The sequence below is a fragment of the Cryptotermes secundus genome, unplaced genomic scaffold, assembly GCF_002891405.2.
Source record: "Cryptotermes secundus unplaced genomic scaffold, Csec_1.0 scaffold3495, whole genome shotgun sequence".
Lineage (NCBI taxonomy): Eukaryota > Metazoa > Arthropoda > Insecta > Blattodea > Kalotermitidae > Cryptotermes > Cryptotermes secundus.
In genome coordinates, this window is record NW_019720795.1 from 54,508 (window position 1) to 126,596 (window position 72,089).

The 72,089-nt window shown below is 39.4% G+C and overlaps 4 protein-coding genes across 12 annotated transcripts in view; 3 read left to right on the top strand and 1 right to left on the bottom strand.

Annotated features, from left to right (window-relative positions):
* LOC111873610 (EGF-like and EMI domain-containing protein 1) overlaps positions 1-1,079 on the top strand; it is an 11,705-nt gene extending 10,626 nt beyond the window's left edge. For both annotated transcript variants that reach the window (XM_023868473.2, XM_033755204.1), the window contains one exon: positions 421-1,079. In XM_023868473.2, coding sequence (XP_023724241.1) covers positions 421-485 — 65 coding nt within the window. In that variant the 3' untranslated portion in view covers positions 486-1,079. The remainder of the gene's footprint in view (positions 1-420) is intronic.
* Positions 1,080-8,506: 7,427 nt separating this feature from the next.
* Positions 8,507-44,092, bottom strand: LOC111873642 (multiple epidermal growth factor-like domains protein 10). 3 transcript variants are annotated; one of them, XM_033755184.1, is made up of 8 exons: positions 43,798-44,092; positions 39,553-39,690; positions 37,112-37,252; positions 33,988-34,131; positions 31,593-31,718; positions 22,193-22,258; positions 15,687-15,740; positions 8,507-8,781 (listed from the first exon to the last, which is right to left on the bottom strand). In XM_033755184.1, exons 1-8 carry the CDS (start codon positions 43,865-43,867, stop codon positions 8,699-8,701), a joined length of 822 nt encoding a protein of 273 aa, XP_033611075.1. In that variant the 5' UTR covers positions 43,868-44,092; the 3' UTR covers positions 8,507-8,698. The 3 variants fall into 3 exon arrangements, with proteins under 3 accessions (XP_033611075.1, XP_033611079.1, XP_023724321.1); XM_033755188.1 differs by lacking the exon at positions 15,687-15,740 and having other exon boundaries at positions 43,798-44,091; XM_023868553.2 differs by lacking the exons at positions 8,507-8,781; positions 15,687-15,740; positions 22,193-22,258 and adding an exon at positions 28,171-29,388 and having other exon boundaries at positions 43,798-44,089.
* A 1,126-nt stretch (positions 44,093-45,218) lies between these two features.
* Positions 45,219-49,687, top strand: LOC111873667 (RING finger protein 44). Its single transcript, XM_023868582.2, has 3 exons — positions 45,219-45,539; positions 45,888-46,014; positions 49,541-49,687. The coding sequence occupies exons 1-3, from the start codon at positions 45,397-45,399 to the stop codon at positions 49,583-49,585; spliced, it is 315 nt and encodes a 104-aa protein (XP_023724350.1). The 5' UTR covers positions 45,219-45,396; the 3' UTR covers positions 49,586-49,687.
* Positions 49,688-53,390: 3,703 nt separating this feature from the next.
* The window catches only part of LOC111873621 (transcription termination factor 1), a 28,622-nt gene continuing 9,923 nt past the window's right edge, over positions 53,391-72,089 (top strand). For 3 of the 6 annotated variants that reach the window (XM_023868499.2, XM_023868528.2, XM_033755168.1), the window contains exons 1-5: positions 53,391-56,790; positions 62,592-62,996; positions 65,890-66,081; positions 66,163-66,341; positions 70,495-70,649. In XM_023868499.2, coding sequence (XP_023724267.1) covers positions 56,752-56,790; positions 62,592-62,996; positions 65,890-66,081; positions 66,163-66,341; positions 70,495-70,649 — 970 coding nt within the window. In that variant the 5' untranslated portion in view covers positions 53,391-56,751. Of the gene's footprint in view, positions 56,791-59,703; positions 59,839-62,251; positions 62,997-65,889; positions 66,082-66,162; positions 66,342-70,494; positions 70,650-72,089 lie in introns of those variants that run through there. The other 3 variants (XM_023868519.2, XM_023868508.2, XM_033755166.1) reach the window with 3 other exon arrangements.

Genomic DNA, 72,089 nt, shown 5'->3' on the forward strand with positions numbered 1-72,089 from the left:
CACAAACTCGACGATATCTTTGTGGCTTCCTCGTTGTCATTGCAGTACTTCGTAGGATATGATGTTCTCATTTCAATGTTTATGAAGAAAATAAGTCGGGCAAGAAACCAGCGTGAAACTCGCTTGTTACCTGCTTCATGCTGTTTTCTTGCTTGGGTTACTCTTCGACCCAGAAGATTGAAGTGAAATGTTCCTCCGAAACGTCCCTTGACTTTCAATGGAGTATACATTGTTATATTATTTTCATCATATTTCTTGTTCACAGCCCCCCTGATCTTTGCTGCGATTTTTATATTCACTATTTTAATACTGCATCAAGGAAAAGCAATGATTATCAATGCTACATACTTACTCCTTGGTTTCCTCTAACCCCGTACAATAGAAGGAAATTTTGTGTCATTGTTTCTTTTCATGTTACAGGAAAGGTGATAAGCGAGTTTTGCCTGGCGGCTGTCCTACTTACGGTTCCCTTGAAGTGGTTGTGATCAGATTGTGTAAGTGAAATGTAGGTTCATTGTGGAGTAATTAATGTTCGTTGAACAATAATCTTTAAAACAACATAGAATTAAGCTGGAAAATACAGTAGTAAGGTTACATACAGTGTGCTGAATTGACGAGGTAATCGGGTAATTCATTTGATTTTCTGTTCTTCATTCTTTCTATTTAGAATTTTCTTTCGAGAGAGAACGTACATAAAAGACGACGAAAACTTCAGTTTCTTGTGTTTTTAGTAGAATCAACAGGGATTAATAATGGATAAGTCACTCTATCCCAAACATGTAATTGTTTTCCGTATGTTTATGTCTTAGTTTATAATTAGCTTTGAAAGTTCAGTTGCGGTGAGCTAGCGGGCTTCGTCACAAACTGTGCTTTATAGAGAGAGGAGCAAATGGTATATGCCCAGTACGTTCTGAGACCAGCTCAGACATCAAATAATGTGATGTTCACACCCTGAACAATGTTCACTCTCTCATCAGAAGTACCTGGAAATAAACCTACGCAAATTTGTAAGAAAGAAAACCACAGAATTTTCATTGGTTACAGAAATAATACCAATTACAAACTGCAGGTCTCTTGTATATGAACCGTGTTTTATTATTCTGTACCCTTATAATACTTCGGATGAATATTTACACGAATATCCATGGAGATGAATATTAAATAGTAAGACATGAAGTCTGTTCTCATATCATAATCTAGAGCGTTATGGAGGACCATGTTGTGGCTTGATGGAGGCAAGAAATGCAAAGGAATTTTGCTGGAGAATTATTAGAAACCTTTGGAAGACTGAGAATTTAACGCATGAAACAGGGAAATACGTAGGTTGTGAGATTGTGAATTGGATTGAACTGGCTTAACGACTTGCTATTTAGAGAAATATGGTGCTACCGGTGTTGATAACTCAGGTTGAACAACGGTTGAACCGCTCAGTTTGTTGCATCAGATGTACTGCAGCAAACCCTGCGTCGTGACCTACTTTATAGAACTAAACACGCAACCTTACTCTGTGCCAATAATATGACAAATATTTTCTTTCCAGAGGAGCAAAATGGCGGCAATTAGTTGTTATAAATTCCCATATATTTATGGAAACAGAGTCATATTAACCGTTAAAAATAGCCTTCCGAGGACCGTTTCTTTAGTAAGATGAATCCACATGTTACAACATCTGTGAGGTTGCGTCACCATCGGCCAGTGACGTAGATTTTTACGTCATCATTATAATAGCACTAGACTGTACTTTAAACATGGGAATGGAACCAAATTTTCCATCCCAGATATCTTGTTGAACGAACAGTTGTTTCCTTCCTTCAAGTTCCCACGTAAATTACGACGTACACAAAATATGTACCTGTACACACAAACATAGAAAAGCGCAAACAAACATTCATGTCCTGAGTGGGATTCGAACCCACGATCCCGGTTTCCAAGCGAGCGAAGACAGTGCACGCCTCAGACCGCTCGACTACCGTGACCGTCCAATGGAGCCATTAGTGATCTAAATTTCTTCAGCTCTTTGGACTGTACTTCTTTTTCCTTAGGTAAAGTATTTCCCCCTGTATTCTTATCTCAAATACCCTCCATCTACCTTCTTCCCTCAGGACAAGAAGTCAAATTTCACATCCATTAGGCAAAATTATAGACATTTAAGTCAATGGTGGCTATTATTTCCCGAATTTAGTCATAGATTAGCTCGCAGAGTTACAAATTTCTTTATAAAGATGACAATTGTGTTAAGCTGCAGTACGTTTACTACTAATAAGTCCTTAGATGGCGTATTATATACGTGGAGCTGAACCCTTCTTGGTAAGCCGCCAATTGTGCAGCTACTCAAGAATTCCCCAGCCTTTTATAGAACCCGAAGGTTCATTACCGTGTTCACAAGAGCCCTCCACTGGCCCCTATCCTGAACTAAATCAATCTAATCGATACCATCCCATCCTATCGCTCAAAGATCCATTTTAACATTGTCCACCCACCTACGCCTTGGTCTTCCCAGTGGCCTCTTTCCATTTGGCTTCCCCACCATTATCCTATATTCATTCCTCCTCTTCTCATTCATGCTACATGACCTGCCCACCTCATCCTGTTTGACTTGATCATTCCAATTATACTTGGAGAAGAGTACAAGTTTGGTGTAATGTACATAATTTATTTAATTAATCATATAACTTCTGCATGGTTGGAAAATTTCACACCATATGATGGAAATTGTAGTTATAGTTTGAAGTTGTTTATTACGGGATCTAAATATAAAAATGTGTTGTCACAACCAAATTTATAATGGTGCATTTGCTACATAAACCATGCGTAGGAAATTTAATTCATATGTACAAATTTATTATTCAGTGTGGCTCTTTCTCTTATGTTATGAGTCAACACTATTGTACGAACACATTTGAATGTATGAATATTTAATATGTTAATAATTAAAGTAATTAATGACAACTGATAAGGCCACAACACGCCACAACGTATTCATAACTGCCTATAATGAAAATAGACATGAAAATTTTCATCCACTAAAAGAAGCTTTCTTGCAAGAGACTGGAAGTGTACGGTTCGGAGTCATATAAATTCTGTGATGAATTTTCTCGTCTCTTTTACACATTTTATAACATCGCTCCGTTTCTAATTAAAATATTACCTAAAAAGCAAATTTATTGTCAAATTTTTGTATATGGTTCTGCCCCTACTTGTCGCCAGTGGCATATATAATTTTATATTTATTCAGTTCATAGATTTTTAAAATACGAAGTGTTAAATAATTACAGAGATAAGTTTATTTGCCCAAATTTACACAACCTACGTGGAACTTAAGCAACAAATATAAATTATGTTACTTTACTCAAAAGATTTCAACATTTTTATCGGTTTGATTCTTCATAAAAGGTCTATCAATGGTAACATAATATTTTGAGAACAAATTTCTATTTCTGAATATCTTAAGCTTGCTGGAATGTCCATAAGATAAACCGAACAGAAAGCAGTGGGACTCGTTTCGGGATTGGACACCTGACACCACCGTGTGATACCCAAAATTTCCCAATGCTGATTGTATAACATATTCATTGAAACTGTGTACCGACATACTGTGACGTGACGCATGAAAGCTGGAATATTGGAGTCAGTTCCTAGGCAACTGGTATTAATAGAACACGTTCTCGTGAAAACAGTTTACCATGGGATTATTGAACATGCACTTCCGTGGAAACACTCGACTGGGCATACAGGCTACTGTGGAGCTACATGTGTTTCCGTGGTAACACGTGTTCATGCAGACAGTTACTGCAGATACGAAATACAGAACTGTGTCCCCCTATTCGGTACGCCAAGCAGACATGAAACGAATGGATTCGTGAAGTTCAGTTCAGAAACCCGTGTGGAGATGAGGTTGAACACCTCCACCGTGATCCTGAGAGTCATAGGAGGCGAAGGAAAGGGAAGTCTCAAATCTGAGACAGTAAAATATGGTCGCGAGTCCCAAGGTACTCGGCCCCCCAAAAGAGTGCGCTGGCAAGGACCAGCAGCATATACGAAAGACACACCAGTCCTCTCGTCAGAGAGGGCGCCCCACAAAAAGAAGGCAGTAACTGTAAAAAAGTTATAAATATCTGGTCATGAGACCCAGAAGGGGCTCGACACAGAGACTTACCGACTGACCGACCAACCGACCGACCGATCGACCATCAGTCGCAATGTGACTTTGACTCTGATTTCAGAAGTGAAGGCAGAACGTAGAAGTGAAGTCAAAAGTTTAGAAGTGAAGGCAGAACTTAGAAGTCCAGAGTTTAGAAGTGAAGACGGATCTTAGAAGTGAAGTCCAGGATTTAGAAGAGAAGGCAGATCTAAGAAGTGAAGTCCAGAGTTCAGAAGTGAAGTGCGAGGGACCACAGAAAATGTGCGAACTGCTATAATTGAGCGCAATTGTGATAAAGAAGTGATAAAGTAAGTAAAGCTATCCCTGTACCAGGCCGTGAAGGCCCATAGGATTGTGAGACATTGAGAGTCCCACATTATCTAGACAATCGGCTCAAAGATGGCGGCAAGGTTGTCAGCCTTACACTCTGGCCGTCCTTTACCCCCAAGAACATTCCAAGAATATTCTGCTACTCATTTCTGTTAGAGGCTGAGTCGACTTAAGGGCCGTAGTGCGGCTGGAAGGATTAGGTCAATTGAACAAAATCCAACGACTTCATCGGCACTTGAACCCGTGACCTTCGAGCTTGTAGCATAGTACCTCAACCAACTACGCTACCGCGTGTCCCAATGTAATTGGGATTGACGTCAAATAAAGCTAATCATGAAATCTAGAATCCATATTTATTACTCACGGAACCTCGGACACGTGACCATACGTACATATATACCATGTATAATTCTAGCTGAGGGGGGGAGTTATCTGTGGGAACTGTAGCTAGAAATGATAGTTGTTTTTATCGAGGTCTGCACAAGTTTGTAGCTGTTGGGAATTCCAAATAATATGGTAGTGAGTTGTCGAAAACAAATTTCCAATGCTAATAATATTCGTGTTCAGTAAAACTGATTACGGACGCGTACGTGTGAGTGGAATAATGGAGGGGTTATCAAGGGAGTCTGTTGCCGGAGATGAAAGATATTTACTGCGACGCTTTGGCACGATGCTGAATGATGGTCATTACATTGTATTTAGAGGAAAACTGCCTACAGTGACGGGAAATATATTTTGACATTTTATTTCGTTTGACATCGTTCAGAATAATACTTGGCTGTATATTAAGACAAAGGACTGATTATAATATGGAGAATATGACAGTAAACCAGAATTAAAGAAATCAGTGAAACTTATAAAAATGTCTGCCAGAATTTTATCTCGTAGGTGATGTTCAAGATATTCCAACGCTGAATGTTATAGCTGGTCAAATTGTGAATGAATGTATCTGTGTTGTTCAATGATGAACTAGATATACCTAATACAGTGGTTTTCAAAGTATGTTCCGCGAACCTGTAGGGGTCGTTGAGGCCTGGCCAGGATTCTCTTGCGAGATTTTTCTTCCTACTCCAAGTTAGAAGGAAAGAGTCTTACACTGAATATATTTAACAATATACAACATCTGTTTAGCTGGAATGATATAATATATATTGTGTACTTCAACTGTGTAGTGGTGCGTATCAGTTACACAGTGGTTACTCAAATTATTTTTTCATTTAATTATTAAGATAAGAAAATACATTGTAACATGTATTACATACTTTGTAAACATGGTGAGAGCACTAAACATTTTAGTTACATTATTTTATTTGAATTTACTCTAAGCTAATATGCAGCTAACTTAAATAAGGAGGAAGGAAGGGCCATTCTGTATGCAGTGCGTTGTTAGGGGTCCACAGGGAGGAAGGAGGAATCCCTCTGTAAGAAGTGCGTTGTTAGGGGTCCACGGGGAAGAAAGAGGTGTCCCTCTGTATGCAGTGCGTTGTTAGGGGTCCACAGGGAGGAAGGAAGGGTCCACGGGGAGGAAGGAGGGGTCCGTCTGTATGCAGTGCGTTTGTTAGGGGTCCACGGAAAGGAAGGAGGGGTCCCTCTGTATGCAGTGCGTTGTTAGGCGTCTACAGGGAGGAAGGAGGAATCCCTCTGTATGCAGTGCGTTGTTAGGGGTCCACGGGGAGCAAGGAGGGGTCCACAGGGAGGAAGAATTGGTCCACAAAGAGGAAGGCGTGGTCCACAGGGAGGAAGGAGGAATCCCTCTGTATGCAGTGCGTTGTTAGGGGTCCAGTGAGAAGGAAGGAGGGGTCCCTCTGTGTGCAGTGCGTTGTTAGGGGTCCACGGGGAGGAAGGAGGGGGTCCCTCTGTATGCAGTGCGTTGTTAGGGGTCCAATGGGAAGGAAGGAGGGGTCTCTCTGTGTGCAGTGCGTTGTTAGGGGTCCACGGGGAGGAATAAGGCGTCCCTCTGTATCCAGCATGTTGTTAGGGTGTTTGCTGATTCGAAAAGTTTTGAGCACCATTCATCTTGTGGTTGCTGTGATGTTCTGTTTTCAGTTTAAGTAAAGGGGCTTAACAGTACGCGTTTTTAGATCCGGCCTGTGCGTTGTGCGTGAGAAGAAAAGCATGAGCTTTCAAGGTAGTATTTCCAGCTGCGTTGTAGGGTGTAGAGCGACACGAACTACAGCTTGTACTAACCCATACATACGCTACAATCCTTATCTCATTGGACTTACCGATACCCACTGCGCCTTCTACTCGTATTGAGAACGGCCAGGTCTAAACACACGTGTAATAGGTATTTTTGACAAAGTTTGTCTTTCATAAAGAAGATTTTTCGAAATAATTTATCTGGATATTAAGACCATATTGTTATTCCGTCAAGTTTAGTATCTTAATATAAATTTACTTGTATTTCTAAAACTTAACAAGTTATTGAGGTTAGGTATGTTTTGTAAGTTTTGTTACGTCATTTCAGGTTTAAAATGTTCATGATCTTCATGTTGATAGTTAATGTAAATCCCTCACATGTCCTCCCCCCTTTTCCTTTGTTACGTATGACAAAACGTCTGAAGCGTCTGATAATTCGAAATTCTCTTAACTCCATGTGTGAACATCTAAATTAGAATAAACACATAGATATAGTACTTTCATATTTATTTTACGAGGATATCCTTATATCTTTGTACTGGTAGGTTCAAATTTTATTGGCATATTCCAGCTTACGCAAGAGCGCTAAATTATTTACTTACCTTACAGAGCTGGAAAGAGTTCTGAAGCATAGTCCGAGAAAGCACGGTAACTCGTAGGTGTAATAATATTCTATTTGGAGTAACTTCTTTTTCTACCAAGGCATAGGTGCGTGGACAATACTAGAATGGATCTCAGGGAGATGGGATGGGATGGTATGGATTGGATAGATCTGGCTCAGGATAGAGACCAGTGGAGGGCTCTTGTGAACACGGTGATGAACCTTCGGGTTCCATAAAATGCCGGGAAATTCTTGAGTAGCTGCAGAATTGGCGGCTCCTCAAGAAGGGCTCAGCTCCATGAGTGAGTAAGTAAGTAAGTAAGTAAGTAAGTAAGTAAGTGAGTAAGTAAGTAAAGACCTTTTTCTGCTTCTCAAGAACAAAGAACGGCGTCACAGAGGGGCCAAGCCAGAGATGTAAGGTGCAATGCCCAGAAATTTTTTAACTGGAGGAGAAAGTAATTTTTACAGATTCTCTAAATAAAAAAAAATCTTCAGTTTAAATCGTAATGTTTAGATTCGAAAATAACGAATTTCTGTGTTATGTTTATTAGTGAACCCCTTTCGGAACCCCAGCCTTATTGGCATACCCCCTGTCTAAATTATCACAATGTGTTAATTCATAAACAGTCATAACATAAAAATAACTTCTAGGTTAAACTCCATGTATGAAGTAAAGAGACTATGAGGTAACATAATAGTGTGAAAATAGAACTTATGAGTTCTTCTGAAAGCAGATGCAAAGTCAAAAAAAATTTCTAGCAACTTGTTTTCTGCAGCACCGCCATTTCGCTTACTACCAGTGGCAAGCATATCTCTTTCTGCGTAAACATCAAGTTAGAGCTTAATCCGATTAGAGATATTGGTAGGTGTACGATATAAGATTGCCGGTCACGGTAGCCGAGCGGTCTAGGACATGTACTGTCTTCGCTCGCTTCGAAAACGGGATCGTGGGTTCGAATCCCACTCAGGGCATGGATGTTTAGTGTTCGTGTATGTTCGTTTTTCTGTGTTTGTGTATAGGTAGAGGCCTTGCGACGAGCCGATAACCCGCCCAAGGAGTCCTACCGAATGTTTAAGATCTAGAAAAACCGAAGTGAAACGAGAGTTTCATGGAGGTAGGCCTAGGCCCAAATTGGGGATGTAGCGCCACAAGAAAAAAAGATATAAGATTAATTTAAACAGTGCACCGAATTATACTGGTTCTATCAAGTATAAATTTAAATTGTATCAGTTTACATATATGTTTATTTCACTGGTTTATAGGGTTATATAAAAAGTAGGCATGTTCTTATATAAAATGATATTTATTTTAGATTTACTACTAAAACTTAGTTTGGAATTTACTCCATTGGTAATAGCATTTATTGTAAGCTTGTTATCCACAAAGAAAATTACATAAGCATATATACAATGACAACAATGAATATAAAATTGTGGTGCTCTTCTAATATGCGTACGGATTAAAAAATCATTGTTATTGTTAATGTTCAAGCAGCGACAAGCTGGACCACCCAGTAGACTGATAGAGCCGCCACTGAAACTTGCAAGTTGCTCGCCCCGTCGCCATTTGCTGAAATGAAATTATCAGTCAATTTATGATATTTCAGTAACATCACTTTCTTATGCATAACTTAACGTTTGATGTCTTCATCAGCAATTGTTGGCAGGAAAATTATTTCTCGTACTGAAAGATTTAAAAATCACGTGACTATTTGAATATATTGTCACGTGTTGGGTGTATGACACGCGACAAATAAATTCACGCCGTTTTGGATCAAGCGAAAGTATTCCATTCGCTCTTACACTTATACAAATCACAGTTTCACAATTACTGCCATCTGCAATATCACAATTACTTCTCCTGCTGGAGTCACTGCCATTCACCCGATACAACTCAACTCGTAGCTGCTGGACTTCAACTCATACTGAATACTAATAACTGGCTCAATACTCAATCCTCCTGAATAGTGTTCGCTGCTCCTTATTTAGGTTAGGCACGGACAACATTGAGAACACATCGCTGCTCGGGAACAGATAACAGGTATTGTTGTCATAGCTAAATAGGCCTAAAATTTAGATTGCATGAAAATCTGTGCGTTTGTCTTTGAACTATCTGACCTCGAAACACTCCAACTTTCCGGCTATCAGCGTAATTAAGTTTCTTGAGACACAAGAAAAGCGCTGTCCTAAAGTGACATAAAGAAACGTCAATGGAAGATAAGGAATATTGCATTGAGATTCTTCAGCGTAGTCTTATACTACGTCCATATTACCACGAAACTTTATTTATCCGTAGGTTACTTAAAAATACTATTCCACTGAGATTTATGTAGAGTCAAAACATTGAAAAAGTTCTCCACATATTGTATGAGGAATTCGGAGAGTAAAAACCGACCGAACTTTGGGTTGGTTCGAGGATTGTAGTCGCAGTAATGGGTATATCAAGACCCCGCCATAGCTCAAGCGGTTAGTCGCTGGCTTCCCACTACGGTGGCCCGGGTTCGATCGCGGGTCTGGCGAAGTGGGATTTGTGGTGGACAAAGTGGCGCTGGGGCTGGTTCTCTCCGAGTACTTCGGTTTCCCCTGCCGATCTTCATTCCACCAATTGCTCCACAATCACCCTCACCTATCATCTGGGGCTGGTACAATAGGCCAGAAGTGGCCGCAGTACAAGAGACTTAGTCCCACCCCACTAGCATTAAAAAGTGGGTATATCAGCCAACGTTTTAAAAGGGTACATAACCGAATGCGTGTCTTGTGGGTTACCGCACATCAAATGTTTTCCGTCTTTGTTGTAATGCACAGTGTTATGTGAATTAAAATTCTGTTATCTAAACTGATTAATCGGTTTGTAGTGTTCTGAATTGACGCCGGTTTTTGAGGAATATGTTACCTCCGTCTCTAAAGTTGAAGCTTTCTCCTTCTTGAAACCTGAAGATGGTGGTAGAATTTTCCTCCTAATCGTCAGTGTCCCCCTGCCAGATTATGCAGTGTCACAAGGCAAAGGACTAAATTCTGTAATTGCATTACAATTTACATAATGTTTTTGGAGGAAATAAATTTATATCGAAATAACTTGCAGTATGCCTAATACGTGAGAAATCTACAATGTAGATTTTTAGAATTCGAAATGTAGAATGATGAAGCGAACAAGGCTGTAAACATGCTTTTCGGAGGAGAATAATACTTTTCAAATGCATTAGTTGGGATTTTACGTACCTCAATATCTTTGATGCTCATTTACTAGCGACATAAATCTCTTGTTGGAAACATTATCACATTTCATATTTAAGACTACGCAAATTTGGTATTGAAAGCCGCTAGACTTTCAGACAGTTAAAGGGTTTCGAGAGAATTCAACATTCGTATGTTGGCTAACTCTGATTTAATATGAAATTGAATGAATGAATGAATGAATGAACGAGGGGTGGGCAATAGTAATCTGGCCCTTACACTGCGACCCTCAATGATTTATTGTGCTTCCCCTTTTGATTAACCCTTTATCAACCATACACTTCGAATGAAATAAAGGACTTTGTTTATGGGGGCGTCATATTAGTCACTTGGTTCCATAAAAACTGGCTCAGGTGACGAAATCTTAAATAAGCTCACATCACATAGGATGTGTGTGGCTCATTCATCTTTTCCTAGGCACCTTTCACAATTAGGGTCATCCGTAAATCCCAGTTTGAAAATGTGTCCTATTAGGTGACAATGACCGGTAAACAGTCATACTACCCATCTTAATCGGTAAAAATTAAAAAAATTAGAAAGTTCCTCTGCTTAACTAATTAGGCACTATTCCATGAAGACACATGGGGGAGTGTATGTATAGACCCAAATTTTCTTGACCTTGGCTGTGGCTGGAGCTGAATAGTCAGCTTCACGCCATGGCCGCTAACATGAAATTTGTATGGAACAGTGACATTTTCATAACCTGTTAATCGTTTTAAATACTTAATATGACACAAACTAAATGTCTAATTAATATATAAAACGCTTATACTTCTTATTATCAGATGTCAGAGACATTTACTCATATCATATATGGCCTATATTTAATGACGGAACTGAAGGGTTATATGAAAATATATCACCAAGAAGCAGGGTGTAAAGATGTAGAATGAATTCAGCTGGCTAAAAGGACTGTCCAGTTGTGGTCACGGGCAAACGCTACAGTGAACATTCAGGGCCTATAAAATACTGGATATTTTTTGACTACGTGAATTCCTTTAAATTCCGAAAAAGAATTCTGCTTAGTAAAATGAAGTTAATCATCAGAGTATTAGCACAGTTTAATTTTGCTTCATACGTTCATCGTCGTAATTACAGGGAAATACAGCTTTAGATACCCTACTTTCAGTAAAATTCTGTATTTAGTGATTAATTCATGCGGTCCCAGCCGAACTCCATATAAACTAGTATTTTCCTCAATTTTTAGTAATTTTCATTTAGTAAATACCCTGAATTTAATGTAAGAAATGTGCAATATCGATATATCGATTTAGTTTGTTTGTGATTGAAACGACGACTGATACTTCGATTTTACCTTCGCCTCCAATAATCACTCTAAAACTATAATCTTTAACGAGTGACGTCGTGAGTGAATTTTGAATTTCGTTAATAGTACTATATTTCTTTTGCTTTTTGTTCGTTATGTCGTCTGTGAATAGTAAGAAGTTTACAATTAGCAACAAGATTAGAATTAGTACATGCATGTCTAGTTATAAGTAATTTTTCCATAGAAATTCCTTAAATACGGATTTTGCTGTAAAACATAACATCCGTTTTATAAACAACTGCATATGCCGATCTCGCGTGGCCGCGCGTTCTAAGGCATGAACCGTCTTTGCCTGTTCGAAAACTCGGAACATGGGTTCGAACCCCACTCGAGGCATGTATGTCTGTTTGTGTTGTTCTCTGTGCAGGTAGCGGCTTTGTGGTGTTCTGATCTCCCGTCCAAGTAGTCCTACCGATTATGTATAGGATTAAGAGACTGAAAATCGACTAAGGTTCAAAGGACCATAGAGCCATAATGGAAAAGAAAATATTTCGACCTCATGCGTCATCATGAAACGGTATTCAACCTGTATGAATAATTATTTAGTTAGTAAATATTATTTAAAACGGTGTCATGAAATATAACAGAAGGTTATACAAGGCATCTGTAACGTTATTATAAATCCAATGGCGGGTGTTGTGGGTGCTAGGTCCAGTGAAACATGCATTCCAATTTGGAAAGTGCGTGGTAGAGTCAGTTCTTGACATAAATTCGTAAGAACGATTGGAGTTATCCCCGGGTCTCTAATGTACCCACGCAACAGACGAAACGGCGTGAAATTGGTGTCGCAGGTTCTGCGTTCCATTACTGAAGTTAATCTCACGCCATGGGAGCCGTTGACCTATATTGGAATACGTTGCAAGAAGTTGTATCACGCACGCGTGTGTCACGCGACCCGCGTCAAAAAGAGAACAAAACAGTAATCCGGATATCCCCTCGAAATAAGGGTATCACAGTTCCAATAAACACAGGTAGCATGGAATGGATTAAGCTTCAGTAATGTTCACTCCTTTTGTTTCGGAAAGTTTTAATATTGTTGTCATTTGCATGACCGAAACTCTTTACTTCAATAAGACACGCAATTTTATTTCTTATTTGATTCTTGATTTATTTAATATTAATTTGTCTATTTAAGGAAGTTAGTGTATTGTCCAGGCTAGTCGATTGGAGAGTCGTGGTTTGATTCTCTGCATACGCAAATATCTATTTCTACTCCACGGTGTCCAGACCGATTCTGGGCCTATCCATACTCTTGTCGGTGGCGCCTTCTCCGTGCGTAAAGCGTCCAAACGTGAAGTTGACCACTTACCTTCGTCAAATTTCTAGATAAGAAATGTGTACGGCTATACCTCCACTCCCCTAGACGTCCTCATGGCCCAGTTAAGAACAAAAATTACTTTGCCGTCCACTTGATGGTTACGGTAGCCTAATGGTGTAAGGCATGCACAGTCTTCGCTCGCTCCGAAGTTGGGATCGTGGGTTCGAATCTCATTCAAGGCATGGATGTTTAGTAGTGTTTGTGTGTGCGTGCGTTTTTCTTTGTTTGTGTACAGGTAGAAGCTTTGTGACGAGCTGATCACCCGCCCAAGGAGTCCTGCCGAATATCTAAGATCTAGTAAACTGAAGTGAAACGGAAAGTTTCATGGAAGTAGGCCAAGGTTCAAATTGGGGCTCTAGCGCCAAAAGAAAAAGATAGGGTGTAATTTTTATGAATGATGACTTAGAAACATGTAGAAGGAAATACCAGCGCTAGCTTTAAGTCACTAAAATAGTATTCATCTAGGAAGGCTGAGAAAAATCAGGCAGAAACTTAAGAATTTGCAATACAGATGGTTTAGTTAGAAGTTTTCTTTATTCCACTCAGAGTACACTCAATTAGTCTCCAAATTGTGAAAAACGTATTTGGATTTAATAGTGAGGAGGCAAAAGGAGGTTTGAGAAAATTACGTAAGGAGAAGCATTTGAATTCTTATTTTCACTGAAGATTATGATTATGACACCAAAGAGGACGAGATATAACGTGGGATAAATAATCAAATGTATAGGCCTATTAAAGGAAAGAAACTATTGGCGTTGAATTTAGGTGGGTCAGGTCCAGATCTAGAAGTGGATTCTTGTAGATGCGATAAAGAATCTTGGGATTCCAGTGAAGCAGAGAATTTCTTGGAAACCTAAGCGACGTTAACCGCCTCAAATACGATTCCGTGCTTTGTCAAGAGAGGAAGCTGGTATTTAATTTCAGTCGAATTTTCCAAGCAGATGGCTGTACAATGCACTTCACAGTATAATAATTTTTATGACTCTATGTCTGGAGTTCCTGTGAAAAACATCGACGTTCCTAATTGTGCTACCATCGTAAAAATGAAGTTTATTATGGCATATAGACCTGTTGCTAGGCTACGACCTCGAAACAAACAAGACAATGGTCATCGCTAGGCAGCGGTCCGCGCGCAACAATGGAAGTACTATTGGTGCCAGTTTCTTTCTGTGTGATCCCCTCAGAGGCTAGATCACGCTACCGACCCTGTTCTGTTCATCTGAGTTGAAAGAAGTGCAGCTAGTAGGTTATTGAGTTAGTATGAAAAATGCTGAGGGACGGGCTTTGTGAGCCGTTTCTTTCAGAAGCTGGTAGCGAATACAAGGGAATGGTTCGGGAACTTGTCAGCCTTTGGAAGCCGTTACCAGGCAACGACTGGTAAGGACATATCAGACTGAGAAGACTCAGTACGTGCTGTAGTGAACTGCAGAGTGTGAATTATTTGAGTTATAGGTACTTGTAGTTACCATCTGTAAATCACTATTACACGTGACTATATATTCGAAACTGAGAAATTATTTTACGTGATTTATATTACATCACATAAAATAAAGGTGAAATGTACGAACTGAATGACAATCTGGTGCAATATAAATAAAAATATTCGGAATTGCTGGGTTTTTGTCAACCGTGCGGTGTTCCAAAGAACACATCATTTCGGAAACTGAATTCTTTCAGACCTCAGGTGATGGGATGGGAGACGCTCACTCTGTGTGGTATATTGTAAACAGCTAACCTTAATTACCGGTTACGCGATGGGGAACTAATATCATTTAGCTGTTAAGAAAGAGCACTGTGTTAGAAACAGGAAGGTCGCGGTTTCAATTCTTGATGAAGTCGTGGGATTTTTCAGTTGTCTAAGCCTTCCAGCCGGAGTATGGCCCTGGGGTCAACTCAACCTCTAACAGAAATGAGTACCAGGATTCTTCCTGGGGGTAAAGGGCTGCCGGCGCGTAAGGCTGACAACCTCACCGCCATCTGTGAGCCCAGTGTCTAGAAAAGTTGGAGCCTCGACATCCTGTTACAGGGATAGCCTGTTAGCTGTTAAGAAAAATAAACTTAAGGAATTTATGAAGCTGGAAACGTAGCTCTGAGTAGGATAAAATAAACGCATAAAGAATAAAGATGCGATACCGTAAAGAGGCCACTCGAAAGATCTAGAGATGGTAGACATCATTATGCTGGAGCGAAAGAAATCAGATCAGGAGGATGTAATATAGATTGAACTGCCCTAGGATCAGCTCTAATAGCAAGAACTGGTGTAGGCCTTGAGTGCTATTGGCACTTTCGGTTGTGTTCTCACTTAATCACTTTGTTAATTAATTGGGTTCTAAGGATTGCATTTAATCATTTCTGACTTGGTAAGCTACTATCTTAGTTATTTAATTTTGTATTTGTTGAGTTCCTTACTTGGTTGCTTCGTTTTATAACTAAAATACCGAAATATTGCCCACAAAACAGTAGATTATAGGACTATATATCCATCTTACTGCAAGGAACCAGTTTATTAAAGAACTGGTTATGGAGNAAGCTGTAAGCAGTTGAGCAATATGAACACAGTTTTGTTATGCCAGGCGATTTCACTGCTCGTACTTACATTCTCTGTTCATGGTCACAATTCTCGATCCTCCTGTGCTCTTGCAATAGTAACCTGTGAAGTTTCAAAGTTCCTTTAAAATATTTGGCTGCGTTTGTACTGCATGGAATTCAAACGATGTTTATAATTTTATAGTAACAGAACAGCTGGCGAATATAGATTTTTTGTTATATATTTTTTAGATTATTTCAGGTAATCTAATAAAGAAATTTATTTAATTTATTGTATAAAAATTAATTTGTTTCAGTAGATACATTGTAAGGTCTAGAGATTTAAGGTGAAGAAATAATTTTGCATTAAACACATTATTTTGTGTAAAAAGATTCTCATAAATATAATATAAATTTTATTTTAAGTGCTAGAGTAAATGTATTTTAAATAAACCATAATGGAATGCTGTAATTTAATCATATGATTTGTGGTAGTCCTGTATGAAGAGAAGTGTCATATCTAATGTCTAATATAACAGTTTTAAGATCATCTGTAACAGAATGAACGAATGGAAAAGAACTACCGCAATAATTACGCGTCTTGGTATATTTTGAAGCTAAATATAAATGCCTACCTTCAATCCTCATTAACAACAATATGAAGATAATGAAACAGACATTCCCCTTTACTGTCATTTCGACCGTTATCCTTCTACTATTTGAGCTAATTTAGATCCAATTGGAATAACTCGGCCTTAAGCATTAATTCTGAAGTAAGTTATAATATCGCGTGAAACACTGCTTTCAAAAACTAAATAAGAAAAAGAGAAAAGTAACTAGCGACCTTTGCGTTTCACGACCATTTGTAGACTGCTTATAACAACGAATTCTTTTCATGATGTTCACGACAAACGCGCAGTATGGATCAATAAGTTGAACCTGATTCTAGCAGTGTTACAAAATAATACTCACCGTACATGAAATCACAACCTCTCTGTAAAATCGCCTTAATAGATCTTATGCCTACAATTTAGTACAGATTTTAAAAAATGAAATCGTTACAGAGGCACAAAGCATCTAGAGGAGTTCCGGTAGAATGCGTGCTTTCCTGCAATGTTTTCAAGCATAACCCCATAAGCGAACAGGGCATAAAGTGATAACTNTGATTTGTGGTAGTCCTGTATGAAGAGAAGTGTCATATCTAATGTCTAATATAACAGTTTTAAGATCATCTGTAACAGAATGAACGAATGGAAAAGAACTACCGCAATAATTACGCGTCTTGGTATATTTTGAAGCTAAATATAAATGCCTACCTTCAATCCTCATTAACAACAATATGAAGATAATGAAACAGACATTCCCCTTTACTGTCATTTCGACCGTTATCCTTCTACTATTTGAGCTAATTTAGATCCAATTGGAATAACTCGGCCTTAAGCATTAATTCTGAAGTAAGTTATAATATCGCGTGAAACACTGCTTTCAAAAACTAAATAAGAAAAAGAGAAAAGTAACTAGCGACCTTTGCGTTTCACGACCATTTGTAGACTGCTTATAACAACGAATTCTTTTCATGATGTTCACGACAAACGCGCAGTATGGATCAATAAGTTGAACCTGATTCTAGCAGTGTTACAAAATAATACTCACCGTACATGAAATCACAACCTCTCTGTAAAATCGCCTTAATAGATCTTATGCCTACAATTTAGTACAGATTTTAAAAAATGAAATCGTTACAGAGGCACAAAGCATCTAGAGGAGTTCCGGTAGAATGCGTGCTTTCCTGCAATGTTTTCAAGCATAACCCCATAAGCGAACAGGGCATAAAGTGATAACTGTAGTTAACGGTGCAACAGTTAGCCTATAAAACACGCTTAAATCAAACATCGCATCGCAGTGGAACAAGATTTTACGACAGCAAAATTCCATACATAAAGTCAAAGTTTATAAATCCTGTCGTTAAATAGCGTTTATCCTAATTTGTAGCCGTCAGCACAACAAACAAAACGGGAACATCTTCAATTAAGACAACAAACGTTTGTACATACCTTACGTATTCAATGTAAGTGTAAGAGGCCTCCGTAGTCTAGAGGTAACGTTCCCACCTCACGACTCGTGGTACGCGGGTTCAAACCCGGCGGAGGTTGTGGAATTTTTAAGGGCGGAAAAATTCAGGGAACAAGTCCTCCGGGAGGGACTTTAAGCCGTGGGTCCCGTGTCGTAGCTTTACGGCACGTAAAAGAACCTCATATCTCCTAAGGAGGTCACTGAGCCAAATCCAAGGACGTTTCCCGCCCAACAGTAGTCTCTAACGCCTCTGATAGATGGGGGAAGCATTATAGATACCGCCAAGTCAGTAGAGGCCTAACTCGCTGGCTCGGTCGGGACTGATGGTACGCACCAGTATCGGTAGGGTATAGAGATTGGTAGAATATCATAGAGGGAAGCACAATACATCAAACTGGTCGCGGTGCATGGGGAAATCCACCCTCTCCAATAACTAACTAACTAATGTAAGTGTAAATAGCGTTATTTGTTTCGACCTATAATTTAGGTCATCAGGCACCTCTCTATGATCTATAACTCAATAAAAATACTATTCATGATATGGAGTCATATTTATGTAACAGAAATCTGTTGTTGCTAGCGAATATATTTTTNTCATACATAAAGTCAAAGTTTATAAATCCTGTCGTTAAACAGTGTTTATCCTAATTTATAGCCGTCAACACAACAAACAAAACGGGAACATCTTCAATTAAGACAATAAACGTTTGTACATACCTTACGTATTTAATGTAAGTGTAAATAGCGTTACTTGTTTCGACCTATAATTTAGGTCATCGTCAGGCACCTCTCTATGATCTATAAATTGATCTATGATCAATAAAGATACTATTCATGATATGGATCCATATTTATGTAACAGAAATCTGTTGTTGCTAGCGAATATATTTTTATATATTTAACAATATTCTAATAAAATTTATTACTAATAGTTAACGATTTAAAGGGTATAGAAACACAAACACATAAAAGTGATAAAAGTATTGATTCCACAATATATTTGAATGTTGAATTCTTGTTCTCTTGGAACACGTGGCAAAAGTATTAAACATATTATTTGGTCTGCTTGCTACCTGTTTCAAGCTTGACTTATTCTTCGTCCCTGAAGGTGGAGGCGACATGTTTCTCCGAAACGTCAATTGACTTTCAACACACTACACATCGTTATATCCAGGAAGATATAGATCTTCACATTAATTCCTGTTCAAAGTTTAATTTGAAAAAGACAATATGAGCATTTCGGACAGTGAATTTTTTACGATTCCCTATTTTCAAATTGCTGTGAGTCTGCAGATTTCTTACGTAACAGGCATACTTACGGACTCATTCTTACTGTCGCATGTTAATGACTAGACACGGTCTTCGGACTGGTAACTGGATTTATTGAACACATATAAATCACAACTACAAGTAATTATAACGCTCTTACCAATTCACGCACTCTGCTTCTCAGTGCAGCACGCGCTACGTCTTCTGTTTCATATATCTTCGCTAGCCGTTGTTAGGTTACGGCTGCTAACAATGTAGATTTTTCAGCTTCCATGTTTACCTCCTTACCGGCTGGTGACTGTCTCACAGCTCACAACTACAACTGTATTTCATGAAGGCGATTGACTGTCGACCTGATTGAACTTCGGCACGGACCACATAGAAAACATGGCTTCCAAGTGTCTCTTCTATTGTTGCGCGCATAACCGTTCCCACGGATACGTGTTTATCTAGCCCTTACAATCTGGACTGCATCACTTTTGCCACACTCATATGTACAAATGGGGGTTGATGCACTGAAGGGTCGCTACCCTTGCCCCCAGAAGACAGACTGGAGGGCCTGTACGTAGCTGTTTTGTTCAGCATGTTTGTAGATTGTATGTGGTAGAGCAGCTGGTTGAGGCACTATGCTACAAGCTGGAGGGTCGCGGGTTCGATTCCCGACGAAGCAATTGGATTGTTCAATTGACCTAATCTTTCCAGCCGCACTGTAGTCTTTGGGTCGACTCAGCCTCTAACAAAAATGAGTACCAGGAATCTTCCCGGGATTAAATGGCGGCCGGCGCGTGAGGCTGCCAACCTCCCCGCCATCTGTGAGCCGATTTTCTAGAAAATGTGGAAGCCTCGACTTCTCACAACCTTATAGCCCTCAAAGGCCTGTTACAGAGGTAGCTTTACTTCTGTTAAATGAAAGGCTGATCAACGGCCTGTACAGGCCACAGATCGTAAAATTCCCCTCTACGTCGTATACAAAATCCGAAATAGGCTAATTCAACTTTTTTCATGCATCCTATTGTTATTATATTTTTCTTTTTTCATTGGCGCTACAGCCCTCATTTGGGCCCAGGCCTACCTCCATGAAACTCTCCGTTTCACTTCGGTTTACTAGATCTTAGACNGGTCCTTGGGTCGACTCAGCCTCTAACAAAAATGAGTACCGGGAATCTTCCCGGGATTAAATGGCGGCCGGCGCGTGAGGCTGCCAACCTCCCCGCCATCTGTGAGCCGATTTTCTAGAAAATGTGGAAGCCTCGACTTCTCACAACCTTATAGCCCTCAAAGGCCTGTTACAGAGGTAGCTTTACTTCTGTTAAATGAAAGGCTGATCAACGGCCTGTACAGGCCACAGATCGTAAAATTCCCCTCTACGTCGTATACAAAATCCGAAATAGGCTAATTCAACTTTTTATTTCATGCATCCTGTTGTTATTATATACAACTCTTTATTAAGACCGTCACAACACAACAATACAGAGTTCNTCTAGATCTTACACATTCGGTAGGACTCCTTGGGCGGGTGATCAGCTCTTCACAAGGCCTCTACCTGTACACAAACACAGAAAAACGCACACAAACATCCATGCCTGAGTGGGATTCGAACCCACGATCCCGGCTTCCGAGCGAGCGAAGACAGTACATGCCTTAGACCGCTCGGCTACGGTGACCGGCAGTGTTATTATATACAACTCTTTATTAAGACGGTCACACCACAACAATACAGAGTTCAAGGCTAAATTAGCTTTGCTACATATTTCAGCTATTCATAATCAACATGTAGCATAGCTAATTTAACCTTGAACTCTGTGCTATTGTGTTGTGACGGTCTTAAAAAAAAAGAGTTGTGTACAATTCAACTTTGTTAGACCAAAATGTTTTCATCACTTTCTTTTCAGATATTTGACATTTATTATAATCTTTTCCGTGCTTCAGTAATAATAATAATAATAATAATAATAATAATAATAATAACAACAACAACAACAACAAAAACAACACCAATGACAACAGCTACAGTAATAGACGCTTCCAGAAATTCTTCTCTCAATTCTTCATCAAGAATATTTTTTTCATTGCTCCAGTATCCTTTAAGTTTACCTTGAAACATTTTGAAATGCTTTATTACAAAGGCGCTGTCTATTATCTTAACTGTAGTGTAAATATTTGGTTCCTGAAAAGCTCTGATTTTTTTCATATATCACCAGGGCAAGGGGCATCACTTGGCGTATGGGTGGAATTTCGGAAATGCAATTGCGCATCTACACTTAATGATGCAACAGCCACGAACAAATAAATGGCCATCCAAGTACATCTTAGAAAAAGTTAAGGAAAGAACAGAATTGTTACGAGACATCAGAAGTTGGAGATAGGAAAATGTTCCTCAGTGACATCATGTAACCCACGTAAAACTTAACACACGCGGGACTTCAGGCAAACTACGTAAGCGTGTTGCAGGGTGCCGTGGTGAATGGAGCAGTTCTCTTGTTTTGAATATCTCCTTAGTTTTACGAATCAGCCCCTTTGACGTGTTCCTATAATAAATCAGCTTTTGAACTTATATGGATCTTACAGGCAACTTGTGGGACTTTTCGGACGGGGATGAGTCCATCCTAGGGCCCCCACGTACACAAGAGAACACAGCACGACAGAATAAAAAAGTAAACATATCCGAATCTTAATTTATTAAGCACGGCATCGTAAAAACGTAGGGGTGACTGGAGTTATAGATCCACGATTCTTGACCTTTACACTAAATGGAGGTGAGTGGTCAGCTTCACCTCTCTTACATATTATATAGGAGATTGGGTGGGTCCCACAGCATGTCTGGACTTTGAGGGCAAGAGAAGAATCTCTTGGTCCTGCCGGGAATTGAACACCGACTCCTCGGTAGTGCAACCCGCAGCCTAGTCGCTAACCGACTGAGATAGCCCTGCTCAAAATATGGTAGAAACGCACACATACATGCACCGAGCAGGATTCGAACCTACGATCCCAGTGTTTGACTGGTAGAATATAAAAAGCGCCTTAGACAGCATTGGCATCTTGGCTGGGTCTGCTGAAACGATAGTATGTTATCAAAGCTAGTTCCTTTGTTTGCATTTCTAAGCTGTTTTTCAAGATCAATAAATTTATGTCTTGATTTTAAGTTGTAGGCGACCAAGAATTGGAAGAAGAGATTCAGAATGCATTGGCTGTAACAGTCTGTGGGGATGTGCCAAGAAGTTTGTTCTTACTTACATTCATCGTTGGCGGAATTGCCTCTGTGTATGAAAGCTCCACCGCCGATACTTTTGAAGTTATATCCTGCAGAACAAAATACAATTAATATCATCCCTTCACAAGACCTGATTTTGCGATCACAAGGTGTGTTGAAATTTGTGAGCCCGATGTTTTTACGTAATACCGCATTATTTTATTTGCAAGAATTGTTTGAAGTGATTACTTGGAGAAAAATAGGCCGTGTAAGTCGCCAACTCCATAAAGCAGAATAGTTCTTGAAACCATAATAATATCCAACATTTTCAAGAATTTCACCTGCTTTCTAGAGAACCCGAATTATCATTACCCTATTCGGAAGAGCCTGCCACCGAATCCTGTGTTGAGGAAGATGTACCCAGTCTACGTCACAATACACTATTTCTTTAGGATTTAATTTAATATTATCCCTCGACTCAGCCTCTAACAGAAATGAATACCAGAAATCTTCCTGGAGGTTAAAGCGCGGCCGGCGCGAAAGACTGACAAACTCACCGCCATCTGTGAGCCGATTATCTGGAGAAAATGTGGGAGCCTCATCGTCTCACAACCCAATGGGCCTTCATGATCTGTTACAAGGATAGTTTTACCTTTCACTTACCATTTACTCTTAGGTGTCCTTTAGGACTTCCGGGCCAAATTATTGTCAACTTTTGAATTTCATGTGCTCTCATCAGATGATGCAAGTCCTGTCGATCTCACCCTTCTTGGATTCAAAATTCTCATAGGTTAATAGGCATGTTATAGACGGAATGTAGGCCTAATCTGGAGCTTCTACTTAGGCGCGTGCAATTTCGCTCCTGTCTTAAAATTTGCTGCAATATAGGCCTCATGTTCAAGACGAATTTTACTGATGTAGGCTCGAACAGGATGGTACAGAGGTAATGTTCTACATTTTTATTTCGTAGGCGTGTTAGATTAGAACCGCAGGCTGGGGCGGAGAATATCCTGGCCTAGGTACTTTGTGATTTTCTTCAGTCCTTCCATTCAAATGTCTGAGTAATACCTCGATTAAACGACAAACGATTCCTTCCAAGTACTTTCCAATTTGCTATTCATTTGTCATCCTGCACTTCATAATTCGGATATTGAGACAGACGTTACATAACCCGTGGCCACACAGTGGTGTAGGACCCAATTCAAAGCGGAGGTATAGCTCCATCATTCTTGATATCGACACTAGATGGACGTGAATGATGAGCTTCACGCTTCTCACGTTTTACCCAAGGGGAAAATCGAACACGGCATCCTTTAAATAGGTGACTGGGTGGTCTCCAGGGCAGGCCTGAACGCCGTGGAGAAATAACTTGTCAATGCCGCGAATAGAACCCCAGCTGTTGCTATTCCTACTGAGCTATCCCGACTCCTATTCATAATTATGCCTAATTATAATTAAAGTACCATTGCATAATTTTAAGTTTAACACTCACGTAACGTTTTACAAGCGCGATTTATTATGACTGGTAGTGATATCTTCAGGTGGTATGTCAGCAGTATTAATTTCTTAGTGCTTGATTCAGTTGAAGATGGCACTTGGTGCCAATGTATGTCACTATTTAAACGTTGCTATATTAGTCATAGTTCTTGGGGTGAGTTGAGGCTGAGTCTACTTGGTACATCTGCCATTAACTGGCCTATTGTCCTAGCAACGGATGATAGACGATGAGTGTGGAGCAATCGGTGGAATGAGAATTGGCAGGGGAAACCGAAGTACTCTGGGGAAACTTGTCCGAGTGCTACTTTGTCCACCAGAAATCCCACATGACGATCTGCCAGGTCCGCCTTGGTGGGAAGAAAACGAGGAAGCGCCTGACCTAAGGCACGCCCTTACATTAGCACTGGGCCGCGCCATAGCTCAGGCGGTTACTCGCTGGCTTCCACCGCGGAGGCCTGGGTTCGATCCCGGTCTCGTCAATTGGGATTTGTGGTGGACTTAGTGGCGCAGGGGAGGTTTTCTCCGAGTACTTCGGTTTCCCCGGCCAATCTTCATTCCACCAATTGCCCCACACTCACCCTCACCTATCATCCGGGGCTGGTACAATAGGCCAGAAGTGGCCGAAGTACAAGGGACTCAGTCCCTCCCCACTAGCAATAATAAAAAAATACATTAGCACTACCTGCATTAATAACTTTAATTAAAGTTTTAGTACGATATCCGGCTACACAGATTAATTTTCAGCTTTTAAACTTAATGGCGCAACCTGCAATGTAAGCGCTGGGATCGAGTTAAGAAACACTTGAAATGACTGGAAGAGAATTATCATCTTTTTGTCTACAATCTGTGTCCTACGTAAGTTACACTTAGAAGAAATTTACGTGTATTCTGAAATGGGAGACTGTACATTCCTCTGAATTTTGGTAATCACCTGCCAGTTTTCATAGTGATATAACTCGGAAAACTCCAATATTGAGGGAAACGTTATATCTCAAAAACTAAACTTGAAAGCAAGCCTGAATATAGTAATGGCTTTATGAGAAAAAATAAGAACATAAAAATGCTAATTGTAACAGGATTCTATGTTTACACTCACGAATCCTAGGCCTATAGCCCTACAATTTGAATATAAAGATTTTATTAATATTGTTGTAAAATATTCGCCCTATGAAACAAGGCTTAATGCTTAAAAATTAGGAGCAAATGAGTGTAATTTACTCTGTGACGTAAAGCGAACACTTGTTGATTACTGCATAGCGTAATATATTTGGGTCACCCGGGCCTGCCCAAATAAAATAGCAAAAGGAAGATATATGCGGTGATGGGTTGCTTGCGTGCCTTTGTGCAGGGCTACTTACCCTCAATCTTGAAGAGTATCAGGAAATAGATGAAGAAGCACGTTCGTAACGAAGGCATCTTGAGTCGACGTTCGCTGGCCAGACCTCTGGTAAGACTGAACTCTGTTCCTTTCCACCGATAGAGCTTCTATACTTGAGTGAGAAGTATTCAAAACTTGTGGACTGCCATTAGTAGAAATTTCATTTGCTTTCATCAGCAGGCCTAGTTATGAAGTCACAAGGCACGCACGTTCTAGATCAATAAACCGAAACATTAAGGTTTACTTACACGCCTGCTCCTGGAAATTCCTATTCTGATATCTCTGAAAGTTTATCCGTCTTTGCTTAGTTTTTTGATTCCCTTGGGATTCCCTTTGTTACGTTTATTCATCACCATATGCGGTCATATTCAATCAAAAATTGAATTTATATTAATTCATTTTAAAAAACATAAAGCATGAAAATTAGATGCCACTCTGATAAGGGAAAAGTACAGAATTGCATGCATATTTGGGGGTAAAAGTGAAGTTGGAAGGATTAAAACTAATATATATATTAGTTATATATTAGTTATATATATTAGTTATTATATAGTCGTGTCCCATAAAAAACCCCCTCGTTGGTGGCTCCACCTTATCGTGGTGAGGGGGTTTGAGTATGCCAAGGACCCTGAGAGCTATGCCAGCGGTAGCGTAGCTACTGGCAGGGCCTCCCTTGCTGGACAGGCCAAAGGGTAGGCATCAGACGAAGAGAGACACCAAAAACTGATGCCGGAAGCAGCGTCATCAGCAGCGACTTGAAGCACAGAGTAAATAATGCTCGAGATGGTTCAAGTTCGTGACCAGAGTGGTTTGAACGCCTATTGTACTGCGATGTGGAAAGCAAATGGAAAAACTACCACATTATCACTTTTCCTGGATAGTCTCTTTCCAAAACCAGAGATACCATGTATGCGAGATGTTTCATTTGAAGGAGAAAGCTCTAGATCGCATCAAGTGAAGGAACTGTTTTGGAAGAGACTGTGGACCTGTCGTCTTGACAGATTACTGATGAATGAATATATATAAATTTTCACGTCTTTATGGTAGCGACTAGTAATAAAAGGATTTGGTTTGGATCACTGGATGTATTGACGCCTTCATCTTACAATAACTCTTAACTGCAAGCAGTTACAACAACTCACAATCAGCCTACTGTAGAGGACTCGCTCCATTCTCAATTTCCTGTTCCAACTCTCTTACAACTTCTGATCTGAACTATTGAACTTTCCTTTACAACTTCAGGAAGGACCGAATAGAGATCACCACCTCAAACAGTTCCTCTATTGTTGTGTGTTTATTCATTGCTGCGCAGACGTGTCTAGAGAGCTGTTGTCTAGCAATGGACATTTCTGCGGTGCTTTTCTGACTGCACACGTCAGGCGTTCAGGAGTCATGTCACAATATTTACAGGCATATGGGCATATGTTTATTTGTGATTTATACATTACACCCCTCCCTTTGCTGTAATCACCTCAAAAATTTTACTTGTGTTTACATGCATCTGTATAATTCAGCCCATAATTCCGCTTGGTAGGGATGGATTGCCTGGCCATTATCAATTCTCTCGATAATGGTACGTAAGGAGTGATTGGACAAATTTAAGTAAAGTACTGAGGGCCATCTCTCTCTTAGAATACTCTACAGTCTTAGGTAAAAAAATTAAAGGTATCCCTGTAACTTGCCGTGGAGGCCCATAATGTTGCGAGATGTTGAGGTTTCCACATTTTCTAGACAAACTGCTCACAGATGGACGTAAGTTTGTCAGCCCTAAGAGCCGGCCGCCCTTTACCCCCAAGACTATTCCAAGAATATTCCTGGTGGTCATTTCTGTTAGAGGCTGAGTCGACCCCAGGGCCATAGTGCGGCTGGAAGGATTAGGTAAATTGAAAAAATCCACTTCATCGGGATATGATCCTGCGACCTTCCGACTTGTAGCATAGTGCCTCAACAAACTACTTTACCGCGTGTCCCCTTGAAGAGTCTTAGGTACTCAGGCGATAAGGTATTTCCAGCAGAAGTATGTTAATGTCGCAGAAATGAGTTTTGTGTAACGTACCGGGCACTAAGATGAGGACTACTTCAAACCAGCATCGATATGAAAAAAAATTATCTACTAGAAATGACGAAAAAACTTAGTGCACTCATATGGATTTTCTATTAAGAACATCTTGGTTTAAGTTGTCATTTTTTACTTTAAATTTATTTGGATTTCTGTAAGATTGTTTGGATTTTTAGTTCAATATGTTTAATTTATACACGTTGTCGGTAACTGGGCATAGAGTACTGAGAAAAATATTACATTTCGCCTTGATATTCGTAACATGCGTTTAAACTAAATTATCTTCGATTAACCAAGTGCAATTTATCTGCTTATATTTAAGACTAAACAATCGTTTCAAGCAAGCGATTTTGTTAAGCAATGAGAATTACACTTTCATGTTGTCTTACTAATTATATGTATAATGTTTTCAATTGATACATCGGACTGAAATTGCCTGCTTCTTATTAAGCCGAAATGTCAGAGAGAAGTCTCCCACGGGACTGGCGATAATCTGTAGTTACCAGATGCTTACCTTCTCCTTTCAAAAAATTCTTAAAATATTTTGAAATCTCAGAAGGAATTCCATGATTGGTGGTGATGGTGACTTTGGAGACTTCCTCCTGTCAGCCTTTTACCTCTTTTCTCCTCCAGCCGTCCGTATCAAAAGGTCCAGAGCCTTTTCTAGTGGTTACAACTATCATTCGCGAGAACACAATGCCTAGATTACTGATGGGGAATATAGGGAAGTAAAATGAAGAGGGTAAAATGACAATTGGAGGGTGATAAAAATAGACTATCATGAAATTCAGCTTTGAAACCAATTAATATGTAAACATGGGCAGTAACCGGGTTGGTCCATGGGATTTCCTTTCTCAGTCTAAATAATGTAGTGACGATGATTTGTTGAAAAAAGTTTAATGTTTCTCAGACGGGATGCTTCATGAAAACGCTTTCAAATATTCTCAACGGATTACCGTTTACGATCGTAGACATCTCCGTGATGGAAATGGCAGTTTCGGTCTGATGTCCTGATGCTGTAGGTAGTCTGTGGTACTTAAATTGAAACACATTTGGAAATAAATATTAATTTATTAGCCTAATTTTAATTTGCGCAAAGCTTTACACTTCCACCTAGCTGAGCCCTGTGTCGACATTACATTACAGCAAGTCTATTTGCTTTTTGGCACATCCATAATTTAGTCCAACAAAAAACAAAACATTCCATTGTACATTCCAGCTTCATGCAGAAAAACCATATTTCATTGTCTTCTTCATTCAGTAGGGGAAATGCACTTAAGATTGCACACTTAACTTATTTATGCCCATAAACACATCATTGTTGTGACCCATGAGAAACTGAATTTATTTAACAAAACTCCCGACCCTAGGCCCCTTTGAGCGCCCTCATTTCCCCATTGTGTAGTAAAACAAATAAGCCACAATATTTGTACAATATATTTATAGTAGAAATTTCACATCTTAATTTATAATGATGCATTTTTGTCATATAATTTTTCATCTTAATTAAAATATTATCCGGATGAAATTACATATTTTGAAAAAGACTTTATATAAAAATTAGCAGCTCTTCAGTGAAGAAGATGCTAGTGCTTTTCTAAACCTCAAATTGGCACTGTAACTATACTGCTGTCGAAGAGTACCGAATTGGATAGTTTCCGGTGTCTACTGTAATCAGTTGATGCGATAACTACATCAGATGACGAAGAGAAAGACGAATAATAAGGTTTCTAAGATAAACCAAATTCGCCACTTAAGATATATCCTCCAGTGTGCCTCGAATCCTGGATTAATTTCCTCTTCATTAAGTGACTGAATGAAAACTGCTTTATGTTTGCATAGGCGGGTCAGATGTGGGGTTCTAACGGCGGTGTATGGGAAGGATAGGGACATGCCACCTTGCAGTCTACCTAGTAGAGGCTTAGCAAAGAGGAAGATGGGGAAGCAAGCAGTCTTATTGTTTAGCCCTGAAGACGGGGTCAGTACCTTCTTCCGAAACACCGGCAAACGTCTGTCATAATATACGGTACTCTCCGACTGTTTCTAATGTTATCCACTGAACATTCCAAATGGACGGACTTCTGTGTGTGCTGATTTAGGCTGCCCAATTGATAATCTCTTTCAGTTTTAATTATCACGATTGCAGGAATGACACAATAATGAATCTGTTGTAAGATGTCTTCAGATATGAACAGTATTTCTGCTGTTGCAGTAGAAGTCTGTTTCAGACGTTTACGTAATAAAAATTTTAACAACCCAGTACAACACGAAAGCCCATAAAGAAATGATCACATTCTGTCCACCGGCTGAAAAGAAAACAAGAGTGTAAAATTAGTTAAAAAAAACATGGATGAATTTAAAGTTATAAGAGTCCCAGGACAATGAAAAGAAAGCGGAACTCTAAACTTAATATTAATAAACATGGCAGAATTTACAGTTGTGAGGGTCCCAGGGCAATGAAAAGAAAGCAAGACTCTAAACGTAATTAAAATAAACATGGCCGAATTTACAGTTGTGAGGGTCCCAGAGAAACGAAAAGAAAGCAAGACTCTAAACTTAATATCAATAAACATGGCCGAATTTACAGTTGCGTGGGTCCCAGGGCAATATAAATGAGGAGGTCCTTATCAACAACAATATATTTTGTTTATGACAGGTTTTTTCTTTGTTATAATAACAGAAAACACAAAATAACTATTAGTGAATTTATAGAAGTAAACTTCTCACTAAATTCTGTGGTTTCTATCTCCATTTTGTATAGGGCCCTAGGTGATAGCCCCGGTCTGTCCTTAAATTCGGCCCTGATAAGAAACCAGATTACTTTCCATTTATTTTGAGTCTGCCTCTGAGTTAATTCAATACATTTCGGTGATATCACATCAAAATCACATGACGAATATATTTTAACAAAAGCCTAGGAGCAAATATTTCGTTAAGTATTCAGTATCATGTGAAATAAAAAATATTTCAAGAATTAAAATTCAGAATTTAATTCTCATGGATATAGTGGTTTCATTTTATGAGCATTAATTTCTGATGACTCTGCAAACAGAATATGATACGCCACCTGGCCAAGAGTGGAGAGGTGTAGGAATATTACGCACGCAAAAATGTAAACGACCTTGAAACCAATTATTATTTTAAAATTCTTCCTTTGTTTTGAGATTTTTTCAAACATTAATTTTGGAAACTTTATTTCTGTCATCATGTATGAGGAAGGAAAGAATCCCACTCAGTCTGCCACGTCACAAAGTGCTAGTCTCTGTGAACGAACACAGAAATAAATTTTAGGGACAGCGCAATGATTGAGACGAGGTCTCTCTACAGAGCTCACTTGAGTAGGAATTTCTCCTCTCACACAAGATAACGGAAGGAGATCCACTTTCGAAATGTTGTATTTGGAAAGAAACTCAAGAAAATATACCTGTCCAAAATAGTAGTCAGTTTTAGTGTCGTTGTATTTGACCTTCAAACAGCGGTCGCTAGAAAGAGTCCTGTTTTGGGGATATAACGCTGTGCAGTCCGGAGGATGCCGAAGGCTGACGGGCTGACATCCAACGGACTACAGGGCAATATATCTTATAACACACTGCCTGTTTCACAGCGTCCAGAGCGGCTTTGAAGCCGACCAAAAACTCATGTACAATATCGTACAGGTTGTTCTTTCCATGGGAATAATGCGGCCAGCTCGTCAGGCTAAGCACTCACCTCCATTTAGTGATTAGATCAAGAATTTTGGATATCCACCCCAATACGTGTTCATGGCATCATGATTAATTAATTATGCGCTGGGACGAATTTACATTTTCTATCCTTAATATGGTCACAGACATTTAGTCTGGAGGGCTGCCTAACATATCTAATAAAGAGTACAGAGTAACAAAGCTTAAATTATTATTCCTTGAAAGCCTGGAATTTCTGCAACACTCTGAACTCGTATTCGGGGAATCCCGGCCAAGACACCCGCCATGAAATGCTGGGAAGCCCCCTTGATTAGACCACCACGCATTTTCCCCAAAGTCATCCTTCATTAATCTGTTATTCATTCGCGCTTTACTGTCTACGTACTGAATGCGTTATCAAGACATCCACAAATAAAAAGTTTATATTGATGAAAGGAAACTTTAAAATTAAGTCTACTTTCATTTCGTTTGACCGACTCTGTGGTCTAGTGGTCAATGTTCCTGGCTACAGATCGAGAGGTTCGGGTACGATTCCCGGCGCTACCAGTTTTTTTTTCTTCTGAGAAGTAGTGGTTCTGGAACGTGGTCCACTCAGCCTCATGATGATAATTGAGAAGCTATTTCAAGGAAATAGCGGCTCCGGTCTAGAAAACCGAAACTAACGGCCGTGGGGACCGTGGGCTGACCACGCGACACCCTCTATCCGCAGAAGTTCACACTAAACTTCGCCGACAAGCGGCGGTCGCTCGGTCGGTATGGTTCGCTTACGAACTGAAATCACAGAGTTTTTCTTTTTCATTTTGTTTAGGATAAATCAGGTTGGATACCTCTGCAATAATCTTGAATCTGTTCGTATCCTTCAGGACAGGAGCATCTGTTGTCGCGACACTCGACCTTGCTGTGTTGATTGCTGGTCACGCACTGTGAGCTGTTAACGCACGGTTCTAGCAGACCTGCACACACACAAGGGACATCTTTATATCTGGGCACTATTCGTTACAAGGTGAAATACTTCATTCGAAACAGGTTATTCTCATATACCTCAATATGATTAATTTTGAACAAAGTAGAGTAAATTTGGTTGCTGAATGACCCTTGCACCGTGACTGCCATCTACTGTGCATAATTTCTAACCAACCAGCCAGCCAGCCAATTAAGTAGTAAACCAATTAACCACACCATACAGATTTCCCAAAACCACTTCTGTTCTTATGTACATGTTCATGAACATCACCAAGCAATCTCATTCTTGTATCCTATGCTGGCCAATACAGTATATTTCAGAGGTCCGTATCTAGGATACATTTATCTAAGATGTGACTTAATGAATTATTATTATTATGTTATAAAGTACGTCCCAGGCAGAGTGTACATGTATCCTGTTCCGAAGGGTTTTCGAGGTAGAGCTATTTCACTGTACACTGTACGCTGTGCAGACGAGCAACACGCCATGTCCTCGCACGAGTTGTTAAATGCCTTGATGTTGACGATGGGATATTCGAAAATGTGTTTTGGCGTATTTGCTCAAAGAAAAACTGTGGCGACAGAGAAAGGGCCGTTGTTAAGTAAAGTCAACACGGAACAGTAGAGGAGGTGTGACGCGTACAACCGCTGCTTTGGAACAATTGAGAATACATGTTTCCGCGTAAACGAATAGACGCAATAAGAGCTGTGTTTTCTGTGGGGTCAGTGCCGATTGGTTATAAAGAGAACAAGGCAGGTCGTTTGAGTCAGTTGAATTCCGGAGCTGGCAGTCGCAGCAGAGAATTTAGAGAGCCCCAGATGTTATCAGGTGGCAGAATAATTTAAGAACAATGACAAGAAAGGAATGAGGCTGTGTAAAGGCGACTTCATAGCTTCCTGCAGTTACCCTGAGATTCTTATAAATCCGTTGCTAGAATACGACTAGTGAGGACGGAGGGCACGAGTGTAACGGCGAACTGTAAAGAGTGGAAATAGCAAGAGCGCTATAATTAATTGTAGATAACATTTGAGTGAATAAAATGTCAATAAATCCAATAATCTGATTCAAAATCCGTTTATATATTACGCACACCCCATAAACACATGACTTTCTGGTGTCAGAAGTGGATGGATTGGAAACTGCACTGTATCTTGGTCGTTATACCGTCACATTACAAACGGGGAACAAACGACGGAGTAAATACCGGAACCCCTGTTTGCTGACCGAAAACAAATGATGGCAGAAATGAATGCTGAGATGGATAGTAGCCAAGATGAAGTGTAGTCACGACTCGTGTATTAAAGTGGTCAATAAATCCAGTCTCCAATCAAAAATTCCTTCGATACTCGCTCATACACGTGACAATACCTTTACCAGGACGAGTGGGGAGTTGCCTGGAAACCATAAAGTAAAACATTTTCTGTCATCCCGCCCTTGAAATATCATTTGGTTGATTTCCGTTCCTCCATTTCACATTATCTCTCTCTTACGCTTGCGAAAGGAGTTGTCAGTAAAATGTTATGGTACAGTGACGTGGAAGTTGGGATATTATACCATTTGGAGCGAAAATATTTTCGCGTGTCTCTTGGGAGATGAAATTATATACGTATGGACTTACTTCTGTATATCTAATTTCTTCATTTAATGATTAGCATAGAAATTTCAAGAATGGAATTCTTTTCCCTTTGGCGCTACAGCCCCAATTTGGGCCTTGGCCTACCTCCATGAAACTCTTTGTTTCATTTCGGTTTACTAGATCTTAGACATTCGGTAGGACCCTTGGGCGGATGATCATCTCGTCGCAAGGCCTCTACCTGTGCATAAACATAGAAAAATGCACACCCACACACACACACACTAAACATCCGTGCCCTGAGTGGGATTCGAACCCACAATCCTGGCTTCCGAACGAGTGAAGACAGTACTTGCCTTCGGCCGCTCGGCTACAGTGACAGGCAGAATGAAAATTTAGTTAGGTAATTTTTGTTTTCAAAATGAATATTATTGTCAGTGCTTTAAGAAAAATCATATCTCACTGTCACACTTGAATGTCTTCACCACATACCACACAGAGCCTGAGATGCGATAACCAGAGGCTATACAGGTCTCATTATTTAAAGAATCCCATTTTAATTATGTCAGTACCTTCCAAACCTTCATATTTCATGGACTAAAAACTCTGGTCAATTTATTCTTAGAATTAATTCTAATACCGACTTGATACTAATATTAATATTGTTATTTTTATATTTACTCACGGACATCCCTGATACAACGTCCGTCTAGCGTCGAATAGTGGTAGTTCACTTGACAGCCGCATTTCCCTTCCCTGCAGACGGCGTTGTCGACGAGTCTCGACTCGCACTGCACAGCCTCCTTACATGTTTCCTGGTAACCCATGTCTGCAAATGGCGCACGAGTCTACCGCATTACCTCTTTAAATCCCAGTAGTACTGTGTGTACCGTACAAGACTCTAAACTTGAGAATTGTGAGGAATGCAGGAAGTCGGTACGATCGGTACCATTAAAATTATGGTAGCAGCATGGATCAGCAACTGCTACCTGAGCCAAAACACAGTTGCTTTATTTGCGTTCAGTTGTCCATCACACAAATAAGTACCGTATTTACGCATGTATAGGCCGCACATTTTTTGCCAAAAATTCAAGAGGAAAACTGGGGTGCGGCTTATATTCGAAATATTCGAAATCACACACATTTTTTTCGTCAACTTCGAATTTTCTCCCTGCTGCTCGATTTCCGTATTCTTGTGCGTAACGCACGACTTGAAGTTTAAATTTAGACGTATAACCTGCTCTTACTCGACCCATGTTTCACTCAGAACTAAGCAGGCAAGTCAAGTAAAGGCGAAAAGGTTATAACTCTCCCCCGCAATGCCTTTGTTCCGAGAGGTACCGTTATTTTCGCTAGTTGTGAACTTGGGAATGTTAAACGTTGCCAAATTTCGGAATAATTTCTACTCCTTAAATAATATTCCAAGAAAATTATTTTTTCTATAATTTCTGTCTGAAAATTGTGCTGCGGCCTATACATGCGTAAATACGGTATATTTCCTTCCCTTCTCTTTTAGTCGGTCCCTTCATACACACACACTGCTTTCTCACACTGCAAGTGTCAAAATTAGAGTCTCAATCAGTACCATCTGCTTTAACATAATGGAACTCAACATTCTGCCCACAGAGTGTATTTTTGTGTTTCATACGGCTCTCACAGTATTTGTTTCTTTATAGGCTACACGATTTGATTTTCCATAGCATCGGAACGAACATGAGGAAGGAGAATGGCACATTTCATCATATTTTTCGAATACTTTCTTTCGGATTTCAACCAAGATATTTATTACATTTTCTTTTTGCAGAGCTAGCGACACTACATAAAGAAAAAAGTGAAAGTAAAATTGTCCCAGGTAAAGTTAAAATAAAAACAAAACTACCCATGTATCGGACCATGAAGGCCCATAGGGCTGTGAGAAGTCGAAGATTCTACATTTTCTACATAAACGGCTCATTGATGGCTGTGAGAGTGCAAGCCTTCTTCGCTTGCTGCCCTTTGCCCCGTAGGATGACTCCTGGTACTCGTTTCTGTTAAAGACCAGAGTCTACCCTAGGGTCATAATGTGGCTGGAAGGATTAGGGGCAATTTAAAAGCTCAATGACCTCATCGGGAATCGAATCCGTGACCTTAAGGCAACCAACGGCCCTACTTGTCCCTGCAGTAAATTAAGCACTACACAGTGAAGACGAATATGGAGTCGAATCAAGTAAGCTCCAAAATTCTTAATCCCAGAACTAAATGGAGGTGTGGACAGCTTCACGTCCCGATCGCTTTGGCCCAGGTGTCTCCTGTATGAATTGGAAAGGAGTCTGCCTCTGCCGGGGATAACAATAAAACCACAATTCTGAACAATTAAAACACAATAACTCAACGAAAATAGCGGTGTAAATGAGCAATTGAGCTTCAAATGTTTCCCTCTGAACATTTACAGGTTGGCCACAACACTAAAGTTCCCTATGGTACAAAAGAAAAGGAGCAAAATTCAAATTGATATATGTGTGGTATACTGCTGAAACATGTACAGGCAAACCATGGGGGCGTGGCAGCTGAAACACGTGCGCAGGGTAATTTAAATTGCCACCTCAGGTCCATTTAAATGGCTCGAGGTTAAAATAGCTTTCATGTTACGAAATAGCAGGATATGACCAATTTTATTACACAAAAATAAAAATTTGTGATTTTTCATAACTTTCCACCAAATTTCACAAATGCATTACATTAAACTCATCCTGACATTCGAGCTAGAATAAGAGGCTACTGGGCGAATTCTGAACAATATTCCATTTCCTTCTACGGTAACCAAACGAAGGAATGAACGAACCGTTTACAACCAGGAACACAGAAATATTTCTGTTATATGAACCTCCCATTCAACAATCGCAAGAAGGGAANGTACGTACATCATATGGGAACCTGAATATTAAATAAAAAAAAGTAAAGTAAAGCTATCCCTGTAACAGGCCGTGAAGGCCCATAGGGTTGTGAGACGATGATCAGAAATACGAACTTAATTGTTTCAATTGTCTTATTTTATAATTCTTGCTGTAATTTCATATATACACGTACCTATATGTAAGAAGGGTCACGCGGTAGCGTAGGTGGTTGAGGCACTATGCTACAAGCCGTAATGTCATGAGTTGAAATCCAGATGGGGTGGACTTTTCAGTTTACCTAATCCTTCAGCCGCATATGGCCCAGCGGTCTACTCAGCCTCTAACAGAAATGAGTACCAGGAATCTTCCTGGGGGGATAAAGGGTGGCCGGCGTATAAGGCTGACAAATTTATCGCCATCTGTGAGCCGACTGTCTAGAGAAAATTTGGGAGCCTCGATGTCTCACAAACCTATTGGCCTTCATGGTCTCTTACAGGGTTAGCTTTACCTTACCTTTAACTTTTATGTAAGAAAAGTGATGTCATATTTCTAAAGAGAACTTTTTCCTTGCTATATAATGCGTCGATTGTCAGCGGATAATAAAAGTTGAAATTTGGGGTGGTCGGGGACAGGTGATTCCAATAAATAAAACAAATGTAGCTAAATTTCTTTAAATAGGCCAGATGCAGATGCATGACCGATGTAGAGGAAGATTTATGAAAGAAGAAAATAAAGGGATGGATGTAAATGCAGATTATGAAGAAAATTTGACATCTTTCATAGAGTGGGCCAAAGTAATTAAGGAAACATTGAGTAAATAACTTCTTCTTGACCTATATAAGGACAGATATAAATGCATAGTCCTTAATGTTTCTTATATTTTCAACTCGTTTTTCTTTAATATTAGCAGAGAATTTGCTGTTCCTGTCACCTTACCGGGTAGACATTCCCGCTCATCTTCACTAGAAGAGTAGCCGTCACTGCAAGTGCACGACCCATCAAAGCTGTCTCGTATAAAGCAGCTTGAATAGAGTAGGCTTCTGCAGTCCGAGTTATCGAAGCAAAGCCCACTAGTAGCTGTAATCAAGCAAAGATAAATTATGGCTGGAATTCTCTCAATTTTAAATTATCAGCTCATTACTTTTTTTGTACTTTTCATTTAACAATGCGCCTCTGTGGTCTAGAGCTCAGCGTTCCTGGCTACAGATCCAGATTTCCGTGTTCGATTCACGGCGCTAGGAGATTTTTCTGAGATATAGTGAGTGTGAACGGGCTCCACTCAGCCTCGTGATTATAATTGAGGAGCTATTTCAAGGAAATACCGGCTCCGGTCTAGAAAACCGAGATTAACGGCCGTGGGTATTCGTTGCGCTGACCATGCGACACCCTCTATCCGCTAAAGTTGGCACTAACTTCGCCGACAAGCGGCGGCCGCTCGGTCGGTATAGTTCGCTTGCGGACTAAAATCACGGAGTTTGTTTATTTTTGTTTGTAAATACCTGAGACTATTTACTAGATAATATATAATTGTCGGATGATAGTGAATAATGAATTGAGAAGAATATGAACGGACCCGGCATGTCTTAATTTAAGCTACTGTACAGCATTTGCCTTGATGGACTAACGGAAACCTTCCGAAAACTTCTACAATAATCGGTGTTCAGACCGAGATTCAAAAAAGGAACCCCTCAAATACAAATCTTAAACACTGCAGGTTCAGACAATTTTCTCGATACACCGCAACAGCATATGTCATTGAAAAGTGACGTGGGGCGTTGGAACGGAAACACAAAACATTATCCTCTAAAGCCCCTTCCTTATTATGCCTGTACAATTCGATTATCTTGAATGTTTCACACCATGGTAAAGTTAAAAGTAGTTATCCCTGTGCTTTGGCCAAGCCATAGCTCAAGCTGTTAGCCGCTGGCTGCCCACCGCGGCCGCCCGAGTTCGATCCCGGGGTCTCGTCAAGTGGGATTTGTGGTGAAGAAAGCGGCGCTGGGGCAGGTTTTCTCCGAGTACTTCGGTTTCCTCTGCCAATCTTCATTCTACCAATTTCTCCACAGTCACCCTCACCTATCATCTGGGGCCGGTACAGTAGGCCAGAAATGACCGCAGTACAAGGGCCTTAGTCCCACCCCACTAGCAATAAAAATTATATTCCTGTGCTTGAGTAAAACAGAAAACCCTGAAGATATATTGGGGAGTGAACGTATCGCAACACATACTTTTATATCCTCTACATGATAGACGTTAATGGCCGGGGAAGAAAGCTCCCGTTGCTCATTGAATAAGAGTAGTACTGGGGACCTACAGCAAGTCTGGATGTTTTAAATAAATTCCTGGCTTCTCTCATGCATGATCCCTTAGTTCTTCAGTCCATACTCAATCTGTACATACTTAGCTACCCCGGCCCCCATTTATTTTGCAAACAGAGTAATTTAAATATTTCACTATATTGGATAAATATTATATTGTTATATGATATTATACTAGAAATTGAAACATAGGTCTACCTGACTATAAATATGTAAACACTTCTTCTCTCAAAGTCGGTCTGTATGTACATTCATTGAGAACTTTTGAGAACATGGCGCTGGAGCGAACATGTGGGCTTAACATAGAGGAGATAATAAGAGGATGAAGGAGGTAACACAAGGAAGTTTGTTCTCTTCAGCAGATATTAACTACTGAAATATAACAGTATTGAGACGAGTGCTTCTTGGGAAGCCACCATTTCCTTAGTTATTCGAGACTTTACTAATATTTTATGAAACCCTATGGTTCATTACCGTGTTCACAAGAGTCTGCCACAGGTTCCTATACTGATCCAAATTAATATAGTCCGCATCACCCCATTCTATTACTCTAAAAATCTACTTAAATCTCATCCTCAAGCGGTTAGTCGCTGGCTTCCCACCGCGGAGGCCCGGGTTCGATCCCGGGTCTGGTCAAGTGGGATTTGTGGTGGATAAAGTGCCGCTGGGGAATGTTTTCTCCGAGTACGTCGGTTTCCCTTGCCAATCTTCATTCCACCAATTGCTCCACAATCACCCTCACCTATCATCTGGGGCTGGTACAATAGGCCAGAAGTGGTCGCAGTACAAGGGACTTAGTCCCACCCCACTAGCAATAAAAAAAACACAAGAAATAGGCGACAAGCAAAACACTGCCTGCCACCTGCTTCTTGCGGAGTATATGGTTTTCACACCTTTCAACCTTGAAGATGGAAGCAATTCATTCTTCCGAGATGTCGATTAAATTCTACCTACTTACTCGGTGATTCGTCCCAGAATATGATACACTTAACCATCATATTCATCTGTAGCACACAGTATTTTCTTATTCACTAAGATCTCGATTGCCTTCCAACTCACTAGCAATGCAGTTTCTTCTGTCTTCGGTAGGATAATGTCCTCTCCAGCATTCACATCGCCCGGTGGAGGGGCACAGCATTTGAGCGGAAATGCAATTCCTATCCACTTCGCATTCTTCCCCGATCAGAGCGTTGATTCCTGTAGATATGGAACGAAACACTTAAATGTTCACACCTCGTATTTGTATATATATACATATATCGGGTGCCCGGATGAAAGATATCAAAATTTAAAAAATTATATCTCAGAAAGTAATTGTCATACACGTATCCGGTTTATGCCATCGGAAAGGAAAACCCTATACGGCTTACGCGCATGCGCTGCCACATTTCTGCCACCATGCTAGGAATCACTGAGATGGCTGAGAGACAGATCGGCAGAAGTGGATCAATTGCTTGGCCTCTTAGGTCGCCAGATTTAACCCCACTGAATTTTTCTTGTAGAGTTATGTGAATAACATTTTCTACCAGGTTAAGATCAACGAGCTACAACACCTGAAAACCCTCATAAGGGATACTGTGGCTATGGTATATATAAGAGGCAGTGAAATAATGAAAACGGGTCACCATACATAATTCACACGGCGAGCAAGTTGGTAACACTGGAATTTGCTTACGGTACGAACATATGATGAGGATTCGGGAAAGCACAGTAACAACGTGCCCTTGCACACTAGTCGTTTGTTTTTTGTGCTTGAAGTAAGGTTAGCGCTACGTATGGTCGTCCAATGTCAGTAATGGAGGTGGATAAAGTAGAACAGCGAAGTGTAGTTCGTTTTTTGACTGCTGAAGGAGTAGGAGGACGAGAAGTTTATCGTCGCATGTCTGTTGCTTAGGGCGAACACAGCATGTCACGTTCGCTTGCGCTGGAATGGCATAAGAGATTCCGAGAGGGACCTGTGTCACTGCAAGATGATGCTCGCCCGGGACAGGCTCATAGTGTCATCACTCCTTATGTTATTGCTGCGTTGGATGGTCATATCCGGGCAAACCGGCGGATCACTGTGGAAGAAATTAGTCTTTTTATGGGAATAAGTCACGGTTCCATACATGCCACTGTGACAAAACACCTGCTGTACCGCAAAATCTGCGTGCAGCAGGTTCCACATCAACTCACATAGGAACAGAAGACTCAGAGAATGGCTGCATCACTGCAACGATACCATGAGGAAGAGAATGCTTTTCTGTCCTGTATTGCCACTGGGGACGAAACTTTATGCCACCATTTTGAACCCGAGAGCAAACGGCAGAGCCAACAGTGGAAACACGCGAATTCTCCCCCGCCGAAGAAATCCAAAATCGTATTCACAAGTTCCGGTAAAGAGATGATGACGTTCTTCTTCGACTGCAATGGCTCTCTGCTTGTCGAATTTCTTGGGCATGGGGCCACGATCAGTGCACAACGCTATGAAGACGCTTTGCAGAAAGTGAGACGTACCATAAAGTCAAAACGCCCTGGAATGCTATTGAAAGGCATTATCTTTTTTCATGATAATGCGTGCCCCCACACTGCCAACTCTGTGAAGAATACGTTACGCTAAAAGTGGGAAGTGCTTCAACCCCCCCCCCTACAGCCCAGATATCTCCTTATGTGATTCTCACATTTTTGGAGACCTGAAGAGAGACATTCGTGGACATAGGTTTGCATCGGACGAAGACGTGTTTGGCTGGGTAAAGACAGCCCACAGGCTTTTTCAAGAAGGGGATTGACCGTCTTATCTCTTAGTGGGATAAATATATTAACAGTTTTGGAGATTACTTTTGGGGTTGGCGAATTAAACTCACCGAATCCAAATCAGCACATATTGACTTTACAAACAAGAGGATTGCACAACAATCAATCTTCATCAATAGCACTCAAGTTCCATACGCCAACACAGCGAAATGTCTTGGAATAACTCTAGACGCCAAGTTACGGTGGGAGGAGCATAAGTAAGATAATGAGCTCAACAATAAGTTCAGAAAAATGTATTGGTTGCTTGGACGCAATTCAGAGCTAGCAATCCACAATAAACTTACATTATACACACAAACTCTACGTCCAGTTTGGAGTTATGGTATCCAGTTCTAGGGCTGCGCCAGTGAATCCAATATTCAAGTGTTTCAACGCTATCAGAACAAAGTGCTAAAATGTATTGTCAACGCACCAAGGTACGTTCGTAACAGTGACCTTCATCGTGTCCTTGGGATCGAGACGGTTACGGATATCATCGCTAAGTCCGCCACCTCTCATGAAAAGAGAATCCAAAACCATGTCAACGTTGAAGTGTCCAGAATTCTCAACGTGAACAATATCATTAGACGACCCAAACGGAAGAAACCGTTCGAACTAGTTAAATGTTAAAGTACTAAGTAGTTCAGTGGAAGTGACTTAGTTTTAATTTACGTAGTATATTAGGTTTAGAAAAAAATAATCGTTAGTTATCCAACAAGTTTTAATTGTAATTAAGTTCTGGGTTACCCGTTCTTTAATTAATAAAAGAAAACTTTTGAGGTAAGAAATGTTCTTTATTATGTTTTGGCTGCTGTCGGAACCAGCCTTGTTGCTCTTGCATGAGAAAGCGCGTCCCCATTCTGCCAACAAATAAGTAAAGTAAAGTAAGGTAAAGCTATCCCTGTAACAGGCCGTGAAGGCCTATAGGGTTGTGAGACGTTGAGGGTCCCACATTATCTAGACAATCGGCTCAAAGACGACGGTAAGGTTGTCAGCCTTACGTACCGGCCGCCCTTTACTCCCCAGGAAAATTATTTATTTAATTCCCAGTACTCATTTCTGTTAGAGGCTGAGTAAACCCCGGGGTCTAATGAGGCTGGAAGGATTATGTCAACTGAAAAAAATCTAATGACCTAATCAGGGTATGAACCCGCGACCTTCGGGCTTGTAGCGTAGCACCTCTACGCTACCGCGTGCCCCAAGACAAATAAGACGGTGTGGGTAGTCCTCGAGCATCCTCCGTATAGCCCCGACCTTTCTCCGAGCGACTTCCCTTTGTTTGGCCCTCTTAAACATCTTTCGGCTGAACATTTTCCCGACGATGAAGCTGTAGAAAGGGAAGTCACCGCCTGGTTCTGACAGCACCCCCAAAAAATTATGCTTCTGATTTTCAGGGGCTTGTGAAACGATGGGACAAGTGCCTCAATGTACAGGGAGATTATTTTGCGAAATAAACGCACTTTTCAAATCAGTACTCTTATTTGTTAAAGTTCTATATCCATTTGTAACTTACTTACTGACTTACCAACGCACAATAGATCAACAACTGGTCGCGGTGCATGGGGAAACCCACTCCCTCTAATAATGAATACTGACTTTTTTTTTCCTTGGCAATACAGCCCCAGTGGGCCTAAACCTACTACCTCCATGAACTTCTCCGTTCACTTCGGTATTTCTAAATCTTACACATTCGGTAGGACTCTTGGGCGGGTGATCAGCTCGTCGCAAGGCCTCTACCTGTATACAAACACAGAAAAACGCGCACACACAAACTAAACATCCATGCCCTGAGTGGGATCCGAACCCACGATCCCGGTTTCCAAGCGAGCAAAAACAGTACATGCCTTAGACCGCTCGGCTACCCTGACCGGCGAATACTGACTTACCTACGTAAAATAAGCAGTAAGGTAAGGTAAAGTTGTCCCTGTGCTTACCTAATTAAGCACTATATTTTGAAGGCTTATGGGGAGTGTATGTATAGATCCACATTTTCTTCACCTCGGCACTAGTCGGAGCTGAGCCGCCAGCTTCATGCCCTTGCCAGTTTACCCGCGGGGAAAGAGCCCCCCGTACCGTAGGAAGGTGGGTGGGCCCCAGAACCGATCCGGACGACGTGGAGAAGATAAACTTCTTTACCTGAATGGGACTCGAACTCCGACCTCTCGGTCGTCCAGCCCATAGCCAGTAGCTATACCGACTGCGCTAACACGGCCCCTTAAAATAAGGGGTACTACTAGCTAAAGAGGTGGCGATTTTCGGTAAGGGTTGCAGACTGCAATGCCAACTGAAGCATGGATACTTTGTACTGCCGTTGATGGCTGCCATCTTTCGGGTCTCTTTATAACTGTTGTTAACAAGTATTAGTATTGTAATTGATGAATTTATTGACTAAATATCCCTGTTTTAATATCTCAATATAGTTTAATTTCAAGCCAGTAAATACAGATGATAGCTGCACTGTCCCATCCAGCGTACATTTTATGACTATTTTACCTGTTACTCATTATCCATTTGTGATTCTCTTCCACATACCTTCTGCTTCACATGTAGCAACCAGTAAGAGGACTACAGAGCACAGTAAAACATCAGCTGCAGAAGTCATGATGCAAGGTATCCGTTTTTCTTTAAAATATGGGTTAAGCTTATATTTCTTTGAAGAAACTAACTTCAAATCGAAAAACACTTACTCGTACTTAGCCATGGGCTAACTGACTGCTAAATTCTAACGTACCACACATGTATACGTGAGCAAGATAAAGCTTATCTTTCTTATCGATTAAGATAAAGAGTAGACCCAAATGAAATATTTTCCAGATAAATCACAACGAATTTGAATGCAATTCGATATAGCTTATGCCATGATTATTCTAGGCATGAGTTTGTAACTACCGCGAATTGGATACATGCGGAGCTGCAAGCAGGTTCATGGCCGACCTAGCTGGTTCCTCGCTCGTGGATTTTTCTTCTCTGAAGATGGGGCCGATATGTTCCCCCGAAACGTCTATTCACACAATATATACACGGCGCCACATCCCAGAAGACGGCATTCTTAAAGTCACCTCCGTGAAAACTTCAAATCTTACATATACTCTCTGTAGCTTTCATATGTAAGTAAGGAGGTGTTGGATTGATGTAATGAATAAAATGTTAATACTTTACAGTCACTGGTGAGAAACTATCTCCTGATGGACATGGGTGAAGAGATATTGAACTCAGTAAAATGGAAAACGAAATAAGAACCTCTGCAGTATAGGAGATCAGCATGGGAAAATTGTTTACAGTTATTCTTTGAAGTAATGGTTCGAAGGGGTGAGGGGAGTACACATAGGCTAGTGTTATGATAGCATAGGCTAGGAACACACACACGTCCGACGTCCGTACGGTTCATGTCGCATCAGGTAGTAGAATATAAAGTGTAGTCTTAGCTTTCGTACGTGACGACATGCGATATCTACCGTACGACAGTCGGAGAGTAAATAAATGTATTTGGTCGCTCTAGTGTGAAAAGGAGGTCGTACGGCAAAAGAATCGTACGACATTTTTCCGTACGACCGATGTCGCTGTGTGTTCCTAGCCTAACTCGTACTCTCGCCACTAGTGGCGACCATTGTGGAACGTTGGACTTGCACCTGAATATAGATGACAGTATTAATGCCTTCGTGACGTCATGGTAGCTGTGTTGCGAGCCCATAAAATCTACAGTAATATTATGTAAGATTTGAGGCTTTCACGGCGGTGACTATGAAGAAAGCAGTCTTCTGGGATTTGGCACCGTGTATATGTGGTGTTAACCGACGTTTCGGAGGAACGTATCGCCTCCATCTTCAGGGTAGAAGAAAAAGTATAAGAAATCTGCAAGCGACAAGACCGTGTTGCAGATTTCTTATACTTTTTCTTCTACCCTGAAGATGGAGGCGATACGTTCCTCCGAAACGTCGGTTAACACCACATATACACGGTGCCAAATCCCAGAAGACTGCTTTCTTTACAGTAATATTAAATTGCCATTGGCTGATGTTTTTGTTATTATCGTAGCCATCTTAGCTTATCGTAGCGGACGTGGCTGATAGTCGTCAGCGTCGTCAGTGAAGTAAGTGAACGTCATTGAGCGGTTATTGAGTTTGGAAGGTAATGGAACGAGAAGAAAAGCAGAAGTCAGGGGGAGGAAGTGGTATAACAGCAGGAATTATCTGTAGTGTTATTGGAGCAGCAATTGGTGCATTTGGCTACCACATTTGGAACAAGAAGGAGGAAGTGAAACATTCGCATTCCAAGTACGTTACTATTCCACAGTTAAGTTTCTGCCTTTTCCTGTTTCATGATGGAGAGGTTAGGTATTTTTTACAGTCTGCTTTTTGTAGGCAATCTTTTTCACAGACATGTCTAGATAACAGTATCGCATAGTGCATATGCTTATTCTGTTAAGTCGGATATCTTTACATAAGTGTAACTGTTTCCAGAAAATTTCAAGTTATTTGAGGTCAGGCATATTTTTACAATGTTTGTTTTTAATATATGCTCCATTTAAATTTCAACGAGATTTATGTTACTATACAGAGTATTTTCTAATATATTAACACTGTATAGTCAAAGTCTAAAATAATTTGGCTGTCTTGTCACAGACCCAAAAACGTGTACAATGATGATGGAAGATGCCCAATTTGCTTGTCACCTTTTGAAGAGCTCAGAGTTCTGCCTTGTGGACATCAGTACCATAATGCTTGTATGAATGAAGGGGAAAAATATAACGTAAGTCTTATTGTGTAAGCTGACAGGACAAAACAGAGGTCTTAGTTGTGCAAGGACTGCAAGCGAAAAACATGGATACAAGAGACTGCATCAGATTTACGAAATATTCCATTTTTTAACAATGAAGTGAATGACAAATTATTGTAGTGAATGTCAAATTATTGTAGTGAAATTAAACCACAGAATATAATTTATTTATATTCCTAAGATCCTTCGTAGTCTTAAGCCAAGGATGTCTGCACACTGTTTGAACAAGTCGGATCGTCCATGTTTTTGTCTCCACCCAAAATAACAATAATGATTCCCAGGGTATGCCACCACTTTTTGCATGAATTACACCATGTTGAAGAATACAGGCTACAAGGTAGTAGGTTGATTGAGGAGTAAATGCAGAAAAACACGTTCATGGTGGTGATTTATTTGATGACACTCAATGTCTAGACTATAGTGTGAAGTAGTAGGGTGATTTGAAATGAAGTGGTCATGATCTAATTGAGTAACCATCCTGGCATGTTACTCGAGTGACAGAGGAAAACCAGAAAACCTCTGAATAGCAGGTGTCTGCCCGAGATTTGAACCAAACACCTCCCAAAAACAAGTCAGGAGCATTGCTACAAGGCCAACATGCAAGCTAATATACATGTGTTGTCACAAGAATGTGTGAAGTACTGAAACTCCAGCCTTAATGAAACCATAGTTGAGCATACTTTTCAGCCACATGACCAAATTATTTCTGTAACTATTATCCTCAGTCAGTTCATTCTTGTGACTTTGATTTGAGGTTTTCAGTCCCTCAGACAAGGTTTAGTTTTATTTAAATAGATTCTTGAACTCTCAAAACAAACAGATACTGAAGTAAGGAAATCCATGTTTTAGGCATCAATGAAGTTCCTCTTTATGATGTACAAGTTGTTGTTTATTGCACTCTGCATACTAGGACAGTAAAGGGTCCTGTACTTTAAACAGACACAATTAATTCTGAGAGGGGCATGTAAGAAATAAAGTGAAACCTCAATTTTACACTTTTTTAAGAGACTGCCTAAAACAAATGTAAAATTGAGGAAAGTGTAAAATCAGGGAAATGTGAAGGTAACAACATAAAGAAAACTTCAGTCTTCTCCATACTGTAACTTCGGAAAATAATTTAAAATATATAAGTTTAAATATAATGTAAATGTAAATATGGTTCTTTGTCTGTTTTACAATACTTCATCAACTGCTCTGTAACATCAGTAAGGTGAGATGGTGCTTATAACTGGTGAATGGAAAGGATGTGGAAGGAAATGGTAATGACCTGTTTCAAGGCACTATCCCAGCATTTGCCTAGAATTACTGGTAAATACGATACGTGCTTAGTTATGCTATTTCTTGAACCAGTCAATCTCCCCCCCCCCTTGAGCTCTCAGTTTTTATAATTCATCTTCAACTCTTTTGCACATCACAATAATATTGTTCTTGTTATCAGATTGACATCTGTACTTTCTGGCTGATTCCAGTCGTTCAGTGAATCCAAAAATGTTGCTTTATGTTCTGCAACTTCCTTTTCGTCTTCTGGTTCTTCTTCTGGCCTGGTCAAGGTTAGTTGTAACACCTGGTCGATACTCACGACTCCACAGTCCTTCAGAGTACTGTCGCATGTTGGATAGTCCTCAGACTGCACTCCAAGAGGTTGTAAACAGTGCCGTTCATCCTCTTCATCTTCAGTGAGTGTCAGTGCACTCTTATCATTGCTGCTGACATTTTCAGTCAAGAAGCTACGCTTAACAAATCAGGTTCTGCTATTAGGTGGATTGCAGACAATATATCCAGCTTACTCCCATGTGGAGGCAGGGTTGAGTACCTCCACCGTAGCCCTGCACATCATGGGAAGCAATGAAATGGAACCCAGTGCCTGGGGGTATAATCAGGCCACCCTATTCATACAGAATGTAAATATAGGGACCTTGCCCTCCAGGTTGCAGAAACGTAAAATCTGTTGAAGTTTAACATTATTGCTATTGACATTTTGCTGGGACCATGCAAAAAATACTTAAATTTGCAAAAAAATGTAAAATTCAGGATTGTAAATTTCAAGTTTCATTGCATGCTGTAAGTAGACCAGTAAACCTCAATTAAGGGTGTTGCTGGAGTCATTATAACTGCAACTGATAAAGTAGATATGACAGCGACTAATACATGGTTCCCATGAACTGTGACCGCCCAGGAATGTGCAGTGTAGGACACTAACTCCATGAGGCCAAGCCCTTCTTGAGAAGCTTGTAGTCGCTCACGTAGTCAAAAAAAATTCCAACTTGTTATGAAACCCAAACTCAGGAGCCTGTTACTAGGCTTTAATTTTAGCAAAATGGATCGAGTCCACAACCTTGCATCTATTCTTTATGATCTGTTTTAGTGTCCTGTCTGTATCTATCTAGTTCACCAATTTGGTTGTAACATTTTCTGATCAGAATTTTGTAGACATTTCTCATCTCTTTTCTTTGCTCCATTCCCCATCCTTCACATCACCTCGGATTTTATTATTATAATAATAATGGTTGGTGAAGAGTACAAATTGTTAAGCTCCTTATTAAATAATTTTCAGTCTCTTCCTGCCACTTCCTGTCTTCAGAAGGTAAAGTGGAATGGTAAAGTTGTCCATGTGCTTAATCAATTAAGCTCCATGCCATGGAGATATATGGGGAGTGGGAGTATAATTCCACAATTCTTGACATCAAAAGTAGATGGAGCTGAATGATAGCTTCACACCATGGTGACATAATGCCTGTGGTACCCATTGGATAGGAAGCTGGGTGGGCATCAGAGCTGGTCTGCATTCTGTGGCATAGAGAAAAATCTCTTTCCTCTGCCAGGAATCACACCCTGGTCATCCAACCTGTAGCCTGTCGAGCCACCCCAGCTTGACTTCTGTCTTCTAAAATCAAATATTCTTCATAAAATCCTGTTCCTGACCACCACACCCACTACACAACAAAGTTGGGGCATAGTAAAATGAGAAACATACTTCTTAAGAATAAAAAAAATGTTAAACCATATTGTACTGTGTTTTGTAGGCTGCACCATAGCTCAAGCAGTTAGTCGCCAGCTTCCCACCGCGGTGGCCTGGGTTCGATCCCGGGTCTGGTCAAGTGGGATTTGTGGTGTACAAAGTGGCACAGGGTCAGGTTTTCTCCAAGTACTTCGGTTTCCCCTGCCAATCTCCATTCCACCAATTGCTCCACAATCACCCTCACCTATCATCTGGGGCTGGTACAGTAGGCCAGAAGTGGCCGCAGTACAAGGGACTTAGTCCCACCCCACTAGCAATAAAGAAATAATGTTTTGTAAGTTATGAAGCTTGTAACTAAGTGACATTGTACTGCAACATGCAAGAAAGACATGATCTGTTCTGATTAATCTTAAAATGTGATTTCTTTTATTGTTTACAGCTTGAGTGGTGCAGCCATGGACATCACCTCTTGCTAGCATGGTTTTAGTGTATGACTGTTGATATGCATCAAATTGAGACAGGCTTCATTATTTCTTTCAGACGGAACGGAAGTGCCCCGTGTGTCGCCAAGCATATACTAAATGACGATAGTGCAGAAGGGATGCCTCCAGCAGACACTGAACTTTTACTTTGAATTAATCAAGAGCAAAATGTAAGGAATGTGATAAAGAGCTGTTGTCACTGTCACTGCCGTCACTGTTGTGTTCAGAGCCCACCTCTTGTCACTATCCTGTACCAAATGAATCCAGTCAACACCTCCCCATCATATTTATTTAAGAACCATTTTTATAATATTGATCCATCTACATCTGGGCTTTCCTAGTCTCTTTGTATCAGGTTTCTCATACCAAACCTGTGTATCCATGCTGCTGTCATGCATACTACATGCCTTACCCATCTTATTCTTCTTGAGCTGACCATTTCAGTAATATGTGATGAGGAGTAAAAGTTATTAAGGTCCTTGTTGTGCAGTTTTATCCAGCTTCCTATTATAACATCCCTCTTAGGTCCAAATGTTCTCAGCAACCTTCCCTCAAACACCATCAGCCTTTCTTCTTCCTTTAATGTGAGAGACCAAGTTTCAGATCTCTACAAAACCATGTGCAGACAAAGTTGAAGTTCCGTATATTTTAATCTTTATGGTTTTAGATAGCAGGAGAGGAGACAAAATGGTCAGAACTGAATTCCTCAAATTTGATCTGCCTTCAGTTTCTTCATTAATCTTAGTCTGAATTTGTTGCTGTGTGCTACCACATGTGTGAACTTGCCATCTTTTTTGACGGATCAGTGAGCTATCTTTAGGTTATGATTTCGCTCTGCATTCTGGTTAAAGACCATTGATATATACTTAGTCTTTTCTGTATTTTCTTCTAGACCAGCCTTCTTACTAGCATCTCTTGAAGCTTCATTGATTCTCTTTAAGATACTTAGGCTATCAGCAACATAGGTGTGCCCCATTCAGTTTTATTCCTGTCTGGTTTTTTCTTTGACATTTTAATGGTATATTCTAAAGCAGCCATGTCAAACTCAACTTGTACAGAGGGCCACCTCAGCCCTATAAATATAGTCCAGGGTCGCACTTCAAAATAGAAATATACATTAGATTTTGATACAAGGAAATTTAATTCTATTTATTATTTAGGAATAATTTCAATATAATTACCTGAAGTCACATATCTTGTAGTTTTAAAAAGCAAGATAATGCCATTTTTGACAAGTATCAAACAACTTTTCAATATGTAAAAAGAGAGATTACACAAGAAATTATGTTACAAATAGCAAAACATCGAAATAATAAGATCAAAATTACATGTGTCGAACTTCATAAACTGTTAACTTGGAAGACAAAAAACCAACAACTATATTGTTTCACTTTAATATCGTTAATAATATTATTCATGAATGAATTAAATTACCAGTTCAGTGTTTTTTTGTCTATTACGTCGCATGTTTATTCGGTTTGTTATTTATTCAGTGTAGTCAGTCAGTGTGTTTTTCCTGAAATATTCGAATGGTGGTGATTGATGAAAAACTACATAAACAATAAAAATTGCTACATAACCAAATGAACATTTATTAAACTACTTACATTACTGGTTTGTACTTGAGAACTGGCGTCTTTTCCGGGATACAAGAGAGTTAATGTCAGCTAATTGACTCTGTGAAGATTGTATTTTTAGGATGGAAGACAATTGTTCTGCTGTGAGTCTTGGTCTGTGCATGGTTTTGGTTGCCTTCACAAGTGAAAATAACTGTTCACAGAGGTAGGTGGAACCAAACATGGCCAGTATTCTCGCAGCGAACTGGCGCATTTTAGAGTACTGGCTTGGCGAATAAGAAAAAAATTGAGGGATACCAATTTCATTATATTTGTCTTTCAGTATTGAATCACACTGCATTTCAATTAGTTCCATTCGAATGTTACTATCTGTCTTCTGAACATCGAATGGGAATGGAGCAGTAAACAAAGAGAAATCGTTCTCGCACGATTTGAAATCTTTAAACCTATTTTCAAAGTCATTAATTAAGTCCTTTATTTGGGAAACATAACTGGTAAAATCAGAATTACTGTGGGACTTTTTGAAATCCTGGCAGGTAGGAAAATGAATTAAGTTGCCATTTTTCATCTGTCCTTCCCAAAGTTTGAGCTTTAATTTAAAAGCCTTAACACACTCATACAATGAAACTACAAGCTGTCTTTTCCCTTGTAGCTTTAAATTTAAGTCATTTAAATGCCTGGTAATGTCCACCATAAAGGCCAAATCCTGAACCCAATTATCGTCACAAAGTTTGTTGGGTGATTCGCCTTTCATTTCCAAAAAAATCTTAATTTCTTCTCAAAGAAGCCAAAAGCGCTTTAAAACACTATAACATGAAAGCCAGCGAACTTCTGCATAGAATGGTAGACTCTCAAATTCACATCCAGTGACGCTAAGTAAAGAAGAAAACTGATGTTGATTCAGTCCCCGAGATCGAATAAAATTTACTACTTTCTTCACAAATTGCAACACATGATTCATTTTTATGATTTTTGAGCACAGAACTTCTTGGTGAATGATGCAGTGAGTATGGTGAAACTTACAACTAGGACAGACTTCTTTCTGCTTGGCCATTAACTTAGCAACAAATCCGTTCTGTTTCCCCGTCATAGAAGGAACCCCATCCGTTGCTACACACACAAGTTTCGATAACGGAAGATTGTACTTTTCTAAGAACCCATACACTTTGTTAAAGATATCCTCACCAGTTGTTGTATTTTTAAGAGAAATTATGTCTAGTAACTCCTCAGGTATAATTAAGTCAGTATCACAGGCCCAGATAAACATAGCTAATTGTGCCACACCACTAACATCTGCACTTTCATCAACTGCAATAGAAAATGCCGTGAAACTTTTAACTTTTGCCAACAACTGTTCACTTAAATTAGTCGCAATATCATCATCTCTTTCGGCAACAGTGTTTCGTGACAAGGAAATGTTTTTGAAAATTTGAACCTTATCGGGACATAACAATTTCTGCGGTTTTTACAAGACACTCATTTACAAATTCACTTTCGCTAAAACATTTAGAATTCTTTGCTATAAGTTCTGCAATTACATAGCTTGCTTTAACAGTGGCTTCATTGTCTCGTTTCACGTTCGTAAACAAAGACTGTTGCTTGACGATTGCAGCCTTAAAATCCCGTAATTTATCTTCCCTTGACTTTTCTTTATACTGGTCGTATTTTTCACGATGGGTTTCATAATGCCGCCTTACATTGTACTCCTTTGGAACACTTATATTTTGCCCACAAATCAAACATGTAATTTTACCTTCTATTTCACAACAAAAATAAGCAATTTCCCATTTTTCTTGAAAACACAGCACTCACTTTCAATAGTTCTTTTTTTGCAACTTGAATTTTTTGAAAGCGACATTGTTACTATTTAATTATAGCCTTTATACACGTTCATCACATTGTAACATCAGCACCTGTCGTTATGTGAAAATGAACTTAATGACAAAGTTTGCTAACAGCCCATTAGACAGTGGCTGGGGTTGGCAAGCTAGTTTTGAAGGTAGAAATCCCTTGCACTTGTCTGTCAGTTGCCACCCTCCTTGCATTCTTAGTATGCCTCCAAAAGGGATTCTTGGAAATACTTGGGGTGGTGAGGCTGTGCGGATTTTAGTGCATTAACCTTCTGAAATACAGTAGTTTGTCCTTCACGAACTTTACAAACCGTTAGTTGGACAAACCCTTCTGCAATTCCCAGAATCACTGTTCCTGCAGTCTGCTGATTTATGTCTGCGTAAGACTTCTTGTCTTCTGGTCTGTTGGGAAATTGTCTTTACAAAAAAATATTTATATTAAAATTTTAATATTGATTTTAATATCAATTAGCTCTAAAAGTTGAGGGGCCACGCTTTGTGGCTATAGGGGCCGCATGTTTGACATGGCTGTTCTAAAGTAAAGTTGAAAAGCAATGACAGTGAAGCATGTATATCTTTCAGACAATTTTGAATAGGAAACATATCAGACAAATGCTTGCCTTTGCGGACCTTACTGTTGGTTTCATTTAAACACACGGTAATAATCCTAACTAGTTTCATGGATGTACCACATTCAGTGAAAATGTATATTGTACAATACTTCCCTCCTATCTGAATGATAGACTTGAAGTTTCTCCAGTATTTTAGAATGTAAGAAATTTTATCAGTAATTGATCTGTTATGTTGACGCCCAGATTGATAATCCAAAATCATTTTGTCTACACTCACAGTTCTCTGAGAGATATTTGGGAAAGTTTTATATAACAGTGGTTGCCTCAATGAATGGTGTAGTTTGTTTTATCACCTTTCTTGTAAATATGTATAATAGACACCTTCCACTGCTCAGACAGCTCTTGCATGTTCCAAATAAGAGTTAATTTGTTCATGGATCTCGGATCCATTGGCCAAATGTGACTTTTTTGGAAGTGTTTGCCAAATCCCAAGGCAGAGGGACATTGTGATAGTGTCTGCAGTTGGTTGTATGCATTGTATATGGCAACTGTGCAAATTTGTGTTGCAAATTAATAAAGTGAAAGAAGATATGAGAAATATAAGCTAATAAAACTGGCTAACAGCTCCTAAGCTTGCCATTTGTGTTTTACCTTATATGTAACTTTGATGTGACGATTGTTTGTATTGTTCTAAAACAGAGTCACAGACAGTCAGACAGTTTTCTAAGTCTTGGAAACATTTTTTCTTAGCTGTCATTAATGATAACACATTTGACCCTCTCTTTTCTCTGAATGCCTTGTGGGTAAATGTGGATCCTCTTCAAAGCAGAGAATTGCCACTTGATGTGCTCTGTTTGCTAGGATGATTAGTAGTAAGGCGGATAATTTTGTGACTTCAGGTAATCTCATGCCCATAGTTGAAGTAATGAAGTATTTCAACATGTGAAAAATAATACTTTGTGAAACTTCTTATGCAAATTAATAATGGAAAGCCCGGTGTCAGAAGAAGAAAATAGGAATACAGAGAATGCCGCCTTTGGGATGTGGCACCATGTAGTTATTGTGATAACCGACGTTTTGGAGGAGCGTATCACCTCCATCTTCAGCGTATAAAAAATGCTCGAGCGAGGAATCAGCCTGAACATGTGGCTGTAGACTGCAGACTGTAGCCACCTGCTCCTTCACACAAATTCTATTCTATTCTGCTCAAAAATGGTCTTTTGCTAGTATTATGTTAAAAGACTGCGAGAAACTTTTAGGACTTGAATGATAAATGAGTCCTTATATTTTTCTGTTTGAGTGTGAGGAGTTTCTTAGATTACTTTATTGCATCAGATCTCATGATGCTTAGAAGAGCCATGAAACCTGGAACATTCCCAAAATATTGATCAAATCCAAATGCACTTTGCCTTATAAAATTTAAATTTTACCTTGTTTTATATTTCTTGCATGTGCAGGAAATGAATTAGGTCAGTTTGTACAGTGGTGTAATCAATGTCACTGCTACTTGGGTCTACTTCTTACTCCATTCAAACTTTAAACGCTGGACTTTTAAAATTGCAGTAGATTGAGCTGGCTGGAGTTTATTTAAATGCCCACTGCTGGCATACTCTGCATTTAAATGTCCCTTCCTGTTAGGACACTTGAACTGAATTAGAAAATGCTGTATGTAATATAATGTTTATGATGAATGGAATGAACTTGGTTTTTGTCAGCAAGGAACACAGTGTTGCATATTATAACGTTAGATTTGAAAATATATAGACAAAAAATTATGAACTAGTTTTAATTTTATTTCTTGTATGGTTGATGCATACTGTAAAAGTCGTTCCCCGCTTCTTCACATAGTAGTACTGAGTTTTAAAATCATTCCTGCGTGTAGCTTTGAAATATTTTTTAATTCTCTGGTGCCATAAAACAGCTGGAAGCAGTGAAGTCATTTGGTTCTCTGGTGGCAAGTTTCACATCTTTGTTACACTTCAGATATTCCAGTCTTTTAACTTACGGAAAGAAAAGTGAAAACATGGCCTTTCAAGAAAGACTAGAGGAAATATTCATTGTTTCCTACTTCACTGCCAAGCCCTGCCATTTCAGCTTCAAAAGAATATTGCCCTTCCTATGGTCGCAACCAAACGCTTGCATCACAGCAAAAATATAGAGTGCATTCAGTTTTGTGAGAGTTCATAGTGAATTTGAATATTGTAGTTTCATTTTATCATGAAATGGCAATGAAACGTTGTTTGGAAGATGATAAACTTGAAAGGCAATTGAAATACAAGATATGTGATGTGGGACTGCGCTTTCTTGGGTGCTTCAAGGAGTTTTACACAAAGGCGCGATTCAGATAATGACGCTTGGGGTTGAAGCCTATATATATGTTGAGCAGATAAAAAAAAAGTACGTATATTGAATTTTACTGTATTAAAAAATAAATATTTAGGATCGTGCATACGCTTCTACTAGCGGCTTTTAAATGTCCGAATGCACAAATCAGGGCACTTTGGATACGACTATCGTCGTACCAATCGGTATATTTCGGACGTTAAAGGTTCATTTATTTACGTTAGGCAAGTTATGAAGTTATGCTTATGATAATTATATTTGTGGGATTTGAGGTTCTCACAACGGTCGTTATCAAGAGCTCTTTCGTCTGGGAAATACCGTGTAGTCCGTTGAAAGTCTTGTCCACTTTCAGGCTCGAAATATAAGCAAAGCAAGAAACCAGATTGAATCAGGATTGTTTCATATTCCTTTGAAACGTCCGTTGACTTCTGATTGGCTAAAAGGCGTTATATCGCAACAGACAGAAGTCTTCATAATTATATTTGTTTTCTGGCCTGACTACAAAAAGTTGCTACAAACCACGTCTCGCGATTGCTGAACACTCCGTATTTGGTTTAAAGAACAGTTTGAAAAATTAACTAATGGTTAAGGATGGCCATTATATTTATGTTCCTGTCAGAAAAAGAATCGTCTTTCGTTCTGTCATACATTCGTACAAATATTCGCCAAACCCAGGGCCTGTGCTCTGAACTATGGTCTGTATTGCATTACATTTATTGGACAACACGCTTCATGCGCGTTTCCCTCAGAAACTTAGTAGTCTGTGACAAATCACAGCTGCCTCCTCTGCCTTCACTACGGTCATCCGCGCAACGAAGTACGGATTAATCTACGAAGTATCCATACGCATGTTATCTGTGCTCACGTCGAAGATTGGGAACTCTGTTCAAGTGTGGGGGTCAAGCTGTCGTATGGTCCTGCGATTTTATGCTCTCACGTCTTAATATCACGATAATATTCGCTCAGGTACGTTTGTCTGTTTCCAAAACTGCCCTTTGAGACCGGCAGGAAAGTTTCAAAATTTGCTCGTATTTATAGGAATGTACAAACATAACCTAACATTATTCAGGTGTGCTTAAGCACCGCACGACGAAGACGTATGAAAGAGTGGCGGTGTAGCTCCACCATCCAGCATTGTAACACAGATGACCGCAGTATAAATCTTCATCTCATTTGGAAACCCCAAATCTAAAGTCGGAGCTGTTTATGGTCAAAGATTTAATAGAAACATTGAGCGGTCCACTTCATATTTTATCTGGCTTGTTCAGTACTGAGAAACTAATTATGTGACAAATTGTTTAATTTCCACACCACGCATTCTGTGCAGTTAAGTTCATGGGCAATAAGTAAACATTGGGTCATTATATGTCAAATCAAATAACTAAACTAATATGGAGCTCAACCCTTCTTGAGAAGCTGCCATTTGTGCAGCTGTTCAAGAACTACCCAGAATTATATGGGACTCGAAGATTCATTACAGTGTTCACAAGAGCCCTCCACTGGCCCCGTCCTGAGCCAGATTGAACCATTTCATACCACCCCATTCTATCTCTAAAATCCATTCTAACACTTCACCCACCTATGTTTTGGTCTTACTAGTGGTCTGTTTCCTCCTGGATTTCCCACCAATATCCTATATGTGTTCCTCTTCTCAATTCATGTTACATGCCCTGCCAATTTCATTCCTCTTGACTTGATCATTCTAATTATATTCGGCAAAGAGTGCAAGTTACAAAGTTCCTCGTTATGCAATTTCCTCCAATATCCTTTCACTTCATCTCTCTACAGTCCAGATATTGTCCTCAACACCCTGTTCTCAAATACGCTCAGTCTGTGTTCATCCCTTAATCTCAGAGACCAAGTTTCACACCCATGCAGAACCACAGGCAAAATTATAGCTCTGTATTTTCTAATTTTTATATTTCTAGACAGCAAACAAGAAGACAAAAGTTTCAGGACTGAATGGTGGCAAGCAATACCTGAATTCAGTCTCCTCTTAAATCAGGTTTTGATTTATTATAGTCGTTCCCAAATTTCTGAACTGTGCCACATTTTCAAAACATCTGCTATCTATCTTTATGTCATGATTTTGCCATCCATTCTGTTGATGAGACAGCAACATGTATTTAGGTTTCTCTGTGTTTTCTTCTAGACCAACCTCCTTACTGATGTCAATTAAAGTTTGTGTGCTTTTCTTCATGGTATCTATATTACCACCCAGTAGATTCACATCATCAGCATAGACCAACAGCTGATATATTCTATTTAATTTCAGTCCTCCCTGATTTTCCTGGACCTTCCTAATGACATATTCTAAAGCAAAGTTGAAAAGCAGTGGCGATAAAGCATCTCCATATTTCAGATCATTCTGGGTAGGAAAATTACCAGACAAATATTTACCCATATAGATGTTATTATGTATTTAATTTGAACAGATTTTAATCATCCTAACTAGTTTCATGGGTATCCCAAACTCTATCAGAATATTGTATAATAATTACAGTAATTAACTATACAATACAGTAATTATCAGTGATTATTTGTAATATATTTTCAATTTATATATATAATTGTTGTATTTAAAATTATTATGGCTCATATTTTATTAATCTTACTAATAAAAAAAAAAAGTAAAGCTATCCCTGTACCAGGCTGTGAAGGCCCATAGGGTTGTGAGACTTTGAGGGTCCCACATTATCTAGACATCTAGACAATCAGCTCAAAGATGGCGGTAAGGTTGTCAGCCTTACGCACCAGCCATGCTTTACTCCCCAGAAAAATTCCTGGTACTCATTTCTGTTAGAGGCTGAGTGAACCTCAGTGTGGCTGGAAGGATTAAGTAAATTGTAGAAACTCCAATGACCTCATTGGGACTTGAACCTGCGACCTTCCGGTTTGTAGCATAGTGCCTTAACATGTGATCTACAAATTTAGAATCAAATTTTAATAACCCAGATCAGTTTGTCATTTACTGATAATCATAACAAAGATGGCTGCTGATGGTACAACTTTAAACATGTATTGAAGAGGCTGTTACACCTCTCTGACTTGTATGAACATTTAACATAGAACTGGTTATAAATGTGTGATGCCGGAAGACACCTAATTGGTAATTTAAGTGATTATATGAAATTGTGACTATGTTTTTATAGTAAGTTATTTAATTCATGTTTTAATTGAAGTCTATTTATTATTATTATTATATGTGATTTTATGATGTAATAAGTTTGCCTGTCTGCAACCTGCAAAATTGATGTTAACCTATTGTTGCAAATAATGGACTCATACAATTTTTGTATATGTATTTTGAAGATTATTTTGATATGTATTTTAAGGATCATTTCCACATCCTGGTTATATACTGTATGGATCTATGGAGAAGAAATAAAATGAATGAATGAATGAATACTTCTCTCCTAACTGAATCATATGCTTTCATGAAGTGTACGAATAGCTGATGCACTGTCTCATTGTACTCCCATTTTTCTCCAGTATCTGACAAATAAGTGATCAATAGTTGATCTGTTATGTTGAAACCACACTGATGAGCCCCAGTAGTTTCATCTATGTATGGATTTAGCCTCAAGAAAAGGATATTGGATAAAATTTTGTATGAAGTTGATAGCAGTGATATCCTACCATAATTATGTCAGTTTGATTGCCCTTCTTGTTAATTGGCATAGTAATAGATTCCTTTCACTGATCAGGCAATTCTTCCTTATTCCAAATAGAATTAACGAGTTTATGGATCTCAGCCTGTAATGTTTCACCTCCTGTTTGAAACAGTTCTACCGGAATTTTGATCATTACGTGGCGATTCATACATTTTCAACTTTGCAATAACAGTTTCAACCTCAGAAGGACTGGGATCAGGTACTAATTGCTGAGCTGCATGTATTTCTGTCTGCCTAACATCACTGGCCCTACATACATTCAGTAACTGAGATAAGTAGTTTTCCCACCTGGTCGAAATATTGTGGGAATCTGCAAGAAGATGGTCGTTCTCATCCTTTAGTAAGTTACATGTAGGTTGGTAACCCCTCTTAAATTAATTTATTCCTTTATATGTGTCTCTAATGTGCTTGTTCTTACTGCTTGTTGCAAGCTAATTAGTTTTGTCTTTCAGATATTCCCTCCTTTTTTTTCCTGAAATGCCTGCTGGTTTCACATCTTATATTGTTCAGATTATCCCCATATATTTTACGTGGATCTTGTAACCATTGCAGTTTGGCATGTTTCCTTTGATTTAATAACTTTTGAGCATCCTTCATCAAACCCAAGCCCCATGATTACCCACCTCATCATCTAAGTTTTCCAATGATGTGGACCTATTTGAGATTTCAGCACTATAATGCTCTTTACCTTATATCTTGATTAATTTCTTGAGGTTGAACCTTGCCGTATTAACTCTGTGCATTGTTTGTTTACTGACTGCCAACCTTTCCCCAACTTTTACCCCCACCAGGTAGTGGTCACTATCACAGTCTGCTGCCCTGAATGATCGAACATCAGGTACACTTGAATGATTTTTCCTGTCTATCAAAATATTGTCAATTTCATTGTGAGTCTTTCCATCATATATACAAGTAAATTTATGAATGTTATGTTATGGGAGCATTGTCGTGTACTTCTGACAGATTTTTGGATGTGGCAAAGTTTACTACATTGAAACCATTATCATTATTAATTTCATGCAAACTCTGATTCCTCATTGTTGGTTTGAAAATGTCTTTCCTACCTACTTGGCATTGAAATCTCCTAACAAAATTTTTGTATAATATTTTTAGGGAATTTATCGAATATACGCTCTAGTTCTTCATAGAAGTTGCCCTTCATATCATCAGTTTTATCCTTGATTGGGTCATGAACATTCAGAACAATGATATCACACCAGCAAAATGCTCACACAACCAAACTCTACCCTCTTGACTGCTGATATGGTTATGTACAAAAAAAGTACCTAATTAATTTAATATAGAACATAAAGTAAATATAATGGAAACTATTTTTTGGTTGAGGCACTATGCTACAAGCCCGAAGGTTGTGGGTTCAAGTCCCGATGAGGTCATTGGATTTTTTTCAATTGACCTAATCCTTCTGGCCACACTGTATCCCTGGGGTCGACTGAGCCTCTAACAGAAATGAGTACTAGGTATTAATTAAATAATTTTCCTTACTGCCATCTTTGAGCCGATTGTCTAGATAATGTGGGACCCTCAACGTCTCGCAACCCTATGGGCCTTCATGGCCTGTTACAGGGATAGCTTTGCGTACTTTACTTACTTACTGTTTTTATGACACTTTTTGTGAATTATATTTGTGTAATTGCCAAATTCTCAACACCAAAACTACACTGGAATGCTGGAATTTGTCTATATCACAGCATGTACAGTAGAAGACACAAGTATTAAAATGTATGTAAAATTGTAATTGAAGAAAGGGTGAACTAAAGGTGGTCACAATTAATGTTTGTTCATGAAGTGCCTAAGAAGCATGGTGTCATACAGTTAGGTTATACATGGGAAGGCAGGTATGTGGCCTCTATGTTGGGCCCCATTTTGCCTCTCAACATGTATATTTACTAGCAGGGTTTTTTACAGTTCTTGGTTTGAGTGTCGAAAATAGGCAGTGTGGTTAGTCAGAAATCTGTTGATTTAAAAACAAATGTTTTATTTAAATGCACTCTGGAAGCTTAGGTCAGATTAATTAAGTTGTGTGTGCTGGAAATGTCCTGTAGTTAGGAGAGGCAACAATTTATTTTATACTTCTACAATTAACACCTGGCCAAAACATGGTCAAAGTCTATTTCCACTGCATCTTAAATTGCTCTAGAATATGCTGATAGGAACATTCAGGGAAATAGAAAAATGCTGGAATTGAATGGCCTAATCAAAAATGTATTAATGCTGATGATATTAATTTGTTGGGGCTGATATAAAGCATGATGGAGAAATTCTCCTATAGGTTACTAAAAAAACTGGTCTGAAATTAGCAGCTTAAGACTACATAGTCTTGAAAGTTGTAATTTTCTATTATCATTACCACCAACACAACAAAAGTGTGACACTGACACTGTTCAGGATATGTACTTAAAATGTTGTGTAGTGGTGGAGGCGTGAGAAATATGCTGTTCTCATCAAATAAAAAGGAAACTAACATGTTCATGATTGCAGAAACTATTGTGATCTGTTGATGTTAACTGATGAATTGCTGGAACTTGAGACATGAAATTTATATGATGTATTCAAACATTTGCTAATGGTATTAAAAACTGAAAGTTTAACCTTTAGTGCCTTAAAATGCCTTAATATTCTAGCTTCAAAGTAAATTTCTGATTTGTACATTAGAGAGTCTTAGGACTATAGCAATTTACATGTCTTCTTTTTGCCTCTGTACTACCATGTACCACCAAACTTTTCTTTTCCAGGGCATTTGTCTCTTTTCATTTGTAAAGTAGGCATAGATGTCGTCTCACATAAAAATGGTGTACTCTGTGACAGCATTATGCTTTTTGAGATGTGAATTGGATGTGTAGAGGAAACTCAATAAATTCCTAGAATACGAAGAAATAGTGCCAGAGATGAATAAAGGGAAATTGTAAGATGGGTAAAGTATTTAATTAGGTATTATGCCAAAGCACAAGAACAGAGATGGAACAGTAGATCTTTGTAGTGTGCACAATCATGATAAGTTTAAGCCCTAAAGATGAAAGTGAGCAGATGTTAAAAGAGTGTACAGAATAGCTGAAAATGAGTCTTTTTCATAAGAAGGAGAGAAAGAAAAAAAGAAGTCTTTTGGAAGATTGGAATATAGACTCAGTTCTGCCCGAGAGTCAGGTCTGTTATGAAGAAGAAACTATGGAGAATGGAGAAACTATATTGCCAAGCAGAAATACTGATGGATTACAGCCTTTAAGTGATGGGGACTGCACTCCTAAAAAGCATAAAAGGAACAAGAGAGACAAAAAGGAATTCCACAGTACAGAAGAAAATCAGAATGCTAGTGTGTCACAGTGCGGAGAAGAGTTGGAAAGAACAGAGAAAGGAGCTCTATGTACAGTAAAGAATTTGCCATCAGAGGGACAGGAGCAGATTGAAGCCCAAGAATTATATGAAACATTACTGGCTGAAGCTGATGATGTCAATACAGAATTGCCATCCCACATAAAAGAGGTAGGAATTCCATTTTACATTATTCTCTACTAGGTGACAATTCTGATATTTCCAAAGAACCCAATGTACAGAAGAAGAGCAATAACATTTTCTTGATTTAAAATCATCTAGTTGTGAGATTTGAGGTTTTTGTGATGCCAAAAATATAGATTATGGTCCTATATTTTATTTCAGTGTTTAGTCTGTTAAATGGCATTAGTATTTTGGAGGAACAATAAATGACAATGGTTGTACATAATTTTAAATACCCTGCAGCACCCCTATACTCATATTCATTATCAGTCAAAATCTTTCATGTAGCCTCACACATTGACATTAAAGGGACTGAAGACTGGTGACTGCAGTGACCAATTCTGCTGACTTCAACAGCAAATCGAATGATCATGAAGGCACTAATTCAGGTATATCAGATATCAGTTGGAATGCATGGATGCTCCATGGCATGTAAAATCTTGTACAACCATTAAGTCTCATTTCAAACGAGTTTGTCGTGTCCAGAAAACCTTAACTTTCTCTTCCCCTAGCTCTGTAACTGTTGAGAGTTGTTATGTTTTGGATATAACACTTTCCATCTAAAATGACCTTAGGAATAGCCTTCTGAAGTTATAATATAAAGTGTGAAATACCTTGTATGAGTATATAGGAAGACTGCCTCTGTGGTCTAGTGGTCAAAGTTCCATTCTACAGATCCAGATGTCCAGGTTCGATTCCTGATGCTACCAGATTTTCTGAGAAGTAGTGGGTCTGGAACGGGGTCCACTCAGCCTCGCGAGGATAATTCAGGAGCTATTTCAAGGAATGGTGACTGTGGCCTAGAAAACCAAAATTAATGGCCATGGGGATTCGTTGTGCTGACCATGTGACACCCTCTATCTGCTAAAGTTGGCACTAACTTCGCCGACAAGCAGTGGTCGCTCTGTCAGTATAGTTCACTATGTTTTTGTTTGATTATATAGGAATCAGTGTCATTTGATTGCCATTATGAAGGTGCATTGCATCAAGTGGTCACGTGGCACATGTTAAGGTAATAATGAAATCCACATTAAAAAATATAATTTATTATCTCTTGTAGAGTGGGTTCATAATGTACCCTTTCCGCTTGTGTGCTTAAGAGCTGCTGTATTGAATTTGTATTAATAGTGACCATGTGTGCATTAGAACAAGGCTCTGTGTCTCCCTTGGTCTCACAGTTAGTACTGGAACATGAGCACGTCTGCCTTGTTGCTGACTTGATGAACATGATGACTAATTTGTGAAGATTCAAATTTCGGTTAACATTTCTGCCTCATATCCAAGCGGTTTCTGGCTGTTGTTACTGAGTTTTGTTGTGGTTTTAATTAGTCACTCTAGGCGAATGGTGGGATAGTACTTTAATAAAAGATTATAACTACTTCCTTCCTAAGTCATTATTTGTGAAAATCATCATTTCTCAATGAATCCTATGCAGCCAATGTAGTTGACAGAATAACCTTCATTTGAACCAAGAAGTGAACTGAAAACCTGCACTTTTTGTCCTTATGAACATGTTTTATGTGGGTTTTATTTGGTCTGAGAGCACAGGTTATGTTTCTGCACCTTGCAGGCAAAAGTGTCTTGTTAGTCCACATCATATGAGAGGAAATGAGCATCAGCTGCCATGAGCAGAATTGTAAGCAGTGTTGCTAATCCTCAGACTGAAAACATGTTGAATTAATTACTGGCATGTCATATACAGTTTCTGTAGTCTTTCAGATTCTTATCATCTGAGTTGACCCTGAAGATGGAAGCAGCATTTTCTCCAAAATGTTGACATCCACCTACAATAGTACATGGTGTCACAATCCAAAAGACCACAGTCTGAACAATCACTGCCATGAAAAGCTCAAGACTTCTTTTCTCTTACCCATCCATCCTCACTTGACCTGACTGCTGTCTCCAGAATGGTCTTCTCACTGTTTTCTTTTACTTTTTTCAATATTTATGACTATTTTGTTCACTTGCCAAAACTACCTCCATCATCATGTTTCTAGATGGCTGCCTAAGTTGTACGTTATATGGTTAAATGTTTCATATTTCTGTGTTATTTGGTCACTGTATTTCCAGTAATACCAAAGTTAGCCTCATCTGTCCTCTCCAATGTCAGACTTTTTTATTACTTATTATTATTTTGGAAGGGGTGAGTTTCCCCATGCACTGTGACTGGTTGTTAATCTGTTGTGCGTCCCCCTTTCAGTTTTCTACTAGTCGCCATGCCCTTCCAGTACTGGTGCTCACTATCAGCGAGGTCGGCCACCTCTCTGGCAGTGGTCCCCGATACTTCCCCATCTACCGGAGGAATTGGAAACTACTACTTGGGCGGGAAACTTTGCCTAATTTTGCTCAGAGGTCTCCTTGAGACATGAGGATCTTTTACTCGTATGTGCCGTAAATCTATGACACAGGACACACGGCTTAAAGTCCTTCCCAGAGGACTTGTTCCCTGAATTTTTCTGCCCTTAAAATTTCCACAACCTCCGCCGGGTTTGAACCCGCATACCTTGAGTCATGAGGTGGGAACGTTACCCCTAGACTATGGAGGCCGCTAATGCCAGGCTTAATGTTTGCTTCAGTTCCTTTATGACTGACCTGCCTGTTCCTTTTTGCTCACCCTATATATTTGTTTCCTTATGGCCAATAATTAGAACTACTCATAGTTTTTGGAAACATTTCTTTGAATATTCTATCTCCTAGTATGAAAATTTCCAAAATAATTACTAATACTTTCTCTAGAATTAGTAAAACTTTGAGGGTACTTGAAATTATTCATGTATTTTATTACACTACACAGTAAACATGGTTATAGCGCTTGCAGTTAAAAAAAACTGTGCCCCAGTTGTATGTAGCCTTACTTAAAAAATTTCTAACCCTGTTTCAGAAACTAAAAAGGATACAAATACTAGTGCCATTCGATGTTCCTCAATCCCATTGTGTTGAAACACGTTTTACACATGTACCTACAGAAGAACAGAAGAGACAGCTAGCTGATCTTGGTGTGCAGTTAAAGTACAAGAAATTTTCTTCATATGAAGATGCCATTATTTGTAAAAACTGGGAACATTTCAGCAAAGTAAGTATGTTTAATATTTATCTAAAATTTGTTCTGGTGCTTCTTAAGTGTCAAGTATTAAAATCATTTATTATGTTACAGGAGTATAATTTTGAAGATGTAGAACCATTTCTGTTATTTGGACATAAACATTTTTGCTGCTTGAAGTATTCTGAACGGAAACATTTTGTCCAGTATGTGGGACATGGCCTTCCACATCGTACATTGTATAGCATATATGCAAGATTTCAGATGTTATACAGGCCATATGTAAAAGGAAAGTAAGTAAATGGAAATTCAAGTAATAGTACGCTTTTTCAACTACAGTATGTGCCAAAAATAACAGTACTGAAATTAAAAAATGAACAATATTACCTTGCCATCATCTGTCAGTTTATTTCTCCTGAAAGAAACTAACATACACACTATCAGCATGTTGATTTGCCATGGTATGCATAATGTAAGTTTTCGAAGTGTGCACCACCTCGCTGTAGACAGTGTTCGTATTGTTCATGTAGATTCTCAATCATATCCTGGAACAAAGGTTGCTGCAGACCCCTGCAAAAGGAGACAATTTGCTCGCGTAATGCGGGCACAGTTCTTGGTGTATCTTCACAGTTGAACACACTCCCCTTTAACATTCCCCACAAGTAGGCGTCAGGTGGTGTAAGATTCCTCAAGAAATCTGGAACCTTGTACACCATGGCCAAAAATGTTCCACAATACACCATCCTGGATTGCATATCTGACTCTGTCAAGCATTGTCCAACCTGTATCTGGTACCGAAATCCAGCTATGTCCTTAAACAATCGAATGGATGTATCGCTGACGTTCAGTTTCAGTGCCGTTTGTCCTAGACTTAGTTGGGTTGAATGCAGCACCTGCTGAAGAACACATGCATGGTTCTCTTTTGTCGAAACAGTTACTGGTCATCCAGACTTCCCCTTCCATTGACACAGTACACTACCAGAACAGCAAAGTTTCGTAACAATAGACAGCATAACTGTGTTACTTGGTGCCGTCTTATTAAATCTCTCTTGGAATTGTTCTGTCACCTTTTTCAAACTCAGTCTGCCTTCATAACCACTTCCGTATGAGCGGAAATACTACTCAATTATGAATACTTTTTCCTCTTCTGAGAGACCAATTGCCAACAACAATTGCACAACACAACTTCCTTTTCAATACTGGGAACACGTGCGGCTGGAGCCATGCCCCGTCGACACGCACATGCGTGTTCGAGATGCACGAGTTTCAGTACTGCATATTTTGGCGCATACTCTACTTTTCATGTTTAGTAAGAAGATGGAATTATAGTATTATCATATCCCCTTAATAACCTTCAACCCAAGTCACAGATATTTATGAAAGTTGTATGTACATAGTTCCACTAGCAACAAATATGTATAACTCTGTTGTAATTTTGGCAAGGTAATTGCAAGGTAGAAGTAACACTGGTGTCACTGTATGTCATCTGAAAACATTGGTGATCACCTACAGAACTAGAGCTATGAAGATATGTGTGTGAGAATAGAACCTTGAAAAGTATATAATATTGTGACATGTTGGGCCGGAGAACAGATGCTGCAAGAACGGGCTCCAAAGCAAAGGAACGGGGTGCACCGTTAGGCTATTCGAGACGAACAGCCTTAAGGAGGGAGCAGTGTGACATGTTGAGCTATGGATGACGCCCCTCCCCCCCACCGCCAGCCGTGATGCGCCGAGCGAAGCTGAAGTGAGCCGAAGTTAGCCGAGTCCCCGCAACCTGGTAGCTATGCAACGCGAGTCAACAGCGATGACATCACCAAGGGTACCGCGGGTTGCTAGGCAGCACGGGTAAACAGTTGTTGCGAGAGATGACGGTAGTAACAGCGGTACACAGCGTTGCTGGCACGATGGCACCAGACATAGTGGTGCCTGTTACGTGGCCGTTTTCTGTATTGTCCGATCGAGGCTATATAAGGAGCAGCGAAGGCTATTCGCAGAGTCCTCGAGCTACCTCCAAGTTAGTTCCGAGTTAGCCAGCAACCAGTCAGTTGTATCCTGGCATTTGGAGTGTAGTATTTGTGATACTGCAGATAGCAATAATTGTGAATCTGTAATTTGGGTGATTGTAAGTGCGAATGTGAAATAAAATTCGCTATATCAAATACGGCGTGAAGTTATTTGTCGCGTTATACGCCCAATACGTGACAATATTTTGAGAACCACTGAATTGATTTTCATGAAATTTTATATGTGAGAGTTTTACCAAAGTCTGTCAACACATCACAATTTGCTGGCTGCAGAAATTTCGCCAAAAATGACTATAGAGCTGGTTCCTTTTTCATAGTTTACAGACCCTCTGTAGCATTTTCTGACAATACTGACTGCCACAGAGGCTTCAGAGCTCCATTCTCTCTTTGCATTTGTCTAATGCAGTTTATCCACTTCAGTTCTGTTTTCTGGAGGACACTGTCCGATTTGCTGATGTATTACATAAACTGATATGCTTAGTCATGTCCCTCTTGCCTTCTCACCCTTCAACAAGCCAAGCAAAGTACAGACTATGTGAAGTATGTTCACCACACTAATGAATGCAGTCATCAAATGCAGTTTCTTCACAATGAAAGAGAGTACAGTTCAAATGCGACTTTATATACATTCAAACCACTAAAAGTGATATTTATAATTTTTACCAGTGGCTTAAATCTGATTGAGCACTGTAGAAGTGGTAATAGTCCCTAATATGTCAACAGTGTTGAAATTATGCATTATTGTTAGTATGAGATCATGTTATAGTTGCTTACATTCATATACATGAGCTTCAGATACATTTATCATCTGTGTAAGAAGTTAAAAGTTGAGAATTTTGTTCCTCCCTGCTCTGTTTCTTTTTAGAGAGTTTAAGTTAATATTGTAACGTGTTTTGCCGCTGAAGATGCCGTTTGGATTGTTAATTGATTTATTTAACAACCTACAAGTCTTTGCTACAATTAATTATAACACTGTTACAGGTTTAAACAATTTACAACCCTACAATATAATCTGTCCACTCTGTCCTCAGTACTCTTCACGTATTCACAGGACGATACGGGAGATATACCAGTGTCACTGTATTACACACTCCCAATTACTTCTCTTGTGAGCCAAGCATCTGCTTCTCACGCTATCACTTCTAATAACACGTTCCGGTATTCTTCTTTCCTCTACAACTGAACATGGCGACTGTTCCAATTCAACTATCTCCGGCTATGGCTACATTTCAACTGTCACTCCTGATCACACACTACTAACTACTAACTCACTACTAACTGTTAGTTTACAGGTATTAAGAAATGTATATTTTACTAAATTTGAATCCATATTTAAGTATGGTATTATGTTTTGGGGTGGTGGAGGTAAAGAGATAGATACAGTTTTTAAAGTACAAAAAAAAATGCATAAGAGCCATTATGGGCGTTGGTAATCGGGCATCCTGCAGAAGGCTGTTTGGTGAGTTAGAAATTTTAACTGTTACTTCTTTGTATATACTGGAGATTTTATGTTTTATCATAAAAAATAGAATCTATACAACTCTGAACTCTGATGTGCATAATTACAACACAAAGCATAAACATAATCTGTATGCCCAACATTGTAATACAAATCGTTGTAAGAGAAGTGTGATAAACATGGGCATAAAACTATACAATAATCTTCCTATGGAGTTAAAGAATGTATCTGATTTTAAAGTGTTTAGGAGGAAATTGAAGTGTTATTTGTTGCATAATGCCTTCTACTCTCTTCAGGAGTTTTTTTATATGTAAGATGTTGAATTAAATGACTGTAATTGCCTGTTAATGCATGTGCTGGTGGTTTTTTATATAATATATTTAAGTATTTATGTATTCTTTGATTATGTTAGGTGTGATTGTTATTAAATCTATATATTCCCTTTGACTTTATCCGATTGTATATTTTACAGTTATGGATGTAATAAAATTATGAATTATGAATTATGAATTACTATTGACTGCTAACTGCTGACTGACTCTGAATAGTGTTCGCTGTTCCCTATTTAGCCTTGGCATGGACAAGACAGGAAACAGTTATGTGATAGGTACTGCTGTTGCCTGACGCCGTGTTTTTCGATAGCCTAGCAACGCTGATGGGAGTTGTTTACTGCCGCATGGCAACCGTGGCATCCCTTGGTCACGTCACCACGCGGGGGGGTGTTGACTGGCCTATTACCATAGCAACAGCAACGCTCCGAAGGTGTTACGTTGCTGCTGGCGGGGGAGGAGGTGTCCTGCATAGTGCAACTATATCACAGTATTATGTCTGTTACTATTTCTGTTGAAGGATTTCACACTCAAATTGACAGCACTTTCTGTTTTTAGTGTTATCTACATGTTATGAGTAACATGTAGATAACACTAACATGCATTTTGTAATGTTGTAATTGTGACATAGGTTCACTGAAGTAGAAGATGATGTTATTAAATGCCATGTGTCAAAAGGAATGGATAGACAGCCATTTTCAACACTGTCCAAACTCTTCAACAGAGACAGACTTTCTATCTACAAGAGATACAAGTGGCTTGAACGTGAACTTCCAGGAGAACAAGGTAATGTCCTGACTTCACAATTACTTTTTATTTTGGGAATGATAATGTTGCTAAAATAAAATGAGATTATTTGTGAGGAACGATTTGCACAGAATTATTAAGATGACGACTTAAAGGGTTTTTGTCATCATGTCATCACCACCAGCAACAAAATGTAATAGAACAACATACTGTAGTGGTTCTGTAGGACAGAATTTGGTGGTCGTGGCCTGATCAGAAGTACTATCCAGGCATTTGTTTGGAGGGACATTACAGAAAACCTCACTCAGGATAGTCAGTGTCCCAACTCCCAAATTTCTAACCTTGCAGTTCCTGAAGGAAGTCAGAAGCATTACTGCTTGAAAGAGATTGCTTAGTTATTGTCTTGTCATTGGTATTGTACGTCAGAGGTTTAGCATATCTCTTGCTTCTTCCCATAATCATTTACAGTACATTTAAATCTTAATATTCAAAGGTCTCTTGAAATTTGTTATAATAAAGTGTTTGTATAATGAAATGTCCTTCAATATTGCTATGAAGTGCAGAATCAGATGATGTATATTATATGGAAGTACACTTATTGCGTGTCTAATGACAGGTCTGGAGCTGTTGCCCTTGTCTTCTAAGTCCTTGTTGTCATTTCTTTGTGTGTATATTTGCACACACATGGATAGTCATTGATGCTGCTTTTTGTCATTCTTGAACTGTGTAGCTACGCTTGCTTTTCAAGCAGTGAGAGTCAGCATAAGTCAATTTTTAACACATACCAACCTGATAATTTCTATGATTTTGTGCTGTAGCTGAGACAGTTAGGTGCTGGCTTCTCACCTCAAGCCTTGGGTTTATCCAAGGTAATTTCATATGGGATTCGTGGTGGATGAAGTGATGGAGAAAGTTTTTTTTTTTTTCAGTTTCTTTGTGTTTCCTCTGCTAATCACCATTTGAATTGTGCTCCATACTAATTTCACTGCTCCCTGATGTGTGTGCTAGCCCTGAGCAGACAGCACCTTATCACATCCTCAGTCTTTAATTTTAACTCTTCATCTCTGACCTAGCACTTAGCTAGTTAGTGTGATAGAGTTAGTGTTACTGAACCCATAGCAATTTGTATAATTTCTTATATATCTGTTTCTGCTTGATAGGTTCAAGTAACTGTGCATGGATTTGATTGGCATTATGCTGTTGCAATTGTGTGCTGAAGCGTGGTACTAAGCATGCAGTGTATTGTTATTGTCATGGTTGGTAGCAGCACCAATGAGATAGCAGCTTAGATTGTACCATTTCTCATGCACCAGGTTCTTTCTTACCAGTAGTTATCAATTATTCCAGAGGTTCTCCCATCTTTAGGGAAGAACATAGACTCAATGCTTGAGAATGGAGTGGAACTTTAAGCCACTTGCATCATGTGAGACAGAGAAAGTAACTAGGGGATGTAGAAAACTACAAAATATAGGAGCATCA

What these genes read in the sequence shown, in the direction of transcription:
- LOC111873642 (XM_033755184.1), bottom strand. Translation starts at nt 43,867, where the DNA reads ATGACTTCTGCAGCTGATGTTTTACTGTGCTCTGTAGTCCTCTTACTG. An exon ending in GATTCAAGATTATTGCAGAG is followed by an intron (nt 22,259 to 31,592) that starts GTATCCAACCTG and finishes TTTGTTCTGCAG; the next exon opens with GATATAACTTCAAAAGTATC. An exon ending in TGTGACCATGAACAGAGAAT is followed by an intron (nt 8,782 to 15,686) that starts GTAAGTACGAGC and finishes ATTTCATTTCAG; the next exon opens with CAAATGGCGACGGGGCGAGC.
- LOC111873667 (XM_023868582.2), top strand. Translation starts at nt 45,397, where the DNA reads ATGGAACGAGAAGAAAAGCAGAAGTCAGGGGGAGGAAGTGGTATAACA. An exon ending in GTGAAACATTCGCATTCCAA is followed by an intron (nt 45,540 to 45,887) that starts GTACGTTACTAT and finishes GTCTTGTCACAG; the next exon opens with ACCCAAAAACGTGTACAATG. An exon ending in ATGAAGGGGAAAAATATAAC is followed by an intron (nt 46,015 to 49,540) that starts GTAAGTCTTATT and finishes TATTTCTTTCAG; the next exon opens with ACGGAACGGAAGTGCCCCGT.